Here is a 70013-nt window from a genome sequence, read left to right on the forward strand (position 1 = left end):
AAGAGTATTGAAAGATGGAAATTGATTGCAAAAGAAAGCACTTAGTAATGCTGTGATATCCGCAAAAAGTTTAACACAAATAAATTCACGATTTGATTTTTACTTTCCTTATCCTATAGGAAGGAAAGTAATGTAATCGGGTCAAATTTTCGATGGTGAGATTTTAGTGCCAAAACACGTTTTGAGGATGCGACACAAAATGTTTAGTTAAAATAGGTGCTGTGGTTGGCGGTATTTTGACCGCTTTTTGGCGGGTTACGACCGCTTTTTGGCGGGTTACGACCGCTTTTTGGCGGTTTTCAGCTGTATCGACTAAACGGTTAGAGATATTGTGAATATTACAACAGAACACCCAAATAAGCACCATTCAATAGGATAAGGAAAGTCGTGTGATGTTCACACCAGATTTTTAATGATAAAACAGATCTGTATCAAGAAAATAAACCATTCATTCTTACCTCGCCTTAGCATTCGTTCCAACCTGTCTTCAGGTCGACTCTTTACCATGGCCTTGATAAAAACTTGATCCATGGGCTGTGATGAACTATGGTCGGTTTCAATGTAAATGATGCCGTCTTCCAGGATGGTTTTGTTTTTGATGACATTATAGTGAGCGTTCTTGTTATCATTGAGATTCCATTTGATGTTGAATCCTGGGCGGAAGGAAATAAGTATAAAAAGAGCTTTACTAAGACTGTTAGCTTAGAACAAGTTGTCCCATTGTCTAATTTCATTATTTGTTGTCACCATTTTTAGCTATTAATTGTCAGTACAGCATTGTAGGATTAAAGATTTTTCCCTAATAAGTAGGTATTTACACTACTTACATACCTAAGTAAATATCTTCTTTTAAATTCTTCATAGAGAAATATTTTTCAAGTGCCTGCTCTGGGATATAATGCCTCGGTGGCGTAGTGGTCAAGACGCTCGCCTGGTTAACAGGAGGGCCTGAGTTCGATTCCAGCTTCAGCATGGAATTTTATCCTCATTTATTGGAGAATATAACCTCAGAATACAACCTCATAATAATGGAGTGTTAACTTTGCCTCGTTGTTACCTTCCACCCAAGAGTCTATTATCATTATAGTTTGGGCAAAGTCTACCACTTACCTGGTAAAGTCATGAGCAATATCTCAGGTGCAGCAGTAGAAATGAGAACACAGTAGTCCCGGTTTTCATTCAAATCCGAAACGATGGTGAAATCTTTCACCCCCTCTAGTTCACATTCATGTATGATTGTCCATGTGAGCTGACACACAATGACCAGCTGGGTAGCATGGGTTAAACACAAAATGATCTCTAGTTCATCAATAGGTTCCATTTTGAGGATTTTCATATCCAGCGGAATGTTATCGAGTTGAACAATGGCCTCATCGGTCATAGCATTTAGCACATGTAATGCAGTGTTAGCCAGCAGAATCCTTCCTCCATCCTCTATCACGGCAGAACACAGGATGTGATCACTCGGTTTGGATTTCTTGAAGAGAGAAAAGAGAGCGTGGATTTCAATCTGCTCGGCGTAGTGTTAGCCAGAAGAATCCTTCCTCCGTCCTCTATCACGGCAGAACACAGGATGTGATCACTCGGTTTGGATTTCTTGAAGAGAGAAAAGAGAGCGTGGATTTCAATCTGCTCGGCAACTGTGTCCAACTCATCTTCATTGCCTTCTTGTTCAGTGCAGATTTGGTTGAATGATGCCAGAGCAATTTTTGTAAATCTGGGGGAAAATGGAGGTAAAATTAGTTTATTACTTTGAATAAATCTATTTGAAAGTACATACTTCCAATGACAGAAGAACAGTGAAGAAATTAAAACACCAAGAAAGAAGGAGAGAAAAAAAACATTAGTGATGACATTGGCAGTTGGACTGTCCCTTACATGATACCCCCCCCCTTCTTTTCTGGTAATAGGTACCTCCTACCTATCTATTTATTAGTCCTATTAGGCAAAAGACCCAAGAAGGTATGACAAATGAAAACCTACTTGGGTATAATCTTCAACTCTGATCAGAGTAGGTATTTACTTAGGGAAGAATAAGTGTAGGTGGGTAAACCTGATCATTTTTTCAGGTTTACTGGAAGGGAAAATCCTAATCCATTACCTGTAAATATGACCAGCAGCAGTGAACACCAAAACAGACCCATCATTGGTTTCATGTTCTATCTTCAGGATCTTGTCATATGAGTGTAGGTGGGTAAACCTGATCTTTTTATCAGGTTTACTGGGAGGGAAAAATCCAAATCCATTACCTGTAAATATGACCAGCAGCAGTGAACACCAAAACAGACCCATCATTGGTTTCATGTTCTATCTTCAGGATCTTGTCACTACCGTCATCATTGGGTAAGTCCCTGGAAGAGAAAAAGGAGAAAATACAGATGTGTTGGGGGGTCATAACGAGAGAGAATCTTGTAGGTATTTTATTTAAAAAAAAAAAAATCTTTGTGGTCCAATAATTTTGCCTTTACTTTTTTCTGGTGTACCTATGATGTTATAGGTACTTAAAAGGTACTTGGTTAGATAGATCAACTGACTTACCTATGTTGGACAACATTTATAGAATTCAAATACCACCAATGAATAATTTTAAATTGCTGTTTAACAGCACCAAACAGAAAAGTGCATTTCGTTTCCTGTTGGTTCTAAAATAAATAAAACATGGTAGGTAGTCCTATTGATAAACAAAACTGCTCACCTTTCAAACACTGTAATACCAGTTGCTATATGGACACAACATAGGCAAACATTGCCGAGTCCAACAAACAGGAATTGACCACTTGGATCTACCGTGAAGCATGTGATGTTTTCTTCTCCACTCCATGTAATGATTGTTTTGGCAAAACTCTCTTCGTAAATGATCAAGGTTTGATCAATGACAATAGTCAGTCCAACATCGGGAATGAACTGGCTGAAAATTTGAGGTTCCAATGTTGAAACATTCTGAAAAGAAAAGAGTTGATGGTATGAAAGTATGAACAACCATGGTAGGTAAGTATTAGGTAGTCATCTACTTGAGAGGTATAAATATTTAGAAGAATTAATCAGGAGTCACAATGAAAATGAAGGCTCCTTTTTGCGCTTAACCTAACCCTATAATAACACTGGTCACTGCTCATTTGTGAAAGCTTTTTGTGTTTAACCTAACCCTATAACACTGGTCAATGCTCATTTGTGACAATTCCTTTTTGTAGCAATTTTCCACTGTCGTGAATTCTGAACAAGTAGGTACCGAATACAATGTCCTACGTACCTCGGGAGCCTTTTTGATAGTTGCCAACGTATGAGACTCAAAAACACTGGAATCATTGAAAGCAAATGCTCGGGTCTTGTTGAAGTTACTGGTCTCATCATCTGGATCTAAACCACAGTAATCCAAGCACAAGTCCTCACGATGCGATGGTTGATTGCGGTTCAGGAAGAGGCTATTGAACATGGCTGAGACCATCACCCTGGTGTAAGGCCGCTAAAAGATATATATTTTGTCACCACCTTTCGGCTTTAGCTAAAGCGGCTACAAAAACAACAACAACAACAACAACCACACGATTCTAATGTAGCCGTTGTTTTATTGCTACGACATGAAAAAAGGCGGTGAAACAGTTTGAAAAATTCTCTGCACGCAACTACTAACCTGAGATCAGGACACGGAGGTTGTGGTTATGTACCGGGTTGAGATAGGCAAGGTTGGTAGACTTGCCTTGTTTTTAAGTTACCACTCACATGCCAAACTGTAGAAACAATATCCTATCTCACCTAGTCCTGTCTCAATTCAACCCGGTACGTAATCACAACCGGAAAGTGAGTATGTACTAACCTGAGAAAGTTATCGTCCTCGCAAGGATTGAGTGACACGGCGGCATGCACTGTTGTCACATCGGTCAGCGAAGCGTCCAACATTTGATTCTTACAGGACAACCATTCGCTCAGCAGTTCCTGTCTGACCTTGACAATGTCTATGCCGTGCAGCTTAGCGATGGTGTCTGTGACCGCATTGATGTCGGGCAGACTGGCACGACACGTCTTGTGAAATAGAAGCACGCTCTTGTCGTTGTACAGGGAAGTGATCAGAGTCTTCGGACTGAGGACCCACTGCAGATATTCCGGCTTGCCGAGACCCGCGCAGTACAGCGTGTGCGTCGTGTGTACACTTAGGTATTTCTTTTGAACCTGTGAAAGAGAAAAGTATATGCTACATTTTTCCACGCGTCCTTCTGTCAGACCTTATGTCTGTTGTGGAAAATTTTGAACGAAGAGTCAGTGCCATCATACCTTCATTCTTCATTTCATTCATTAGTGATAAACTTCACTGTAAAATATTAGACAGGTATTCTTAAAAAAGAAAAATGAAATGCCTTATTAAATAATTTTACGTAATGTTCTACTCGTATTCCCAGGTTTATTTACCATAGTAAGCAGGTGAGCCTTTAAGCTTTCACTAAGCATTATGTAAGAGGGTAGGTACCTACCTACATCCTTGGTCATTTTTTGGAGGTGTGTCATCCTAACCCATGACATCCAACACTACAAACCAAGAAAACTCACGGATGTACATCCCCTTGTATGCCTAACTTGCCCACGTTTGTCTTTCAAAACGAACAATAAACTCAACAATACTGTGAGGAAAAATGAAATAATAAAAAGCGATGAGAATATTAAACTCATAATTAAGGTACGGTTTCCTAGCGACGTGTTTTTTGCGTCGTGGTTGACGTGATACGCTGAGCGTTTCACGTCGGGCACCTCTTCTGAGTAATTAGGTGAGACTGTTTTCCTAGTGAGCGCATTGCGCCGGCTCAGAACGTGTTACGTCGACGCAGTAGATCCGACTGCGTTCAGAGGGAGTCAGTTTCGTTGTACGCTGCGTGATTTTCGTTTGTTTTGATCGAATTCACATTTTTGTTTGTACTTTTTATTAACTTTTGTGTTTGAGGCTTGTGAAAATGACTGGAAATTTCGCTAAATCCCCTCCGGCAAGGTTTTCTTCCGACGAAGACGATAGTCTAATTGATTTTGTTAAGGTACGGTTTCCTAGCGACGTGTTTTTTGCGTCGTGGTTGACGTGATACGCTGAGCGTTTCACGTCGGGCACGTCCCCCAGCCAGCCAGACTTGGTCTACTCCCTCTTTAACGTCCCCCAGCCAGACTAAGCTGGTCTCCTCTCTGCTTAATGTCCCCCAGCCAGACTAAGCTGGTCTCCTCTCTGCTTAACGTCCCCCAGCCAGACTAAGCTGGTCTACTCCCTGTTCAAAGTCCCCCAGCCAGACTAAGCTGGTCTCCTCCCTGTTTAACGTCCCCCAGCCAGACCAAGCTGGTCTACTCCGTGTTAAACGTCCCCCAGCCAGACAACGTATATGTATAACATAAGGTAAGCAAATTAGGGTAGTGATCCTACAACCCGGCCACTCACCATACACGGTGACGAAATCTTATCCACACAATCCCGAATGGTGGACAGCAGCGAGGCAAAGCTCGGATGTAGGGACCACTCCTCTTTGTTATTCGGCAGGAGAGTTTCATCCTGAGCCATTTGGTTGATGGCCATAACACAGAGGGAGTCCTTATTCAAGCCTATGTTCATATAGTCCACTACTTCGTACCAAACCAGATAAGTACACATGTTGAGTTCTGGCTTGAGGATCTTCCGGAAATCGGACTTGTATGGGAATGGGAGTCTGTGGAATGAAACGATTTACTTTGATAAACTTTGCCAGCCTAGTTCGCATGGTTGGTTAGCGCATTTGCCTTGTAAGCGCTAGGCCGCAGGTTCGATTCCCGCCCGGGGCGGCTTTTATCCTGAACTTATGTTTCCTTATTATTCTTAATATGAAAAGATTTATTTTTTAAGAGGTTTCATAGTGGGAACTGTAACTGCTAAAGTCTTATCGTCCCGAAAGCGAAGAGAGAAGAAGACGGGATAGGAGAAAGCCAGCCATTCCGAGAACGAACTTTATCTGTTTAGGATAAAGTCCGCCCCCGGATCCCGCCAGGGGCGGATTTTATCCTGAACTTATGTTTTCTTATTATTCTTAATATGAAAAGATTTATTTTTTAAGAGGTTTCATAGAGGGAACTGTAACTGCTAAAGTCTTATCATCCCGAAAGCGAAGAGAGAAGAAGGCGGGATAGGAGAAAGCCAGCCATTCCGAGAACGAACTTCATCTGTATAGGATAAAGTCCGCCCCCGGGCGGGAATCGAACCCGGGACCTTATGTGCTCAATTACCTGTATGCAGCAATGTCAGGAAGATTTTCAGACTCCTGATGAGAGGCGGACCACATATTTCTTTCTATCTCCTGGGGACTACTAACACGTACGTAGGAGGATAGGAATACTAGAACGTGCACCATTTGATATACATGCGGTAGGGGGGAGGTCTTGGTTCGTGCTGCTAGAGACTGGAGCAGATCACAGAGGAGAAGATAGATTTCGTAGTTGTACCTGAAAAATTCAATTAGTCTATTAAATATTTTTTAGCTGTACCTGAAAAAGTGGGTGTGAATATAATGAACACTAAATTCACAACATATAAATTTTACGCATTAGCAAAAAGGTGAAATAGTATTATTTTTTTTTCTATTATTTCTTACCGTTTATATGTTTATGGATATGTACTTGTTTTATTGTCTTCCATCCGACTCGAATTTCGCCTACTATTTAAGCTTCTTCAAGGGAACTGTTGATTAACGTAAAAAAACTGGTTTTTGGGGGATTTTTTTCACATTTTCTCACACAAATGAGCTCTGATCTCGAAATTTGTCGCGACGACCTATGAACTCAAAGCGAGAAAGTTTTGGATAACACTTCAGTTGATCATTTAAGATCGGTTTTAGCGTCACCTAAGTTAAGCTACGCCGAGAAAGGCCAAGTATGTAGGTACATAATATATTATGTAGTAATAGGGAGCGCGAAGCGCGACCAAAAACAAGCTGTACTTATGTAGGTTTAATTTATTGTTTTACGTGCGTGCTACAAAGTGAGTACTAAATTTTAACTCGACGATTTTCCTTGTTCTATGTTAACGGCTGGCTTCCTTCTGTAGTTAATAGGAAAAGGTGTAAATAACTATTGATGTAAATAGTATGTACATTGTAAGTACTCCATTCTACCCATCTGGTGACTCTCATCTTAATTTCACTGTGTATGAAAGTATGAACAACCTGGTAGGTAAGTAAGTATTAGGTAGTCATCTACTTGAGAGGTATAAATATTTAGAAGGTACCTAATTAATCAGGAGTCACAATGAAAATGAAGGCTCCTTTTTGTGCTTAACCTAACCCTATAATAACACTGGTCACTGCTCATTTGTGAAAGCTCTTTTTTGTGTTTAACCTAACCCTATAACACTGGTCAATGCTCATTTGTGACAGTTCCTTTTAGTAGCAATTTTCCACTGTCGTGACTACTGAACAGGTACCGAATACAATGTCCTACGTACCTCGGGAGCCTTTTTGATAGTTGCCAACGTATGGGACTCAAAAACACTGGAATCATTGAAAGCAAATGCTCGGGTCTTGTTGAAGTTACTGGTCTCATCATCTGGATCTAAACCACAGTAATCACTGTGCCACATCTTGGAACCAAAGTGACAGGCTTATGAAACAGTCACAAATAGTGCAAATACATTTACAAATATTATTTATCTACCTGATTAATGTAAATAAGTAGGTAATTCAACAAAAACGTCAAAAACACCAAAGAAATAAAGAAAACCACATCCACAAAAAAGTTTGTTTCCAAAAAGTTCAAAATTTTGAAAAATAAACTGACATCGAAATCGACCAATCAAAATCAAGCACAGAGAAAAAAAAAATCTTCCAAATCCGTTCACACGATCTGAACTTTGTGCCGTGAAACTTTTCAAGATATGCAATGTGCACAGAGTTGTAGAAAAGTTTAGTTGATCTGAGGCTTATCCCCTAAGTTCTGGCATCAACGTGAGTAGGTACCTAGACACATTACACAAACCTACATCTACCTACCTATCACCTATCATAGCCAAAACCAAAAGGCAAGAAGAAGAAGATTCTATTTTTTCAAAGAGGTTTGATAGAGCGAACTGTAACTGCTAAGGTCTTCGAAGAAAGAAGGAAAACAGAATAGGAGAAAGCCAGACGTTCTAAGAACGAACCGAATATCTATTTAGGATGAAATCCGCCCCGAGCAGTAATCGAACCCGCGGCCTAGCTCTACCAACCAAGCTATTTAGGCAGTAGCCATCAGCCTAAAGTTAGCTTGGAGGGCAGCTCATTTGCCTTGTAAGAGTGGTCGCGGGGTTCATATCGATCCGCCTGCGGATTTCATCCCGAACAGATAGGTAGCAGCGTCCTACCCTGTCTTCGTCATCTTTTCGCTTTCGGGGCGATAAGACTCAAGATATTATACCTACTTAGTTCCCACATTATCAAGCCTCTAAAGCAGGGGTTTCCAACTTCCATGTGTATGCGGGCCACATGCTACATTGGGAGGTACTTCGCGGGCCACATATGTACATAGGGGAGCATTGTAGAAACCACCCCCCCCCCAAATTCCAATTTTTCAGAAATATAGTCCAATAGAATTTTGAGCGCCGCAGGCGACATTTTTCAAAAAGTATTCTCCTAATTGTAGCTGCTGAACACTAGTTTTTGTTACATTTAGGTAAGTTTGTATTAATTCCAAAAAGCTTCACGGGCCACAAAATTGGTCTGGCGGGCCACATGTGGCCCGCAGGCCGATGGTTGGAAATCCCTGCTCTAAAGGAAGAAGAAGAAGAAGAAGAAGAAGAAGAAGAAGAAGAAGTAGAAATGGTTTGTGAACACACTACTTTTTTTATGTCGCGAACCCACTATCAAACAGCTAGGTTGGTAGGTACCTACCTATTTTTTTATGTGTGTCCATGACCGCTGTATGATTCAAACAGAGGAAAGTTCACTTTGACTCTCTGCCCCAATACGCTACCCAGTCCTCCTTTTATCAGCAATGGAAAATGCCGATAACCTTTCCGCAAAACATTTTTGCACAAACAGAGCACGGGAATTGCGTAACCTTTTCCTCGTTTGAAAGTTAATAGAGTTACCGAGAGGACTCTTCTCTAGCTTTTTATTTTCTATTACCTTGTGTGGGTGTAGGTAGGTACATAGGTATTCAGAATAAATCGATTTTTGGTTTTTGGTGCCAAATGGTTCCTATGATCCTAAATTTTGATCCTATATTTTTTTCTTTCTTTATCCTAAGCCCCTTAAAAACCACTAAAACGTGTTGCCGTATGTCAATAATAGAAGTAGCGAACAAATATTTGCACAGTCCACGTTATCTACTCGAATATAGGTAAGTATATAAGTACCTATTATCTACCTAATAATAGAAGTGGGTGAGTACATATATGATTTATATGTAGGTAATATGTAGGTAGGTAGGTACCTATTTGTATCAAGAATCTAGATAGAATAGAATATATACCTTGTTTATCCTGCCCGAATAGGACTGAAAAGTCCCTTTACCCCAGCAGTCTAAACAAGGTCTCGTATATTTGATGGGTTATTAAAGAATAATACATACACTAACAATTCATTAAAAAGACCTTGCTTAACTAAAAAAAAAGGAAATGTAAATTAATAGGTGATAATAGAAAGTGACAATAAAGTAAAAAGTGTAGTGACAATTCTTTTTTTTTTTTTTCATACCAAAGTGTAGGTATTAAAAACCCAACGTAAGGAGTGCAGGTTTTTTTTTTTTTTTTTTTTTTTACTTTTATCAGCTGGTGTTCACGAGGTGCCCGCATGTTACTTTTTTCGCTCGGTTTGTTTTCCCGGAACTCAAAGTAAAGGGTATAATTAATACCTAGTTTGCATGAAAGTTTATTCTTCCTCCGTAAAGGGAGAAGAAATGAAATTGTTTAGTTTCTAGCTACTACAGAACTAATAGTAAAGTAGTTACCTATGTCTGGAATTGTTTTACTTTGTTAGTGAGAATGGATTTTTTTTTTTTTTTTTTTTTTTTAAGGGGTTTCTGGATTTAAAATCGTTACATTGCGGGTTCGATTCCCATCCGGGGCGAGCTTTATCCTAAACAGGAAAGGTTAGTTGTCTGGCTCTCTTCTATTCTGTATTCTTTCTTCCTTAAATTTTGGGACTTCATCGTGAAACAAACAAACAAACAAACAAACAAACAGATTTACGAGTAGACCTCCGTTGACTCAGAGTTCTCTACATCATACCGTTTTTATGATGGGCTGGGTCTGATGGGGTATTCTGAAGTAAAAACATTGGACTTTTTTTTTAAAGAGGTTTGACAGAGGGAACTGTAACTGCTATGGTCTTATCGTCCCGAAATCGAAGAGAGAAGGAAGACAGGATAGGAGAAAGCCAGCCGTTCCGAGAACGAACATAATCCCATCAGGATAAAATCCGCTTTACGGTTCACTTAATACCTACCTACATTAGGTGCTTTAGGTACATATTCAGTATTACATAAGGATATTGCATAACATTACATAATCGTCTACTGTTACATAACGTCAAAATGTTTCATAAGGAAAAATTGTGTTCATCTACTTTGGTAGATTTACAGACGGGACTATAATTTGAGTTTGAATTCGGTTTAACTCTGACATACGTATTTCTTGCGTCAAGGTGTATACAGATATCCGCGTTGCGGGAGTGCTGCGGTGATTCTGCGCACAGTACGAACATGATTTCACAAATAATGATAAATTAACACCTCGACCAGAAATAGCAAAAAGTAAAATCTACACTATAGTCAATCCAACAGTCAACTTTTGGTAATTATGCATAAGACACGTCCATGGCACTTAAAAAAGAATAAAATAAAAAAAAAATATGTCACTGCTGAAATCTTACCGTCCCGAAAACGAAGAGAGGAGAAAGACACCAGCTCCGAGAACGGACCTTATTCGTTTGAGAATACGCCCGGGTGGGAATCGAACCCGCGACTTAACGCTTACAAGGCAGACGCGCTACCCTCCAAGCTAACTAGGCTGACTATGTGGAGCTTTGATACGATAAACACTCGCACTGATTGCACTGTGATTTTGACATCTCCACCAATAATTTGGTGGAGATGTCTGATTTTCAAATTCCAAAAATTGAATGCACCAAACAGATCCCAATAGATCACTGAAGTAAAGCAGCGTTATATGTGGTTGGTATCCAGATGCTTAAACATCTGAGCAATCGCGTTAGCTTTGCTCAGACCCTACTAAGGCTAGTTAAGGTTCAAGTGCTGAGAATTGGCTTGCTTGCCATGCAGAAGGTCTCGGGTTCGAATCCCACCATCGACAAAAATTTGTACTCGTTTTTCGATTGCAAATATTTCAACGGAGTAGCCTACTAATTTGATCATTTTGTTCCGAATAGAGCTTATTCGAGGCACTCCTCGCTATAATTGACAACATGTTGAGACCAACTCTCAGTGCTCGATACCTCGTTCTTATTGGTCATTACCTTACCAAACGAACGACATGGAATACCAAACGACATAAAAAAGAAATGGAAAGTAACAACCCAGGTATCTGACTCTGGTCACGAGATCAAACAAACACGAGATTCTTACTGAAACAACCGTCTCCAAATTGTGCCAACTGAGCAGACAACCTTTCAAACCTCAACCCCTGCATTTATTTTGAAGACCGGCAACATCTAAAGATTCTCAAGGAATCGTAAAAAGGTCTTCTTTGAAAGTAGGTACTAACTGATATTGTTGTCAAAATCACAATAATAGGTCCACAAAATGAACATTTTCCCCGACCTGTGTACATTAACGTAGTGACATTAGACCGAATACAAGTGACCGAAATTCCTGCCAAGTTGGAAACCGCTGTATCTGAGTACCGAGATCCCAAACAAGGCTGCAATAACGACTGACTAGTCTCAATGAGGGTCACAGCAGACCAAGTTGGTAACTGATGTATTGAAACGCAAGAAGTGTTGAGTTGGTATAAATCGCGGTGATTTCGCCCATATAGGTAAGAAAGACACCTTCAAAGATATCGAAAATATCCAATCTGATTGAATAAATTTCCTGAAAACTGTATTTGCTGTGAAAAAGGTTGGAATAGAGACCAATATTGCCAAATACCTGACCTACATAGTATTACTATTTTTTTAGTCGTTTCAAATAGATGAGTGTAAATAACAACAGGGCAGTCTAGATTTAAAATAGTCTCAGACAAAAAGCTAAAGAGATTAATAAAAACCTTGGCACACGTAACCAAAACCTTGCTCAAAAAACCCTGATTGGGACAGATAAGGAAAACCATGCTTAAAAAAGCTCAGTTTGAATCATGTAAGGAAAACCTCAGTTGAAAAAGATTTCACCATGCTTTGGGTCAGGTGAGTCAGGTAGTCAGGTCCCATGACAAGCTATCAAAGTGGTGTTTATTTAATGAAACTTTGTAGTTACATTGAACGGTTTGTCGTAACGTAATTGTATATGAAAACCTCACGGGTAGCGCGACCACACTGCTCTCAGAGCGACTGGGCAGCGCGGTTCGGAAAGTACTTCATAAGAATACATACTAGGAAGCAGTAGGCAGCGGTCGCACAGCTCGGCAGCGCGACCGGCGACCCGGCAGCTAGGATCGGAACGCCACCTTTACGTACATAAGTGTCAGGGGATTCGACAAGAATATTTGCGTGGGTGTATGGATGAGAAACCTCAGAAAAGGTCTGGTTTCTCATCCATATTATTATAGGGTGAGGTCAACCGGTCAAAAATGCATCCCTTGTAAGGAGATCACTACACCAAGGGTGTGATGTAACAGCAATAAATCGGTCTCAAGTCTTAACAGCAATTATTATTCTAAAAGATACTTTATCAGATAAATAACCCGTTGTGACTTCAGCAGAAGAGTTGATGTACCTACTATACCTGATGGCAAATTGGCATAGGGACTTTTTAGTGTTAGTCTACAGAATAGACAAGGTATTAAATAAATACTTAGAGCTACCTTGCATCAGCTGTAGAAGCAAAAATGTCATAATAAAGTGACATGTTTGACAAAAATTGATGATTTTTTTTTTTTTTTTTTTTTTTTTTTTTTTTTTTTAAACATCAAACAGAATTAAGGAATAATGTGGGTACAGAAATACCAGTCCTATTTTAAGTAAACTGCACTGTTAATTACATAAATGGAAATTGTTAATGTAGGTACATGGGCAAAAAAGTTTTCATAGTTGTCATTACATAAATGTTTAATCAATCAGATAAAGTTATAGGTTATAGGATAACAGCTAAAAATACCTCTAAGTAATACCTAATCAAATTTATAATAATAAATAACAACGTTAGAGGACACCTTTTATATCAGTAAAGGAAAAGGTATAATGAAAAATAAAAGGGGCAAAAAATAATATTTATCTACCTACCTGACAAATTAAAAAATAAACAAAACAAAAAATAGATCAAAGGCCGAAAACTAATGCCTAAGACATTCTCCTATCCGGCCAATAAAATTATTGCCTATAAAATAAGTTTTTGGTTTATAATGAAAAAAGGAGCAAAAAAATAATATTTATCTACCTAGGTACCTACCTGACAAATTAAAAAATAAACAAACAAAAAAATAGATCAAAGGCCGAAAACTAATGCCTAAGACATTCTCCTATCCGGCCAATAAAATTATTGCCTATAAAATAAGTTTTTGGTTACCTACTTTTGATGCCATTTTTTGACTAACTTTATATGTAATTGAAATTAAGTTTCAATGATCACTTATGGAGAAAATAAAGAAATGTGATGAAAAATAAAAATAAGGGCAGATAATTTTTGTGATACTTTTCGAAAATTTTGGCACTCAATCAGGTGCGTTAGGTGGTAGGTAGGTATGTCCTAAAAAGTGAGATATAACAATTTATATGATTCCTCTCAAACCAAAAAAAAGTTGACACTGTTTTTATTTGTTAAAATTCAAAGATATTTTCTACCGAACAATAGTCGAAAGTTGATTGATAACTTTTAGTGTAAACTAAATCAGGCCGGAACTTGGCCTGGCGCACTGCCGTGCGCCTAGATCTAAAAAAGTATGCTTGTAGGTACTATTCTCCACCATGTGTAATTTCTTCTAAATGGTGTTTTCTGTAATTAAATTACATCAGATGCCTATTTGAAAGATAATGAAATAGGTACTAGATAATGAAATAGGTACCTACTATATGGCTCGGTACCTATATTTATCAGATATAATAGCAACATTATAGCATAAACAAAAAAGACAAGAGGCACTAAGTACCTAGAGAAAAATTAAATTTTAACTTTGAAACAAAAGGAAAAAAAATTGAAAGTATAAAGCTTTTGAGCTCTAGTGATTTTTACACAAAGAGTAGGTATAAAAAGCACAGACAATAATTATACAATATTATTCTACATTAATGAACTCTTGTAGGTAAAACAAATGACAGACTAAGTGTCTAATATACATGAGAAAAATAATAAAATTAAACAAAAGGATATTTTTAAAAAATAAACATCTGATTCTTTTTCAATCATTTTTCTTTTATCACAACTGGAAACATCACCTCTGCTAAACCTCAACCTAAAATAATGTCTAGATAAAATATGTACAGGAAATCTATTTATAACTATGTATGTATATTTGTTTATTAAATAAATAATAACTAAATAAAATTAATATAACTAACAGTATTTCCAGCTGGAAACGTGATGGACTCTTACAAAGATGTAAAATGTAACAATGAGTTCCTAATTTAATAATTTTACTATTATGATGTCTCTGGAATTTTCTAGCGATGACCATCAGTTTAATATGAGCTGTCGTAAATTAGGTAACCTACCAATGGGCTCGTCGTTAGATGAGATGTTTTATATATTGAGTTGATTGTTTTAGCTACGCCGAGCAAGGCCAATAAAGGTAACCTACCCTATCTAACCTATTTTGTTCATGAAATGTTAAAGTACCCCTAAAGAGCTATAGTGAAGGAATGGATCTGTGTGAGAGCAGAACCCTACTAAGCGAAACACGCCCTTACGAGATTCATAATAAACTGTATACGTAGTTGGAATTGGAAATCTACTAGGAATGTTCCACAGACTTTTATCTGGACCAACGCTTTGCGGGCCATATATTTACCCTACTCCTAACCTACACCTACAAACCCTACACCTATCGACCTACCCCTATTCTCAGCCTCACTTGGTCCGTTAGTGAGACCTTTGGTAATCTAAAACTCATTTCAATATTGGATTTTGGGCCCCAAATTGGTAGAAAGCGGCCTCTCTTGACCGGACTTCCGTTGGAACATTACCCATCCACAATCCCCATACCAAATTTTGAATTGTGGATGTGATTACCAAATGGAAAAACCTACGAATATACCCTGTCTACATATACTGCCAAAATGAGACTGAAAAGTCCCTTTCCCTTTACTTGCGCAGTCCAAACAAAGTCTTTGTTCAAAAAATGAAATAAAATAATATAATAAACAATTTATTATTATTCAATTCTAGTAAGAAATCATCTTTTCGTTGCTTTTTTTAGGAATACATAAATCATTACGAATACTGAATACCATCGGCATAAAAAAAAAGTATCATTGTGGGAGGAAGCACTGTGCAATGTACCTTCCTCCTTTAAAGATATTCTACCGTTGAACCTTTGACACGTTTGGCAACGTAGCCTACTTTTTAGATGAATCCTTGCTGCCATATTCAAATGGATGAACCATAGGTCTGGAATTTTCTAGCGATGAACATCAGTTTAATATGAGCTGTCGTAAATTAGGTAACCTACCAATGGGCTCGTCGTTAGATGAGATGTTTTATATATTGAGTTGATTGTTTTAGCTACGCCGAGCAAGGCCAATAAAGGTAACCTACCCTATCTAACCTATTTTGTTCATGAAATGTTTAAAGTGCCCCTAAAGAGCTATAGTGAAGGAATGGATCTGTGTACTGAGCGAAACACGCCCTTAGGAGATTCATAATAAACTGTATACGTAGTTAGAATTGGAAATCTACTAGGAATGTTCCACAGACTTTTATCTGGACCAACGCTTTGCGGGCCATATATTTACCCTACTCCTAACCTACACCTACAAACCCTACACCTATCGACCTACCCCTATTCTCAGCCTCACTTGGTCCGTTAGTGAGACCTTTGGTAATCTAAAACTCATTTCAATATTGGATTTTGGGCCCCAAATTGGTAGAAAGCGGCCTCTCTTGACCGGACTTCCGTTGGAACATTACCCATCCACAATCCCCATACCAAATTTTGAATTGTGGATGTGATTACCAAATGGAAAAACCTACCTAATGGATTATACCTACTTATTTATAAATTTATTTTGAAATAATGGGTGATCTAGATTCTAGATAAAACTAATAATATTCTTTCTATTCTTATTAAGAATTATTTTTGAATTTTCACCTAATAGTTGGACAGCAGGTACGGAGTATCAGCTCTAAAGTGAAATATCTAATATGATTTAGATTTTGATATTTTGATCTACCAGAGCTATACCTAACTATTTCCCAAGAGTAAAGTTCTCTAAAGGTTGGCACAATGATAGTTCATCATTACTTGTCTATTATCTTGATGTCATCGCTTTTGGAATATTATCTACAATGTAAACTTGTAAGCTTCCACGTCTACAATTTTTGGAAAGCTTCGTCGTTTCGTCTAAAATTGGTAGCGCTCTACTGTCAGTCTTCATTGCTCCTTGGTGTGCGTTGTGAGGGCCACATCCTTATCTTCCTGTGGCATATCCTTGTCTCCCCATCCCCACACACCGCCGTCATGATGATGTTCATGGGTGCCGTCTCCTGTCCTCTTGATACGGTTCACAATCATCTGATGGGACACGGTCTTCAAGTCGTAAGCCCAGCCCAGCTTGGCGAAGAAGTCAATAAATCCAGTAGTCAAATTAGCGCGGTAGTTCCCTAGCTCGGCAGTTTTGTAATCCCAAGGGAAGACATGATGGTAGTTGTGCCAACCTTCGCCCAGAGCAAACACGGCGACGCCCAGGTTCTCAGACGGGTTGATGTATTGATCATAGGGCCGCTGTCCCCACATGTGGGCTGCACTGTTCACTAGCCAAGTCATGTTCAGAGTAAATGTATACCTGAACATTGTGGCCACAAACCAGGAAAGACATGATGGTAGTTGTGCCAACCTTCGCCCAGAGCAAACACGGCAACGCCCAGGTTCTCAGACGGGTTGATGTATTGATCATAGGGTCGCTGTCCCCACATGTGGGCTGCACTGTTCACTAGCCAAGTCATGTTCAGAGTAAATGTATACCTGAACATTGTGGCCACAAACCAGGAATTACGCCATGTCTCGCCCCAAACAAGTGCGGGCACTATGGTAGGGAGCACGAAGCAGAAGATGGGCATCAGGATCATGTAGTATCTGAAACAGTGAAACAGATGACACGAGTTAGAGTTGGAGATCAGAATTCTCTCTCAACATTGTTTGTTAGTTTGTTAAACTAATTGATACCATATAGCCTACTAGTTTGATCATTTTGTTCCGAATAGAGCTTATTCGAGGCACTCCTCGCTATAATTGACAACATGTTGAGACCAAGTCTCAGTGCTCGATACTTCGTTCTTATTGGTCATTACATTACCAAACGAACGACATGGAATACCAAACGACATAAAAAAGAAATGGAAAGTAACAGCCCAGGTATCTGACTCTGGTCACGAGATCAAACAAACACGAGATTCTTACGGAAACAACCGTCTCCAAATTGTGCCAACTGAGCAGACAACCTTTCAAACCTCAACCCCTGCATTTGTTTTGAAGACCACCAACATCTAAAGATTCTCAAGGAATCGTAAAAAGTTCTTCTTTGAAAGTAGGTACTAACTGATATTGTTGCCAAAATCACAATAATAGGTCCACAAAATGAACATTTTCCCCGACCTGTGTACATTAACGTAGTGACATTAGACCGAATACAAGTGACCGAAATTCCTGCCAAGTTGGAAACCGCTGTATCAGAGTACCGAGATCCCAAACAAGGCTGCAATAACTACTGACTAGTCTCAATGAGGGTCACAGCAGACCAAGTTGGTAACTGATGTATTGAAACGCAAGAAGTGTTGAGTTGGTATAAATCGCGGTGATTTCGTACATATAGGTGGGAAAGACACCTTCAAAGATACCTAAGATAATCTCGAATGACACCTTTCAACGACATCGAAGATATCCAATCTGATTGAATAAATTTCCTGAAAACTGTATTTGCCTGTGAAAAATGTTGTAATAGAGAGATAGAGACCAATATTGCCAAATACCTACCTACATAGTATTACTATTTTAGTCGTTTCAAATAGATGAGTGTAAATAACAAATGGGCAGTCTAGATTTAAAATAGTCTTAGACAAAAAGCTAAAGAGATTAATGAAAACCTTGGCACACGTAAACAAAACCTTGCTTAAAAAACCCTGATTGGGACAGATAAGGAAAACCATGCTTCAAAAAGCTCAGCGAAGTTTGAATCAGGTAAGGAAAATCTTAGTTGAAAAAGATTTCACCAAGTTTTGGGTCAGGTGAGTCAGGTCCCATGAAAAAAGCTCAGCAAAGTTTGAATCAGGTAAGGAAAACCTTGGTTGAAAAAGATTTCAGCAAGCTTTAGGTCAGGTCCCATGACAAGCTATCAAAGTGGTGTTTATTTAATGAAACTTTGTAGTTACATTGAACGGTTTGTCGTAACGTAATTGTATTCTGTGAAGGTCTTCTAATGAATAGGTAGTGTGTGAACTGTGAGTGGATTTTGCAAACGGAGTAGATGTGATGTAACAGCAATAAATCGGTCTTAAGTCTTAACAGCAATTATTCTAAAAGATACTTTACCAGATAAATAACCCGTTGTGACTTCAGCAGAAGAGTTGATGTACCTACCTACTATACCTGATGGCAAATTGGCATAGGGACTTTTTAGTGTTAGTCTACAGAATAGACAAGGTATGAAATAAATACTTGGAGCTACCTTGCATCAGCTGTAGAAGCAAAAATGTCATAATAAAGTGACATGTTTGACCACAATTGATGATTATTATTTTTTTTTTTTTTTACTGTGTAAGTACCTATCTACCGATTTATCATTTTGCAACACAAAAATATTCATATACAACCTGAATAGGTTAGGAAATAGCCTTTGAACCTTTTTCATGCATATTACATAAAGGAAGTTTAAAGAAAATTGCATAATGGAAGTTCAAAGGACTGGATAAATTAATGAGTAAGTAATATCTGGGCAGGTAGGTCGTATTTTTTTTTTATTATTATTATTTTATTGAGGTCAGGTAGATAAAGAAAACCTTGCTTTAAAAAGGTCTCACGAATATTTAGGCCAGATGAGGAAAACCTTGCTTAAAAAGGTTTCATCAAAAATTGGATCAGGTAGGTACCTACTTCATATACAACCTGAATAGGCTAGGAAATAGCCTTTGAACCTTTTTCATGCATATTGCATAAAGGAAGTTCAAAGAATATTGCATAATGGAAGTTCAAAGGACTGGATAAATTAATGGGTAAGTAATATCTGGGCAGGTAGGTCGTATTTTTTTTTATTTATTATTATTATTTTATTGAGGTCAGGTAGATAAAGAAAACCTTGCCTTAAAAAGGTCTCACGAATATTTAGGCCAGATGAGGAAAACCTTGCTTAAAAAGGTTTCATCAAAAATTGGATCAGGTAGGTACCTACATACTTGGGAAAAACCTTGTTTAGAGATGATGCTGTCAAATTTCGAAAGCCACACTCTCAAGTCAACATGATGAAGGCAGAAGTTCAATACATACCACGTCAATCAGCACATTTTTTTCTCGTGTAAGGTTAATGACCTGACTTCTGACTCAGTCGCATTTTTTTTCTTTTTTTTCTTCTTCTTCTTTTTCTTCTTCTTCTTCTTCTTCTTCTTCATTTTTCCACCTTTTTTTTTTTCTTCACTTTTTGTGTTGAAATTTTAAAACGTTGGAAATCTCGTCAGTAGCCAGCCAGATACGTTGGTATGAATTTATGCAAATATACCACGTCAATCAGCACATTTTTTTCTCGTGTAAGGTTAATGACCTGACTTCTGACTCAGTCGCATTTTTTTTCCACTTTTTTTTTCTTCACTTTTTGTGTTGAAATTTTAAAACGTTGGAAATCTCGTCAGTAGCCAGCCAGATACGTTGGTATGAATTTATGCATGTCTACGTCTAGCTGTCTCGTCATATAACTAACGCCATGTCTCGTCATACAATAACTAACGTCATTAGGTAGGCAAATGAGTCATAAAACTCTATACATGTGGACCTATTCCAATACCCAACACGTACTAACTCTAAAGTTTAATTTATGCAAATGCGTAATGTTATAAATAGGAATAGGTGTAAATAACTATTGATGTAAATAGTATGTACATTGTAAGTACTCCATTCTACCCATCTGGTGACTCTCATCTTAATTTCACTGTATTTCCTAATAACTTCATCCAATATTGTGTAAATAGCTATTGATGTAAATAGTATGTACTCGTACATTGTAAGTACGGCATTCTACCACCCATCTGGTGACTCTCATCTTAATTTCACTGTATTTCCTAATAACTTCATCCAATATTGCGAAAGCTGATATCGAGCTGTGTCCACACAAAGTCGAAGCCGTCGATCGACGAGGTGAATCTACGTTGTCGAGGCAGTCGGCGTCGACTATGTGAGTATGTGCGGACACAGCTTTAGGCTAGTGTCAATTTCAGTGGCATACACTGAGAAAAAAGGATGTCTTACGCTCAGTCGAGTGACTGGGTTCCGGAACTCTAATGCCGGCCACTCACCGTCTCGCCGTCTAATAACAGACCAATAAAAAGATTCTCTATTCATCTGTTGGTAAGTTGGTATAATGGAACAACTTGTGCTAAACTGACAAGTCTATATAAACTTAAGTAGACCTAGGCCAGTAAAAATCGGGCTAGGACAGACCAGGTCTGTCAGGCGGTCTGCATGAGCGTGAGTGGCCGACATTACAAACGATTGTCATTTGTATTGTGACTATAGGGGATGAAGCTGTCAAAAGGAGAAATCCCTGTTATAGTATATATATCTACATATGTCAGGATTCGAACCCACAACCATCAGTTACCAAAGCCACCAGTTAAACTGTTAGTGGCACGTGCCGTGTGGTCGTGCCCCTTTACATAATTCAAACTCATTAACCTAGAATTTTTAATTTCGGAAAATATTTGATGGAGATTAGATTGGTACCTAAATATCTATGTTCCTAATGAAAACAGGCGAATTTTTTCCTCATTTGCCGGCTATATGTGAAAACTCGCATGCATAATTAATTGTGCTTAAGTTACCTACCTACATGCACGTGGAGAACACTTCCAATCATTTAAGAATGTTGTAAAACATTGAGCGTATGTGGATACAATGAACTGAAGTTGGTGAGAAAAATTCTGCTTTAATAACACTAGTCGAGCCAGCCGCTTGAAGGGCAGCGTAGCTTGTAAGCGTTAGGTCACGGGTTCGTGGAAATAAGTAGGTATGTAGAAGTAGATGGGGCTGGGGGACTTTAAACAGGGAGTATACAGTATACCAGTCTGAATTCCCCTTGTGAAAGATACAGCAAAGGTTGAGTGCGAAGGGCATCCACTTGTAAAATTTGTACCCAAAACCAAATGTCAGCTCAAACCAATCACCCTAGTTAGGGCTGATTGAGAGGCTGACGAAAAACGCCGACCCCGTCTGTACACGGAAAAAGGCGAAAAAGTAAAAGGAGTGAGAAAAAAATCTGATTTAACAACTCAAGTCGAGCATTCGAGCCTGCCTTGGAAGCGCTAGGTCGTGGGTTCGTGGACATAACTAGGTATGTAGATAGAATGATAGATAGTTGACACTTACTTCTTCTGGAACATCAGCAGCTTGTCCTGCTCCAGGTCGGCGAGGTCAATGCCCTTTCCTTTCTCAATGACATCCGGATGTTTCTTGCACATCAGCCACCCCATGTGCGAAAAGAAGAAGCCCCGCTTGGCGTTATGAGGGTCGGCGTTGGTTTCGCTGTACTTGTGGTGTACCCTGTGGTCTCGTGCCCACTCGTAGACGTGATTCTCGAAAGCTATCGTGTTGAAGATGACGAGAATGAGGCGCAGCGGCCACTTGGCTTTGTAGGAACGATGTGCCCATAGTCTGTGTGCTCCTGCTGTGATGCCCAGACCGCTGGCTTGGTAGAGAAGTATGGCTGTGGACAGAAAGAAGAGACTATTAGGTACATCAAGAGAGACCACTGGCTTGGTAGAGAAGTATGGCTGTGGACAGAAAGAAGAGACTATTAGGTACATCAAGAGAGACCACTGGCTTGGTAGAGAAGTATGGCTGTGGACAGTGTGGACAGAAAGAAGAGACTGTTAGGTACATCAAGAGAGACCACTGGCTTGGTAGAGAAGTATCGCTGTGGACAGAAAGAAGAGTGTTAGGCTGTGTCCACACAGTCGACCGTCAATAGATGGTCGATCGACGAGGTGAAGAGGTACACACGTTAACCTAAAGGAGACCAACCAGAGAGCTGTTCAACTTCTGGAAGTTCAAGATTTAAAGGTGGTTCCGTAAACGGAAAGTAAGTAAGTAAGTAATATAGGATGAGGTTACTAGGTATCAAGATAACTGCTGATTACATGCATAGGTACATTCGATTGGAAAATCTTGATTTTCCGATGTTAAGCTGTGTCCACACAGTCGACCGTCAATAGATGGTCGATCGACGAGGTGAAGAGGTACACACGTTGACCTAAAGGAGGCCAACCAGAGAGCTGTTCAACTTCTGGAAGTTCAAGATTTAAAGGTGGTTCCGGAAACGGAAAGTAAGCAAGTAATATAGGATGAGGTTACTAGGTATCAAGATAACTGCTGATTACATGCATAGGTACATTCGATTGGAAAATCTTGATTTTCCGAGAAGATTAGGGATTTGTGGTTGATTTTTTCCGAGAAGATTAGGGATTTGTGGTTAATCATGTGGTGAGTAAGTATGATTCGATGTGTGGTTTTATGTAGTGATAATGCCTCATTTAAATCCATTTTACATCTTTATAAAGGTATATTCACGTACATATTACCAATGATGAGCTAATAGAAATGAAAACATCATCTCATACACCCCGGTAGGCGGTAGGTAATGCTAATGACACGACACACAGAGTATGTAATTTGACAGCATCTCGTCTCTATGTCCCTGAAACATATGATTCGATGTGTGGTTTTATGTAGTGATAATGCCTCATTTAAATCCATTTTACATCTTTATAAAGGTATATTCACGTACATATTACCAATGATGAGCTAATAGAAATGAAAACATCATCTCATACACCCCGGTAGGCGGTAGGTAATGCTAATGACACGACACACAGAGTATGTAATTTGACAGCATCTCGTCTCTATGTCCCTGAAAGTGTTATGAACTCTTCACTCTGAACACAGAGAACGTGCCAAATCAGAGGTTGAGAATATTTGGCCGAATTTCATATAAGTATTTTATTAATATTACTAATAATAATAATAAAGAGTGTGACACGCGAGTAAGTACCTATTAGGTAGAGAGAAAATCACATGATTCACGCGTTTCGCACACTTTAAACGAGAGACGAATTACGAGATGATGTTAAGATAGAGCTACCTACCTACCTATTTTTTAAACGATGTTGTCCGTACGAGAAGGTATTTGGCTAATGTAACCCCAATTTAGTGTTGTACCTATATGTAATTGTTGCATTAATCACCGTGAAAACCAAAATAAATGGGCCTCGATAAAATTCAAATCAGGGTGGAGGGTGGAGTTATGGAAAATCAGAAGGCCTCTGATGTTTACATTTACATACAGTCACAGCACAAATGTTAGATTGCGTACATAAGTGTCGGAGGATTCGACAGGAATATTTGCGTGGGTGTATGGATGAGAAACCTCAGAAAAGATCTGGTTTCTCATCCATATTATTACAGGGTGAGGCCAACCGGTCAAAAATGCATCCCTTGTAAGGAGATCACTCCAAAACACTACACCAAGGGTCAAACATCCTTTGTAATTTTGAGAACCCCTGAACTGACCTACCTATAAAATTGTATGTAGTTTGTACTGAGGCATCGATTAAATATGTTTGCTCCTATGATACATTTCATTCATTCTCTTATTTTGGCCGGAGCGGAGACATGAAATTTTCAACGCGGGTGGACAAAATTTTTGTACGAAGGTGAGATTGGGTCAAGGCCGGGTATGTTTGTACAATATACACGCGAGTAAGTACCTACCTATTAGGTAGAGAGAAAATCACATGATTCACGCGTTTCGCACACTTTAAACGAGCGACGAATTACGAGATGATGTTAAGCTAGAGCTACCTACCTATTTTTAAACGATGTTGTCCCTACGAGAAGGTATTTGGCCAAGGTAAACCCAATTTAATGTTGTACCTATATGTAATTGTTGCATTAATCACCGTGAAAACCAAAATAAATGGGCCTTGATAAAATTCAAATCAGGGTGGAGGGTGGAGTTATGGAAAATCAGAAGGCCTCTGATCTGATGTTTACATACAGTCACAGCACAAATGTTGATTAAGGTGGCGTTCCGAACCTAGCTGCCGGGTCGCGCGACTTCCATTACAAACTTCCAGTCGAACAAATTATTACAAAAATAGTATTTTAAATCATATGAAAACCTTTGTTGTACATTGTATGCCTAAGTGTGACAGGGATACGGGTCATGCTGGTGTTAAAGGGTAGCCAAAGATATTGTTGCCAAGGAAAAAGCCAAGTTGCTCAGTGAAATTGACAACGAAATGCTTGTGAAGAACATCTATCCCCCAGGTACTGTATAGCTTGGGCCAAACTTGATGTTTTTGAAAATCATAATCATACCTATACCTACACTCCTACGCAGACTACACACGAAGGTATCGTAAAGGTACTACTTAGGTACATCTGAGATTGTATTGTACTCAAAAGTAGACATCTACAGCCAAATGTACCTACATACTCGTACGTATGTACATATATAAACTCGGTACCTATGTGTGCCTAGATATCTAAATAGAGGTACAAGTACATACCTAATGTGGCTTAGATAGGCATAAGTAAAGTACTTATTACGTAACAGTTGTGTAGTTCAAGGGAATTTTCCAAATCAGTTGATTTCCGAATTCAAGCCTTCGTTATTGACTAGGTTCTTGACTTCTGAATCATTTACATAGTGTGATAAATCAATTGTTCAGTCAAGTCTTGTCTCTTTAGGTGGGTGCTAGGTTCATTTTAAGTCAGTTTGTGTCAGGCAAGTTTGAACACCAAATAAAAGGGAAATATGAATCTAAACCCGAGAACCACAGAAAATGAATACTATGTCACCTTTGGTCCTGAATTATTCAAAAATGTCCAAAATCAAACAATATTATTATTCATTGTCATTATTCGAGTCAGCGTGACTCAGTATATTTTAGTTGGAGAACACTTTGAGTGCGGAATGACGGATCAGTACCTAGGCTTAGAGCCCTTATCACACCCGGCGTTGTTCGGTGACTCCATTTAGGACAAGAGTGTTATTTGTGTAGATTCGACTTCCAACCAATTCAACCAAATATATTTTGTCAATAAGAACCTTAAAACCACCTTACATTATCTTGATATGTACCTACTTGTTTGACTCCATTTAGGACAAGAGTGTTATTTGTGTATTCGACTTCCAACCAATTCAACCAAATATATTTTGTCAATAAGAACCTTAAAACCACCTTACATTATCTTGATATGTACCTACTTGTTCTTATACCTACCCATAAAATACACGAGACCTTGTTTAGACTGCTGGGGTAAAGGGACTTTTTATTCTCATTCGAGCAGGATAAACAAGGCATATTCTATTCTATCCTACTTGGGAATAAAATACCTTATCTAGGGAACAAAACACTTACCCCATATGACTGTAGGCCACTTGGCCGATGTGACTAGAAGGTAGGGGAATAAAATACCTTATCTAGGGAACAAAACACTTACCCCATATGACTGTAGGCCACTTGGCCGATGTGACTAGAAGGTAGGCGCCATACAGGGCCGCCAAATGCAGGTAGGCAAACAGGATGACATTCCGCCAAACGATTTGTAGTTTGTACTCTCGGGTAGCGTTGGTGACGATTCTCTGTTTCTCGACTGTGTCCGTCCGACTGACGGATGGACTGAGGGTGTCGGCACTGTCGTCTTCAAATAGAACTCCTGTCGGTGCGCTGGTGATGTTGGGTGCCATCTCTGCGGATTACCTGGGGGCAGAACGGGAAAGATTTGATTAATATTTGAAATACAGGGGTGAAGTGATTTATACTCGAAATAAAGGACTGGACTCAATGGACAATAGGCACTGAGCAACAAATTGCTCAGTGCCTAAAGTAGCGTTCACACTAGTATTAGTTTTTCCATTACACAAAAATCCTTTGATCCTAACACTAACACCTTTAGGTATATGAGTTTAAGGCGATGTCAATCGTTTGACAATGGGGCTCAACCACTTTTTTTTTTCTTCGCTGATAAAGGAAGTTCGAAACACGCTGATTTCAATAGAAATGCTTAAAATTTCATACAGAACGGGAAAGATTTGATTAATATTCGAAATACAGGGGTGAAGTGATTTATACTCGAAATACAAGGACTGGACTCAATGGACAATAGGCACTGAGCAATTTGTTGCGTTCACACTATTAGCTTTTCCATTACACAAAAATCCTTTGATCCTAACACCTTTAGGTATATGAGTTTAAGGCGATGTCAATCGTTTGACAATCGTGTGGACGCTGCTTAACAGGCTATACATATTAATCCGTAATCTAGATTCTAGCTCATCGGAGGTCTCATAGTCCAGACCTCAGTCGTTTGGGAGGACAGTGATGGAGACACACTCACACACTTTTCACACTGGTACACTCAACATGCTTTTGCATTAAAGCAGCGCGCACACTGATCATACACTTACAACACTTCAGACATTTCCAACATTTCCATACAACATGTTGGAAGCTTCTATACCGCACACCAATCATACATTTCCAACATCGGTCGAATGTCGGATGCTCAATTCAGTTTCAGTTTAGTGTTGTGGTAGTCCTGTGGTGTGTGTGTTAGTTCTGTGGTGTGTGTGTGTGATTGTGTGTGTGTGGCGAATGGGTGTGGTGTGTGATTGTGTGTGTGGGATGGGTGTGTGTGTGTGTTAGTTCTGTGGTGTGTGTGTGCGGAATGGGTGTGGTGTGTGATTGTGTGTGTGGGATGGGTGTGGTGTGTGATTGTGTGTGTGGGATGGGTGTGTGTGTGTGTGTGTGTTAGTTCTGTGGTGTGCGTGTTAGTTCTGTGGTGTGTGTGTCTGTGTGGCGAATGGGTGTGGTGTGTGATTGTGTATGTGGGATGGGTGGGTTAGTTCTGTGTTTTGTGGGTGTGGGTGTGTTTGTGGGTGATTGTGTGTGTGTGGGATGGGTGGGTGTGGGATGGGTGTGTGTGTGTTGGGTCTGTGGTGTGGGATGGGTGTGTGTGTGTGTGTGTTTGTGCGTGTTGGGTCTGTGGTGTGTGTGTGTGTTGAGTTCGCCCTAGTTTATTAAAAAATTAAATTTGTTCTTATTGATTTTTTTAATGGGTATTTGTAAATTATATTTATTATTCATTTTAAAATAAAATTTTAAAGTAGACATTCAATTAAAATTTTAAACAAGAAATTAAGTTAAAACTGTAAATTAAAATTTTAAACCGGAAATTAAATTGAATTTATAAATTTTAATTGCACTTTACCCCCCTCTTTCAGCAGGAAACAGCTTCAAGACTGTCAGACATTACAACAATTTTGCTCAAAAAGCAAACCTTCCAACATCATGTCGGAAGTGTTGGAAGTGTATGATGATGTCGTAAGTGTTGGAAATGTCTGATACGGATAGGTGTGCGGTCTACCATTAGTTAACATAGGAAGCAAAATACAAAATTTGTCGGAAATGTCTGAAGTGTTGTAAGTGTTGTAAGTGTATGATCAGTGTGCGCGCTGCTTAACCCGGCCGCTGCGCGCTGGGCAAATAAAGGTATAATTTTATTATATTAATCTATTTGAACTATAGGTAATTAGGTATAGGTACTATCTCAATGATTCGAGAAACAAAACCGATTTGCCTGCACTCGGTGGAGATCTCGCCAAAGTGAAAGTAAGATCGCAGCATGCATCATGTAGCACAGATAGACCGGTAAGCCATGTTGCTGAATCAACACTCACCACTCACTACTCTAGACACCAACAGAGTCTACTAGTAGTTCTTGTTGGTAATAAGCTCCAGATGTTCTATTATACAACAGAACCGAGAGGTAAATGAACTGTCAAATCGCGAATTTGCTATCACTGTTAGAGTGTTGTCAGAAGAAGCGAAATGTAGATCAAGCAAAACGATCTTTTTGGTGCTGGGTCTCTCTAAGGTGCTGGGTTCGAATACTGGGCAAGGCGGAAATTTTCTGACAAACTTTTCCATTCTTGAATTTGGATAGACATGAATGTAAAAGAAAGCCCCTTGAAGTAATTCGGAAGCGGTGCCAAGGTAAGATTCAGTACAAAATGTCATTGCGGTTCATGATACATTGATACATGATACATAATTATGTATGAATCTACTACCTACATTGTTGTACTTAGGTAGGTCCATGCAGAATTGCAGATGCACACTCATTTCAAGCACATTTATTATGTCAAGAACTAATAATTATGGTTAGGTAACATGACAAATTAGTTTCTGAACAGCTGCTGATGGAAATTCAATTTATTATCTCTGACTGCTAAATAAAGGCCTTTCCTCATTCCTGTCAATTACCAAAATGATTTAGCTCCTTTGGAACAACTCGCGACTGGGAAAACATGGAACATGCCTTTCCAGATTTCTGATTTAATTACATGTTTATTTACCTACATAAGAAATATCTAGAGATGTAGCTCGTAGTTTTGTTCCGTTACTGATCCAGGAACCGAACAACTGTCAAAGGTTTTTGAACCAACTTGCATACAGCATACTTCAACAAAGAGTCAACATAACCTCGTTGGTCTTTGATAGGTACTTTTAATTAAAACTTTGGTACAATGCAAAACACCAAAATGGGTATTCTATTCGTCAAGACTCAACACTATTGCCTTACTGAGTCTTAACTTATTGCCAAAATAATGGGACTTTTCAGTCTTCGCCGACAGTATAAATAAGGTATACCTACATATTAAAACCAACACTAAAACTCAAGACTTATGTCTGACGCAATTCGCCAGCTCGCAAGCCCAACACGCTACGGAAAAATTAACAAGTTCAAGACTGGACAGTCCTATCGCAATCACCGGTATCACGAACTGTACACCGCTCAAGGATAAAGGATGTGACTGATTATTAGAAAATTATAACCTAGATCAGAGACACTTACATTGATTCTGATGAGGGGGCGTGCGGGGTTCCTACTCATTTCTTACTCAATCCAGAACGTAGAACGCTCCTGAACTATTTTTTGAACATGATCCGTTCAAATCAAATCCGGTTTCAAATGAGTCTTTGATTAACAGACGCGATTTATCGCGATCCTTGGAAATTCTAGGGTCAGAAGCTGCTCTCAAATGAACCATTGAGGAATAAAATTGGTAGGGTTCCTACTCATTTCTTACTCAATCCAGAACGTAGAACGCTCCTAAACTATGTATGTGATCTGGCTGTGCGACTATAAACAGGGAGAAGAACAGCTAACCCTAACCAGCCTAGCTAGCTGATAGTTTCAAAGGGTTCTCTCTGCTTGAAAAAAGCAAGCACAAGTCCTCATGATGGTTGACTGCGGTTCAGGACGAGCCAATTAAACATGGCTAGAGACCATCACCCTGGTGTATGGCTGATATAAGAGATATTTGTCAGTTTAGTAGAACGCTCCTAAATGAGTCTTTGATTCACAGAAACTTTATCCCGATCCTTTGAAATTCAAAGGGTAAGAAGCTGCTCTCAAATGAGCCACTGAGGACTTGGTTTACGGTCAGAAACCATTCAGGTAATTTATTGAAAACGACTAGTTTAGAAGCAAAAGGACGTGAAGTTCTTGACTTGGGAGACAGACATGAAATTTCAGTCAAACCAATTGAAATTATGCCGGCATTGCCGGCATAACTGTGTATATAGACACTCAAGTACCTATACCTGAAAAAGTACCTAGCTACCTTATGTATTTAGGTCAAGCAACGATATCTGCAATATCTCACAGTATATAGTTTTTTCTTCATCCCCTCTTATTCGGCCTACTTCGTAGGTTTTTCCAGGTGGGATATTTTGTCAAGTAACATTATAAGATGGAAGACTAAAGAACTACTGATGTGTCTTCAATTGACTTTTTATTTCGTAGCTGATATTTCGTGCAACAGTGTAAGATGCTCAATTATATTGCACGAAGGTAGTTACACACGAGATTGTGACAATTGTTCAAAGTGGTAGCTTTATCGAATTTACCCGCATTCAATTATCACAGGCTTCTCTAATTAGATTTGGCCTGTGGTTTTGTTCGCCACAAATCAAGGTCAATAATCACGTTCTTAATGTCTTATCAATAAAATGAACTAGACCTCTCCTCTGAGCGACCTCCATCTCTGTCCCTCTCTCAGAAGCAAATTACGCTTTAACTTTTATTGGTGCTATTTTGGTCTGTCGCTTCTTGAGATGCGGCTTCTGTTGCTGATTTAACCGTAATTCCACATCCCCAAGATCTAACTGAGGTTTTCAACAAAGATACAAAAAGGCACAGAGGTAACAAAATAGGCAACATATCAAAATCATCATACCTTGATAGGTAACTAAACCAATAGCATATATACCTACTCAGTACCTACAAAATAACGCAGGCACTTAAGTGCTAATACTAATAGTGAACACTGATCTTCATTATCATGACATTCATAATTCATGACTTTTTTGGATAGCAAAATCAGCCTGACTCACAGGTGTCATGAATAATTTACATGTGACGTTAATCTTCTATCAAAATGATTTGCATGAATGCAAAATTTGCAAGCATGCAAAATGAATTGCAAAACATTTCGCAAAACAAAGTATGGAAGTATAATCAATTAATCACAGCAAATCGCACTCGGCAATTAAAATTCTAATTAAATTTATGAGGTCCGTATGTCTCGTGACTACGTAACTCAGTGAGAATACACGCGAGACAAGATGGGTTTAACCCGATGGTAGTGGTGGCGCTTTTTTTCAAGAGGTTTGATAGAACTGTAACTGCTAAGGTCTTATCGTCCCGAAATCGAAGAGAGAAAGAAGACAGGACAGGAGAAGGCCAGAAGTTCAGAGAACAAACTTTATTTATTCTGGATAAAATCCGCCCCGGGCGGGAATCTAATCGGCGACCTAACGCTTACAAGGCAGACGCCCTACCCTCCAAGCTAACTAGACGGGCGGTGGGCTCCTTTTGTGATCTATTATTTGAGGAGCTGGGTGCAAAAAGGGCAATAAATGAAAATCATCAAACTGAGATATTTAGATAACTTTAAAGTTTTCAATTTTTCATCAAAATCCTTGAAAAGTATGTTTACAAAAAACGCTGTAACTCACCGAAAAAAAAAGTTATCACTGCAGTTCAAACGCTGGAAGAGCGCACCACGTTCTATTCAAAAAACCGTTTTACGCAAAAAGGGCAAAAAAATCCATATTTCCCTTTTTGCACCCAGCTCCTCATTTTATGTAGGTACCAACGAGATCATATTTTGTGATCTCGTATTTTGTCACAGTCTGAAAATTTTCCCATTTTGACAGTTGTTTTAATAGCTTTCGGCTCTATTGACTAAACAGAGTCCGGCCCACAGTAAAGGAACAAAAATCCCGAGGGGAAGCCTAGGGGACCCTGGCCACTAAATACGGCCCTGTACCTATAAGATAGAACTCTTACACTGTACTTGTCTACTAGGAGGTTAGAACTCTATAAGATGGAACTCTTACACTGTACTTGTCTACTAGGAGGTTAGAACAGACGCGCTACCCTCCAAGCTAACTAGACGGGCGGTGGGCTCCTTTTGTGATCTATTATTCTATGTAGGTACCAACGAGATCATATTTTGTGATCTCGTACTTTGTCACAGTCTGAAAATTTCCCCATTTTGACAGTTGTTTTAATAGCTTTCGGCTCTCTTGACTAAACCGGCCACAGTAAAGAAACAAAAATCCCGAGGGGGAGCCTAGGGGACCCTGGCCACCAAACACGGCCCTGTGGTACCAATAAGATGGAACTCTTACACTGTACTTGTCTACTAGGAGGTTAGAACTCTATAAGATGGAACTCTAATACTTTTCTACTATCTACTAGGAGGTTTCTATGTAGTTATCTACATAGATTCAACAAAATCAATGAAACTAGTTCTATCTGGAGATAAGATAACTCCATTGGAGTTGATTATAACTCGAGAACTAATGGGAATATAGCACTGAATAAGTTGATAAGATAATGAAGTATCGAATATCCCCCTATGCCATATCCAATAAGATACCGGATACCAATTTGTATCTACATATCTTCTAATTTGAACGCAGTGAATAAGTTTTAACTAGACAATTTTTATGTACATTTCGTTCAAATTAAATATATGTAGGTACCTTCTTACTTTTTGCCTTTTCTATTTGAATGAATCACGCTCCAAGTTTTTACTCAACATTTTTCACAGTACCTACATACATACATCAAATACCTACAGAGGTACCTTGCATGCCTGTCACAGTGTTGGAAGAATTGGGGTGAAAAAAAAACCCCCTTTGGACGCCCAGAAATAATGTGGGCTCACTCTTGGTCCTATGTTGGTAGGTGCCTGTAGGTATGTTTTTAATTTCTCGCTATATTATGTATAGAATTTTTCATAACTCTTTATTTTTACATAAACATGAACAAAATAAAGAAAACAAATTAATGTATGTAAATAGAAAACATTATTTAGTGTCCCATCAGAAGGGTGGGCATCTAAGACACTTGCAGCATTATTTCGCTGCTAGGGAATTACCTATGTAGATAGTAAGCAATATTATCAATATTAAAGATTCATATTTATAAATACAAAATATGTCTCTTAAGGGTTTTTAAATCCAGTTTCAGTGACGTTTCATTCAATTTCAGCATTTGTCATCACCTTTAGGCTATAGCCAAAGCCACTACAACAACAACAACAACAACAAACTATATGATCCGTTGAACATGATCCTTTCAAAGTCGATCTCAAATGAGTCTTTGATTCACAGAAATGATCTCTCAAGATCCTTTGAAATTCAAGGGTAAGAAGCTGCCCTCAAAAGAACCATTGAGAATCACAGTCAGAAACCATTTAGGAAATACCTATTGATGGAGCATTTTAAGATGGAAGAGTAAAGAACCACTGTTTCTTTAATTGACTCGTTATATTTCGTAGTTAATATTCCATGCAACGGCGTAAGATGCTCAATTATTGCACGAAGGTAGTTACACACGAGATTGTGACAATTGTTCAAAGTGGAAATAGCTTTATCGAATTTACCCGCATTCAACTATCACAGGCTTCTCTAATTAGATTTGGCCTGTGGTTTTGTTCGCCACAAATCAAGGTCAATAATTACGTTCTTAATGTCTTATCAATAAAATGAACTAGACCTCTCCTCTGAGCGACCTCCATCTCTGTCCCTCTCTCAGAAGCAAATTACGCTGCAACTTTTAATGGTGCTATTTTGGTCTGTCGCTTCTTGGGATGCGGCTTCTGTTGCTGATTTAACCGTAATTCCAAATCCCCAAGATCTAACTGAGATTTTCAACAAATACACAAAAAGGCACAGAGATGACAAAATAGGCAACTCATCAAAATCATCATACCTTGATAGGTAGCTAGACCAATAGCATATATCTACCTACTCAGTACCTACAAAATAACGTAGGCACTTAAGTACTAATAGGTACTAATAGTGAACACTGATCTTCATTATCATGACATTCATAATTCATGACTTTTTTGGATAGCAAAATCAGCCTGACTCACAGGTGTCTTCACTTGCTTATTTGGTAACAGTTCACGAATAAAAGGGAAATTTGTTGACACAGGGAAGTGTCGAACCCGCAACTTCTCAACCGTAAGTCAGACAGTACTAAAAGTAGCACGTACCATTCGATTCGGCGTGAAAAATCACATTGATTAGAATATTCACATCCGAATGACCAAATGTTTTCGATGTCTCTTACCGTTTATACGAAATAAGGGTTAAGCAACAATGACTTTGGTTAATATCAGGATGGGTGACTATCCGATTTTTACCAAATTGTTACAGTCGCGTCCTTGGACCATACCGGGATAGCATACCAAATTTCATCGCTTTACGACAAACCGTTCTTGAGATATTCTGTTCACAACCTTTTCAACATTTTCCACGAAATGAGGGTTAAGCAACAATTACTTTGGTTAATATCTGGATGGGTGATTATCCGATTTTTACCAAATTGTACAGTCGCGTCCTTGGACCATACCGGAAAATTTCATTTCTCTACGACAAACCGTTCTTGAGATATTTTGTTCACAACTTTCTACTTTTTCCCATTTAAACCTGTACGAATTTCATCGCTTTACGACAAACCGTTCTTGAGATATTTTGTTCACAACCTTTTCAACATTTTCCACGAAATGAGGGTTAAGTAACAATTACTTTGGTTGATATATGGATGGGTGACTATCCGATTTTCACAAATTGTTACAGTCGCGTCCTTGGACCATACCGGGATAGCATACCAAATTTCATTTCTCTACGATAAACCGTTCTTGAGATATTTTGTTCACAACCTTTTCAACATTTTCCACGAAATGAGGGTTAAGCAACAATTACTTTGGTTAATATCTGGATGGGTGATTATCCGATTTTTACCAAATTGTACAGTCGCGTCCTTGGACCATACCGGAAAATTTCATTTCTCTACGACAAACCGTTCTTGAGATATTTTGTTCACAACTTTCTACTTTTTCCCATTTAAACCTGTACGAATTTCATTTCTCTACGACAAACCGTTCTTGAGATATTTTGTTCACAACTTTCTACTTTTTCCCATTTAAACCTGTAGATAGCATAACAAATTTCATTTCTACGACAAACCGTTCTTGAGATATTTTGTTCACAACCTTTTCAACATTTTCCACGAAATGTGGGTTAAGCAACAATTACTTTGGTTAATATCTGGATGGGTGATTATCCGATTTTTACCAAATTGTTACAGTCGCGTCCTTGGACCATACCGGGATAGCATACCAAATTTCATTTCTCTACGACATACCGTTCTTGAGATATTTTGTTCACAACCTTTTCAACATTTTCCACGAAATGAGGGTTAAGCAACAATTACTTTGGTTAATATCTGAATGGGTGATTATCCGATTTTTACCAAATTGTTACAGTCGCGTTCTTGGACCATACCGGGATAGCATACCAAATTTCATCGCTTTACGACAAACCGTTCTTGAGATATTTTGTTCACAACATTCTACTTTTTCCCATTTAAACCTGTAGTACGTACATACGTATACGTAACGTACAGACCATGGGCTGAAAACCACTTTTTTGGAATCAGGGGACCCTAAAACGGATATTTCCACCCATTTCCCGATTTTGAAAATTTGGACCGATTGCAATACTTTCATTACTAGTATAGCTCGCAAACTGTAGTAATAGAAAGTAAAAAATGGTAGTACTATGCTAGCCTAGTAGGTATCTCAGGAAAAATACCCCCATTTCCTCTGGACTAGCCTATACTCTCCTCCATTCTGATGTACCCCTATCTCTCCCATTGATACCATTAGGATTATGATAATGCAAAACCAAGGGAGGAGGACCCGAATAGTATCATTTTCTCCTCCCTTTCCTCTCCCCCTGGTCCGAAATATTGCTGAGCAGTCTTGTTTTTTACTTTCTATTACCCTTACGTATAGGGAACCTATACAAGGTAATGAGAAAGTATTGCAATCGGTCCAAATTTTCAAAATCGGGAAATGGGTGGAAATATCCGTTTTGGGGTCCCCTGATTCCAAAAAAGTGGTTTTTAGCCCATGGTCTGTACGTAACGTACGTACGTACGTACGTAACGTACGTACGTACGTAACGTACGTACGTACGTAACGTACGTACGTACGTAACGTACGTACGTACGTAACGTACGTACGTACGTAACGTACGTACGTACGTAACGTACGTACGTACGTAACGTACGTACGTACGTAACGTACGTACGTACGTAACGTACGTACGTACGTAACGTACGTACGTACGTAACGTACGTACGTACGTAACGTACGTACGTACGTAACGTACGTACGTACGTAACGTACGTACGTACGTAACGTACGTACGTACGTACGTACGTACTACATTCTACAAACATCATATGGCTAGACACATCAAGGTTCACACAGGAGAGAAGCCATTTAGTTGTCCATATTGCAAGTACAAGGCTCTGCGTAGAGATTACATCACGATGCACATAAAACACAGGCACCCAGTTCATTATGCTGTACGTAGGAAAAATAAAACTACCAAGACCACAACTAAGTTAACGAAGAGAACTCTGGTGTTGAATAAGACTGGGAAACTTATGCTCATATGAAGAAGTAAATATCTCATCTTTACATGCCTTCAGGCACACTCCATTTGTCAAGGGTCTAGGCTAGGTTTTCCTTGCCCTTGGGATCAATTTAATTTGAAGAAATAATAATGATCATAAAATTACTTGTTATTCAACAAAATTACCACATTAAAATAATTAATAATTAGGAATTGAGAAACAATATGAACATTTAAACATCAATAAATAAAGACATTTTTTTTTTTTTTTTAAGAGGTTTGACAGAGGGAACTGTAACTGCTATGGTCTTATCGTCCCGAAATCGAAGAGAGAAGGAAGACAGGATAGGAGAAAGCCAGCCGTTCCGAGAACGAACATATACCATCAGGATGAAATCCGCCCCGGGCAGGAATCGAACCCGCGGCCTAGCGCTTACAAGGCAGACGCACTACCAACTAACTAAGCTAACTAGGCTGGCATTTTTTTTTTCCTCTGAAATAATAATAAGCAAGGTTTTTATTATAAAAAATCTGGTGTGAACATCACACGACTTTCTATTACATTAAGTCGGACAGTTCTAAAAGTTTCACCATTCGATTCCGCGTGAAAAATCACATGGGATTAACTATTCACTTGCTTATTTGGTAACGGTTGACGAATAAAATCTGGTGTGAACATCACACGACTTTCTATTACATTAAGTCGGACAGTTCTAAAAGTTTCACCATTCGATTCCGCGTGAAAAATCACATGGGATTAACTATTCACTTGCTTATTTGGTAACGGTTGACGAATAAAATCTGGTGTGAACATCACACGACTTTCTATTACATTAAGTCGGACAGTTCTAAAAGTTTCACCATTCGATTCCGCGTGAAAAATCACATGGGATTAACTATTCACTTGCTTATTTGGTAACAGTTCACGAATAAAAGGGAAATTTGTTGACACCGGGGAGTATCGAACCCGCAACTTCTCAACTGTAAGTCGGACAGTTCTAAAAGTAGCACCATTCGATTCCGCGTGAAAAATCACATGGGATTAACTATTCACTTGCTTATTTGGTAGAGTTCACAAATAAAAGGGAAATTTGTTGACACAGGGGAGTATCGAACCCGCAACTTATAAACTGTAAGTCAGAGAGTGAATGAAAGAAAAGTAGCACCATTCGATTTTACGTGAAAAATCACATGGGATTAACTATTCACTTGCTTATTTGGTAACGGTTCATGAATAAAAGGGAAATTTGTCGACACAGGGAAGTATCGAACCCGCAAATTCTCAACTGTAAGTCAGAGAGTGTTAAAAGTAGCACCATTCGATTCGGCGTGAAAAATCACATTGATTAGAATATTCACATCCGAATGACCAAAATGTTTTCATGTCTCTTACCTACATTCGCCGTTCCGAGCAAAAATTATCCCTCCAGTATAAAATCCGCCCTGGGTGGAAATTGAACCCGCGGCCTAACGCTTATAAGGCAGACGTGCTACCAACCACGCTAACTAGGCTGGCTCAGGCGCTCAGGATAGGAGAAAACCAGCCGTTCCGAGAACGAACCTCATCTTTTTAGGACAAAGTTCAACCCAGGCGGGAATTTAACACGCGGCCTAGAGCTTACAGGGCAGACGCTCTACCCTCTACGACTCTAACCTAACCAGGCTGGCAGAAAATTTTATCGTAGGTAATAGGTACCTCCGACACTACAGTAAACTACCTGGAGCATAAATCTTGTTATCTATCTGCCTCGAATTTTCATAGGACCAAAAAGAAAACCATGTGTACACTTTAAAGAACATAGCCAAACGCAACTTAAAGTTCCGTCCCAATTTTTATTTATTTAGATTTATTATAGTGTGCCAACATAGACGTCGTCCCAATTTTATTTGTGTTAATCGATTTATTGTAATGTAAACGCTTCATTCAAGTAAAACGGTGCGATATCATTTTACCTGTTTTTAAAATTAAAGGACTAGGTACCTATCTAAAATAATTTTACCACATCCGAAGTAAGTTCACCTTTACTCATCTGTATGCAGGTAATCCAGTTAATACCTACTAATGGGTACATATTTTCTTTTTGCAACTGCGGACCAAATCAACCGGAAATAACATGAATTTGATTGGACCTACACATCTTCCTTTTATAGGTAGTCATACAGTAAGGAAAGTAGAAAGCTATTAACAATTATTAACTCTCGAATTAAGCAATCTGATTGGTTGATTTTTAAAAATTCCAAAATTTTCAGCCAATCAGATTGCTTGAACCGAGTTTAAAACCTAATCGGAGTTTAAACTCACTTTGTGGCCTCCGGCCTGAGTGTGATTCAATGAATATCTGCTGGTTGCTTTCAGGCGGCCTTGATAGAGCTATGGGGCTACAAGAGCGAAGAGCACAAGGTCACAACTGAAGATGGCTACATTATCTCTCTCTACCGGATTCTCCCTAAACAGGAAGGTAGTCCTCCCGTATTGGTCATGCATGGATTCCTGGCCTGCTCTGAAACCTTCTTAGTGCGCATAACCATGAATTCAATTTGTTAGGAACATACAACGGGATAGTCATTCTATAGACCCCTGTGTATGTCAGACATACAATGTATGTCATATACCCATAAAGTCCAAGATAGCAGCTATTTCACTGCTAACAAATAACAAAGACTGAGAAACGCCCATTTATTTATTTATTTTTAGTTCTGCCTGAGAACAAAGGCTAATTTCGGGTGAAATTAAAGAAAAATGAGAAGGAAATAGAGGCAGAAAGAGAGAGGGGAAGTCAGATAGGCTCTGCGGGTTTTAGATTTTTGAGGTTAGGTTATAAATTGAGAGTAAATTCAGAATTCTTCTTCCACCACCTCTATTTCTTGTTCTTCTTCTTCTCTTCAAACCAATTATTCTCCATCTCCAATGAGAGAGAGAGAGAGGGGGTGAGGGGAAGAGAGGAAAAGGAGAGGGGAAAAAAGAAGGAGGGAAAAGGGAATAATTATGAAAAAAGGAAAATATCCCAGGCAGAGCATGATTATTTGGCCAATACCCTATGGGATTCTAATGGGGCACTCTGCTCTTCGGGTTCTAATGGGGCAAAACCATCTTATCTTACCTCTCAGCAAGCATACCTTCCTAATCCCCTAATGATTAACCCTAATTTGCCTTCCAGTAGACGGAGTGAAGTGGAGAGGAAGAGGAGGTGGAAATTTTTTAATCTTTTTTAATTCGTTAGCTTGTTTACTAGAAAGCAGATAAGGGAAAATAGGGGAACGGAGGGGAAGAGGAAAAGGAGCAGAGGGAAGAGGGGCGGAGGAGGAGAGGGAAAGAAAAATGGAGGGTTTGAGAAAGGGGAAGAGGGGGAGAAATAAGGACGAGAACAAAAAGGGAAAGAGAGGGAATAATCAACCTTTGTGTATTTTATGTACCTATAGATTCTAATTTTAGGAGAAAATTAATGCAGTGCTGTATAAGAATTAGTGAAGAGAAAGAGAGAGGGAGGATATAGGTAGGAGAGAGATAGAGAGAAGGAAGAGAGAAAGAGGTAGGGAAGAGAGGGGGAAGGAAGGAGAGAGAGAGAGATGGCGAGAGCTGGAAGAGGTAGCTTTGAATAAAGGACAATTGCACATCTCATTTTGGGCGGGCCGATCGGTCCTTTGAGAGCCGTTAGTGCTGAGGATGTATTTTGCGGCCCCATCGATTTGGGTCTCTTTTTCCTGAAGAAGTTCTACAGTTCACTGAACCAAAGTATAAAATCTAAAACACACTAAATAGGGTACCTACTACCTACTTAAAATTTCTTCTCCCCCCGTCTTCGCCAGACTAGAAATTCAATGGAATACTATTGACTTAGAACGAAAAGCTGCTTGAAATATTATTTTCCTAATTTTCGTTTATATTTTTCCCCCTTACCCAATACCCATCTTATTCTTCTCTTCATTTTCTTTGCGTTTTTATAATAATTATAAGTCAGCTCCCATGGCGTAAAGTGGTCACTGCGCTCGCCTTGCACGCGGGAGACCCGGGTTCGATTCCCGGCGAGGTCAAGTTTTTACTCAAGAAACTAGCAAATTTCGTCTTCAAGTTTGTAGGGAGGTAGGTATACCTACGTACTTAAATAAAAAAAGTAAAAAGATAAAATAGGAGGTAGGTTCCTACTACCGGAATGGCTGAATCTAGAGAAGTGTTTGAGCAAAAAAAAAAAAACCGGTCAAGTTCTCATGAAAGTGAATTGCGAGGGAAAAAAATGCCATCAACTAGACTACTAGACTACAATAAGTATAGTAGAGGCTGCTCAATATGTACGTATATTATTATTAAATTCGTTACTAAACGAATTTGAAGGGACAAGGCAAAAAGTTGTTAAGGACCTACAAGAGGTCTCCTCCGTAAGGGCAACAAGGGGGGGTTGTAAAGTCAAAGGGCGAGAGACAAAAGTTTTAGGAGGGGAACCTCTTCCCTTAGTGAAGGGAGGGAAAAGTCTCTTCCTTCAAAGGAGGGGAAGAAAAGTTCAGCGGGTTTAGGCTAATAAATATTCGTAACGGTTCTCTGCGAATGAAAGTTTTGGCGTTTTCACCTTACGTTAGAACTAGAACTAGACTACAATAAGTGTAGTAGAGGCTCCTCAATATGTACGTATATTATTATTAAATTCGTTACTAAACGAATTTGAAGGGGCAAGGCAAAAAGTTGTTAAGGACCTATAAGAGGTCTCCTCCGTTAGGGCAACAAGGGGGGTTGTAAAGTCAAAGGGCGAGAGACAAAAGTTTTAGGAGGGGAACCTCTTCCCTTAGTGGAGGGAGGGAAAAGTCTCTTCCTTCATAGAAGGGGAAGAAAAGTTCAGCGGGTTTAGGCTAATAAATATTCGTAACGGTTCTCTGCGAATGAAAGTTTTGGCGTTTTCACCTTACGTTAGGAAAATTGTCCAAGCTAGTACCTACTCGTTTAGCAAAGAATAGATAGAAATTTAGAAAATTTGCTGATGTGGACCTGGCAGAAATTCTTCCCTACTCTTGAAAATAACGCCCGTAGCCAAACAATCGAGGCTAAATTTAATCCGCAGTTTAAAACAAATTTGGTTAATCTTACTTTCCAAAATCTAAATTTAAACAATCAGACTGATTAATAAGATTGAATTAGCTTCAAGGCCCTCGTTTCTTTACTATCCAATACTAAACGTAAATAAACCGTGATTCCTCTATTTCCACTTAATCTCCAACAATGGACACCCTGTTGGGTTAAAAGATTAAAATTAAGCGAAAAATGGGTAGATAGATAGTTTATTATTTTACTTATTTTTTTCGAGATCTTAGCTAAAGTTCCAAGCTTTAGATATATTGAAAAGACTTCATTGCTGTTGGGGAAAGTCGGGCACGAAATAAAAATGGCGTGTTGTAAAAACCTTAACTTAGTAAGCTTCGTGACCGAGTATCGTACTAGGTTCGGGCACAATTCCTTCGTTTCTTCGGCTCTGTGTTTGGAATATGAGGTGCACTTGGCCTTGTGAGGACAATCGAGTAGCTAATTCAGTTGAGTATCGACCGGTGCCAATGAAGGCAAGGCGCCCGAGCAAAAACCAAATTTAGGATGGAGTTGACAGAACTAGTAAAGGAGACTCTTAGCAAAGCTGTGATGGCGACAAAAATTACTGTCAAGAGCTTCAACACAGGATCTCAGCTTCACTACAAAAACTTCATGACTTAGATTTGGATTAGATATTGGTTAGGAAAAGGGGATTAATTAACTTGGGGAAGCTGGAGTCCCTGAAGTGTATCAAATCAGGTTCTTTTTTTCTCGCCAGATTTTTGGTTCTTTCGAGATTTCTTGAAAAAACATGGGTAGTGAAAATGACCCATATTCTGATGTTAGTGAAACGCTGGACATTTCCTGCTTTCTTTTCTCCTTCTTCTCCATCTAACACTTGGTTCAATTCTGTGGCACTCTTACTCATCTTTTGAATGGTTTGAAGGGCTGTTTGCCCCTACACCTCAAAGTGGGCTTTTTGTGCTTTATCGTGCGTTCCCGGCTTCCCGGTAAACCACAAACAAATAAATTGGTGAAATAAAATGATGTTTCTCTCCTTCCACTTTTATTAGGGAGGGGAGTAAGAAAAGGGAGAGAAAATGAGGAAAAAAATCTGGTGTGAACATCACACGACTTTCTATTACATTTGCAGAATACGTAGGTATTTGAAAAGAAATAGAAAATAAAATATCATATCAATGTTAACAAAACTTACTGAAAAGAACGAAGGACGAAGTTGAACCGATTGTATTTGGAAATTGTGAATATACAATTATTTTGTCAACAAATTGATTGTTATTATTTCGGAGACTTTTTTCCCCCGAAGTCCTTTCTTTTGTACCTCTGCCAAAATTCTCATAAATTTTCCGAGTTTACTGAACAACAAAAAATATCGGAATAACCTGGTGACACAAGGAACCAAACGTCACGTACCTACATTTTTTTTTCCTTTTTAATCCGGATTCTGTAATTATCACCAGACCCAATCCTTAATTTCTTTCTCTAATTATGCCCTGCAATCTAATACATCTTCCCCCTAATTCCCTCCTGTAATCCCTTTATCTTTTCTCTCCAATTCTACCTTAATTTTTCTCTCCCTTTCCTCTTTTCATGCTCCCTATTCATCATCTTTCCCTCTCCATCCTTCATCTTCAAGCCTCTTCAACCTTCCTTTCCTCTCCTTCTCTCTTCTTTCATTCTGCCTTTGACTACCATGTGGATCTACATAAGAGAAAATGGAAGACACTGCTAAACAATAGAAGAAACACAATAAATGAGTTGGATGAATCATATTTATTCATTATAATTATATATATTATATAACTTTTTTCATTGTCATATTTCTATTCTTTCAACATGACCTAGACGTAAACCCATCATGAATCATATAAAGCCCTGACCAGTCTTGCACATGGAACCCCAAGGTGGGGGAAAACATCTCCCCGGTTGAGTTTGCATAAAAATTACCTCACATGTTTTTTTTCTTCTCTCTTCGAGCGTCCCCTAGCTTGACTTGGATTTCAAATTACTTTTTCTGCACATTCGACTTAAAACTATGCAAACAAAAATAAAATGTAGGGGGTAAAAAAAAAAAAAAAAAAAAAAAAAAAAAAATCGGTATTTTGATAGGAAAGCTCTGTAAAAAAAGGGGGGAAATCTTGGACCATACTGGGATAGCATACCAAATTTCATCGCTTTACGACAAACGGTTCTTGAGATATTTTGTTCACAACCTTTTCAACATTTTCCACGAAATGAGGGTTAAGTAACAATTACTTTGGTTAATATCTGGATGGGTGATTATCCGATTTTTGCCAAATTGTTACAGTCGCGTCCTTGGACCATACTGGGATAGCATACCAAATTTCATCGCTTTACGACAAACGGTTCTTGAGATATTTTGTTCACAACCTTTTCAACATTTTCCACGAAATGAGGGTTAAGTAACAATTACTTTGGTTAATATCTGGATGGGTGATTATCCGATTTTTGCCAAATTGTTACAGTCGCGTCCTTGGACCATACTGGGATAGCATACCAAATTTCATCGCTTTACGACAAACGGTTCTTGAGATATTTTGTTCACAACCTTTTCAACATTTTCCACGAAATGAGGGTTAAGTAACAATTACTTTGGTTAATATCTGGATGGGTGATTATCCGATTTTTGCCAAATTGTTACAGTCGCGTCCTTGGACCATACTGGGATAGCATACCAAATTTCATCGCTTTACGACAAACGGTTCTTGAGATATTTTGTTCACAACCTTTTCAACATTTTCCACGAAATGAGGGTTAAGTAACAATTACTTTGGTTAATATCTGGATGGGTGATTATCCGATTTTTGCCAAATTGTTACAGTCGCGTCCTTGGACCATACTGGGATAGCATACCAAATTTCATCGCTTTACGACAAACGGTTCTTGAGATATTTTGTTCACAACCTTTTCAACATTTTCCACGAAATGAGGGTTAAGTAACAATTACTTTGGTTAATATCTGGATGGGTGATTATCCGATTTTTGCCAAATTGTTACAGTCGCGTCCTTGGACCATACTGGGATAGCATACCAAATTTCATCGCTTTACGACAAACGGTTCTTGAGATATTTTGTTCACAACCTTTTCAACATTTTCCACGAAATGAGGGTTAAGTAACAATTACTTTGGTTAATATCTGGATGGGTGATTATCCGATTTTTGCCAAATTGTTACAGTCGCGTCCTTGGACCATATCGGGATAGCATACCAAATTTCATTTCTCTACTACAAACCGTTCTTGAGATATTTTGTTCACAACCTTTTCAACATTTTCCACGAAATGAGGGTTAAGCAACAATTTCTTTGGTTAATATCTGGATGGGTGATTATCCGATTACTTTTATAATTGTTACTTTTTCCCATTTAAACCTGTAGTACGTACATACGTACATACGTACGTACGTTACGTACGTACGTATGTACGTATGTACGTACGTACGTTACGTACGTACGTACGTACGTACGTAACGTACAGACCATGGGCTAAAAACCACTTTTTTGGAATCAGGGGACTCCAAACAACGTACGTACGTACGTACGTAACGTACAGACCATGGGCTAAAAACCACTTTTTTGGAATCAGGGGACCCCAAAACGGTTATTTCCACCCATTTCCCGATTTTGAAAATTTGGACCGATTGCAATACTTTCATTACTAGTATAGCTCGCTATACTGTTAGTAATAGACAGAGATGAGAGAGAAGATACAGGAAACTCGGTCCCGGGAGTCCCAAGTATAAACCGTACACAAATAGTCCACTTTCAGGCTTAGGTGTAGGGGCATACAGCCCTATAGGATGGTTTGAGCTTATACGAATTTACACCTAAGTATAACCTATGTAGGCATTTATAGGACGTAAAGCAAACAGTAGGTTAGACTTACTTTATCATGGACACTCGTTGCTATCTTGAAAGCCCAGAAGAGGTTAGTTAGTATATAGAACAGCCGCGGTAGACAGTTATTCGTATTACTGTCTACCGCGGCGTACGTAAAAAAAAAAAAAAAAAAAAAAAATACGTAAGATTCAAAACAGTAGGTATTTCGTGCTGGGAACAATCTTGTAGTTCCCAGAAGAAATGTGAAGAGGCTCTCAGCTTCACCACAAAAAACTCGTGATTTACTTAGAAATAAACCAGGATTTGAAGATTTGATTTTAATTTCATAATACATAGAGGGAGCCTGTGTCCCTGAAAAGTATACCCAAGTATAGGTATATTAGGTATGGACACAATATAGTGACTATGGCCACCACAATAGTGACTATGGCCACCACAATAGTGACTATGGCCACCACAATAGTGACTATGGCCACCACAATAGTGACTATGGCCACTACAATAGTGACTATAACCACCACAATAGTGACTATGGCCACCACAATAGTGACTATGGCCACCACAATAGTGACTATGGCCACCACAATAGTGACTATGGCCACACACAGGGGAGTATCGAACCCGCAACTTCTCAACTGTAAGTCGGACAGTTCTAAAAGTTTCACCATTCGATTCGGCGTGAAAAATCACATGAGATCAACTATTCACTTGCTTATTTGGTAACGGTTCACAAATGAAAGAGAAATTTGTTGACACAGGGGAGTATCGAACCCGCAACTTCTCAACTGTAAGTCAGAGAGTGCTAAAAGTAGCACCATTCGATTAAATAGTAACTATGGCCACCACAATAGTGACTATGGCCACCACAATAGTGACTATGGCCACCACAATAGTATCTTGAAAGGAAAGCTTATAAAATATTCTAATGTCTAAAACTCAAGGATAAATTTGTTTAATAATAAAATAATGAAAATCGGGTTATAATATAATGTTTTTCTCATGATTTACATTTTTTTAAACATTGTATTCCGAGGCTGGAAAGCCGAAAGCACTCCCAAGGGACTGATAATGCAGAAATAATTCCCTGCCATAAAAGAAGAAAGAGAAGAGAAAGAAGAATAGGAAGAAGAAGAAGAAGAAGAAGAAGAAGAAGAAGAAGGAGAAGAAGAAGGGGAACAGAAAAAAATAGGGGAAAAATTATAGCTTAAAAAAATCCCAGTTTACCCCTTTATAGATGAGGATTTAGATAGGTACTTAACTAACGTAAGGGAGAGAGAGGGAGAGAGAGAGAGAGAGAGAAAGATCTTTTCTTATCGAGCCTATTGACGGCTGTAAGAAGAGATTACTGGCTTACAGAGTATAGGTAACTTTCGTCATAAGGGAATTGGCATCACACCAGGATCTAAACAGGTTAATGAGAAATAGTAGGTAAAATATTTATTCTTTTACAATGCTATTTATTTTTTTACAACGTGAAAATGAGCCCATTAACTCTCGACAGACTTTTAACCCTTTGAGTTGAGTCGTTATTGTAATAAAATTTATCATGTGCTCGTAGATTGCATAAAAGATCTTACAAATTGATCTGGATACCTAAAGAGAGGAATTCTCCTTCTCCATGCGGTAAGTTGGGTATAACTTTTGCTAACTGACCGAGCAGAGCTCAAAGTTTCACCTCGCCGATTATGCTCTTTGTTTGTTCGTCTGTCGATTCCCGCCCGGGGAGGACTTGCGGACTTTACCCCCCCACCCCTTCCCTCCCCTGTTTTACTATGTCTCTTTAAACTTCATTTTTATCCTTTACTGTATGCCAGACTCTGAAAAATTGGAACACCCCGCCGGTACATCACTGTTTGGACTCTCGCCCATGCCCCCCTAGGCAAAATCCTGGATGCTCTGTCCTAAATTGCTAAGGTTCGTTCTCAGAACGGCTGGCTTTCTCCTATCCTGTCCTTCTTCTTTCTTCAATTTCGGGACGATAACAACTCAGCAGTTACAGTTCCTTCTATCAAACCTCTTCAAAATTGTCCGTCTGTTTGTTCCACCATAACTTTCAATCGGCTATGGGTTAACTGATAATAAACACATTATAGAATTATAGATTATAGCTTATAGTTTATGGCACCCCCCTCTCCCCTGTTTTACTATACCTATTAAGCCCCCCTCCTTTTCTTCCTCTCGGTAAAAGTAGTAAACAAAGTTAAATCACCTTTATACGATATTATAGGGTCTATCCATATTTATTGAGTCTCTCTCTCTGTATAGTTCAGTGACCTGTAGAGTAGGTCGGAAAAAAATCACCATTAGTAGAGCTAAATCCCCGGTGTGGACTACGACAACCCAATAACTTGGACATTTTAAAGCCCTAATCGCCTGTCAGGTGTGAGATATTGTCTCTCGGTGTTGGAAGGATTGTGAGATTTAAAACCTTCTTGGACGCCCAGAAATAATATCCAGAAATAATGTCAGGAATTAATAGGGTGATACATAAGTTTGTGCTCACCCTGTACGTACCATTGTACCTGCTATGTGGGTATGCATTGGGTAATGGGGGGTATGATGTCGGTGTGCTGAGGCTGGAGGGGCAATAAGAAATATGATAACATACATACAGACAAACACACGGAACACGTAATATAGACACCAAATGATAAATTTATGAGACCTCAATGTGTCAAGAGCGAGAGAGAGGGAGAGAGGGAGGGAGAGAGAGAGAGGGATAGAGAGAGGGAGAGAGAGACAGATAGAGAGAATCAGGAATTTTATTAGTTTCAGAGAAACGCTCGATTTTTATTAATGTATTGGGTAGCAGGAGCAGGACCGAATTGAGGTTGGTTTGTACGAGTATTTAACTCCCCCCCCCCCTTTTTCTTTGAATGTTTCTTCTGAAATCTGTTCAATAAAAAACAATTAACAAAGTTACAAAGATCAATGACAAAGAGTTAACAAGATGAGGAGTAGCATGCTGCAAGCCTCGCAATAATCATCTCTGCTATGTGCTACCATAAAATTATACCTTCAGAGAATGTGCTAAATTAATCAGTTTACAGCCCTGATATAAATCCTGGAGCAGGACCGAATTGAGGTTGGTTTGTACGAGTATTTAACTCCCCCCCTTTTTTCTTTGAATGTTTCTTCTGAAATCTGTTCAATAAAAAACAATTAACAAAGATCAATGACAAAGAGTTAACAAGATGAGGAGTAGCATGCTGCAAGCCTCGAAATAATCATCTCTGCTATGTGCTACCATAAAATTATACCTTCAGAGAATGTGCTAAATTAATCAGTTTACAGCCCTGATATAAATCCTGTGTACCTACGATAGTGCTGATAAAACAACATACCTTGTGGATATTAAATTTTCCAGGGAATATCCGAGTATCAGGGAAAAAAATATATGGAAAATAATAATAATATGTAGGTAGAATTAAAAAAAATAATGGAAATCCACGCAGAATAACTATAAAAAATACCCAGAGGCAAGTACCTACTGTTCTATTTTGCTATGCAGTAGTTCCTTTGACCTTAGAATTCGATATCTGGAGGCAGTGCTTTATTATGCATCAGCAGACATCAGAATCACAACATGAAATAAAACACGACAAGGTGTTAAGTCAGAATGTAATTCCCCCCAGACATTCAAATGCAATTCCAAACGTCTCTAACTTTCTTGCTTTCAAACCTTTTTTCTCTTTTCCCATTCATTTTCCCTTTCTTCCACCTCCACAGTTCTTCTTTTCTTTCTTCCCTCCCTCTCAATCTGAGCGCACGGCAGTGCGCCAGGCGAAGTTCCAGTAAGCACGCCTGTGTATCTTTACACGAACCGATTCGGCAGGTTTTTCTCACCTTCATAGATCGGATTCCTCTAAAGATAAACTTTTGAAATTCAGGGCACTTTTCCGCTTGAATAACTCGAAACTTTTCCCCCATAGAAATCTGGTTCTCATCATGAAAAACTTGTCTGTTTTGTTGCCTTTCGTTAGACATCAAGATCGTCGAAATCGAACGACCGAAACCGGAGATACAACAAAATGTTTGGCAAAAAACGCGAAAAAGATTACTCCCACAAGACTATGAACCTAGACTTAATTTTGCAAGGTGGTACCCACAACAAGCAAATCAAGATCCAGCCTTTGAAACAAATATTCTCTGGACCGATGAAGCATGCTTTACAAATAGTGGAAAGTTCAATATCCACAATTCTCACATTTGGAGTGTTGAAAATCCCCATGCCTTTCAAAATGTCCACAATCAGTGGCGATTTAGTGTAAATATTATATATAATCCATCAAATAAAAGAATAATAAAAAACATCAATATACAAAGAGGACAGATTGAGTTGAGATAGCAGGAAGATTCCAAATTTCTAGCTTACATGGTTCATTCACTTTACAAATGATACCATTCTGAAGCATAGAATCTATTTCATGCTTGACTTTTTCTTTAATTTTAAATCAAGCGTGCGAACGTCGAGTTCGAAGCGCCGCCCGGCCTATATTAACACGAAACAGAATTTCAGCGTTTTCGGCATTTTCACCTCAACTTTTCTCCCACTTCCCTTCAACTTTAAGCAAATTTTATTTGATATTCCTGGTCGGACGTGAAAATGGATGCGAAATCTCCAAAACCCGAACTTTCTACGATTTGTTTAACCGGTTTTCTGATAGGCTCAAAAATCTTGAAAATCGCGATTTTTTTTTTCACCCGATTCAATTTTTGGCGGGGGTGTGTGTATGACTCTGTTGGATACACCCCGGACACCAAGAGAAAGAGATTGAATGGAAAACGCAAGTAAATCGGTAGAAATAAACGAACTTGGTTTATTGGTATACGCACTAGATGTGGAAAAATACGAATTACGCTGGGAAAACCCAGGAAAAGCGCCTAGCGTAGTTAAATGCCTAGGGAAAACTCGAGGGACGCCGGAATTCCGGAAAAGCTACTCTGAAGTTCAGAACAAAGGAAAAATCAGAAAAGGGGAAATCACCGGAGTGAAGCTAGCAACATTTCAAATGTAAACAAACAACCAGTAGGCTGTGGTATAGGGATGTTGCGATATATCGAAAACCGATATATATCGATATATTTTTCGTCGATATATCGATATATTTTTTTGGCGATATATCGACAATTCTCCGGCGATATATCGGTCACCCGTCCCAGTTTTATCCACGCTGGACGTTTCTCAACTTCACATAAGGTGGTGTCACACGGTGCGACAAGCCGCGGACACAAGACAAAAAGATGGTGACACACGACGGTCACCACAAATATATCGATATATCGGCGATATATCGATATATTTCCCCCGATATATCGATATCGATATATTTGAGGGGCCGATATATCGATATATCGATTTATCGATATATTTGCAACTCATTTACATCCCTAATACATTTGCTCTCAAAACAATAAAAAATCATGTAAGTGAAAAAGCAGCAATAACAGCTTACTATGCCTATATCTATTCTAATATGACACACACACGCCCTCTCGTGTTTTTCTTATGCCATTAGCAAATTAACATTATTTGTGGATTTTGTGGTGCAACATTTTTGAAATGAAAGAAATTCGATTAAAAATTTGAACTTTTTGAAATTTGAAAGTTTGAACATTTCCCAGTCAGCACACACGATTGGATGTAAGGCTCGAATCAAGCTTACAAATTCACCTGTGTAAGTTGGATGACATCCAGTCTGTAAGGTAAGGAAAAATTACGTTAGTTAGTAAGGTAACAATATTATATAAACATTTAAAATATAAACCTAGGTATAGGTCGCAATTTACAAACAATATGCTAATTTTGAAAATTGAATAAAATGAAAGTTGTGGAAAAGAAAGTATGTTTTCTGTAGCTTTGAACAACAGAATAAAGACCTAAAAGTTATGTACAAATTTTACAATACTACAAGTTGTATCTTATCAGATTAACTATTTACACGAATAATCCTTCAAGTAAGAAGGTGATCTACGGTTACGAGAACTTAATCTAGGCTCAACATTGGGAGCTTTTGCCTGCTGGGGTACATTATTAATAGGTAAATTATTACTGGTTGGTTTAGACAATTTTGAACTGACGACGGGAGTTGAACCCAGACGGTTGACAATGGGATTTGAACCCGGATGGTTGGTAACAGGATTTGAACCTGGATGGTTGGTAACGGGATTCGAACCCGGAGACAATGGCACAACTGAAGGTTTGAATGCAGAACCAGTGGGTTTGCTTGGCTGGATATTATTACCTGGTTTAGGCGATTTGACTATGGATTGCTGAGAAGCACTAGTAGATACGGGAGAACCAGCCGTGTATGATGCATCCTGGAGAGCATGTCTCTTTGACTTGGCAGCCTGGATCGGACCGAAAGTGACCTTCTTGGGTGACTTGAGTGGGACAGCTACAGGACTACCGGACTGGACCAGTGGCGGATTCTGAGGAACTGTGACCGGCCTTGCCGATGAACTTGAAGAAGGGACTGAGGTACCAGGAGTACCAGGAACTTGTTGGAGTACCGGGCTTGTAGGTACTGGAGGAGGTACCAGTGGCGGAGCTGAGGGTACTAGAGGTAGTGGTACCAAAGGAGCTGATGATGGAGGTGGCAGTAATGGTTCCAAAGGTAATGGAACCGAGTCTGGTTGTGGTGGTGGGGTTATTTCATCACTCTCACCAGTTTCAGTAGTGAAGGCTGGCTTCACACAATCACGAGAGACGACGACCTCCCGGGAACCAATCAACAACTTGATTGTTTTCTTGCAGCGAGAAAGAACTTGGTAAGGTCCACTGTATGGGCGTTGGAGACCCACATATATAATAACATCATTAGGTATGTTTTGGTAAGTTCTGAACATTTCCGAGTGAAATACATCATAGTTAGTAGGTAACATAATTGGTTAACTTTCATGTAGCTGGTCCTAACCAACTTTGGATATTATGTTGTATCACCTCATCAGGTAAAACCCGGCATTTTAGGAGAAAAACAGGAAAGGCCAAATACGCCCTTTGTCACTGTCCTCAATTGTCTATTGAAATCAGAAATGATATCTGTTCAGTTTTAATGTTTCGTTATGGTCCCCTTGAACCGCCAGTGGATACGGCAGTACCGGTTGGATTTGGGAGTCTGAGAACGATGACGTGGTGGATGGGCAGAGCTGGAGAGGGAACGAGATCGTGTTTTTCTTGAGCATGCCTCTTAGCGATTGTATTCCAAGTTTGAGAAGAGTAGGACGGAGCGTCGGCATTCACAATGCGATATACATTCTAGAAGTGATAATATTTGTGAACAAATACTACAATGAATTTTTTCAACAGTTAGAAAGAGAACATCAAATATCAACAAAAAAACAGGGCACGACGGAAATTGGATGGCACATACGGACGGGGTACACCGGTTGACGTATCACAATACAGTTCAACATTGTCCATGTGCATTTTACAGAGGAACAGGCTGTGTACGGTTTTGTTGTCCAGCAAGTCCTGTAATTCATTGTCTGTCAATTGGGCTGAAGCCATTTCAGCTGCTGAGATATCTTTCTTGCAAATAGTCTCAATGCGAGACAACGCGTCTGCTGGAGCATTTAATTCACCTTTCACGTACTGGATATCTGTGGAGAATTGACTTATGTATGACAAATGACGTATCTGCCGTGGTGAGGCGTTATCTTTCACCTTGGTGAAGGCATAGGTGAGTGGGCGATGATCGGTTAGAATGGTGAATCTGCGTCCTTCCAACAGGTAGTCAAAACGTTTCACTGTGGCGAAGATGGCCAGCAGCTCTCGGTCGTAAGTGGAATATTTCTGTTCCGCGGGCGACAACTTCCGCGAAAAGAAAGCTAGTGGACGAACAACTCCGTTCTGGTCCTGATTGATTGTGCCGCCGATGGCAGTGTTGGATGCATCAGTCATAACCGCGCGTCTGCTGGAGCATTTAATTCACCTTTCACGTACTGGATATCTGTGGAGAATTGACTTATGTATGACAAATGACGTATCTGCCGTGGTGAGGCGTTATCTTTCACCTTGGTGAAGGCATAGGTGAGTGGGCGATGATCGGTTAGAATGGTGAATCTGCGTCCTTCCAACAGGTAGTCAAAACGTTTCACTGTGGCGAAGATGGCCAGCAGCTCTCGGTCGTAAGTGGAATATTTCTGTTCCGCGGGCGACAACTTCCGCGAAAAGAAAGCTAGTGGACGAACAACTCCGTTCTGGTCCTGATTGATTGTGCCGCCGATGGCAGTGTTGGATGCATCAGTCATAACCGACAGTGGAAAGTCGGGATGCGGATAGGCCAGGGTCACTTTGTTGACGAGAATTTCTTTGGCCTTTACAAATGCTGTCTCCATTTCGGGCGTCCACTCAAGCAATGCATTAGAGCGCAAATTGCCCTTCAGATGCAGTGGAGCCTGGACTTCTGCCATGCTGCTATGGAACCTGTGGTAAAAGTTCAGCATCCCCAGGAATCTTTTAAGCTCGCCAACGGTGTGGGGCTTGGGGTAGGAAGCAATTGCCGTGATCTTGTCATCAGTAGGAGAAATGCCGCTTTCCTCAATGGTGTAACCTAAGAAGGTGACAGAAGGCTGGGCGAACACTGACTTGGAGACATTGATAGTCAGACCGTAGTTTGCCAGGGTTTTGAACAGGAGAGGCAGATGTATGTTGACATGCTCGTCCATTGACCTTGAGAAGATGAGGAAGTCATCTAAGTAGACGTAAACGAAGGGTAGATCTTGCGTGATTGAGTGTAAGAATCTCTGCAGGGTCTGCGCTGCTCCACACAAACCGAATGGCATTTTTGTGAATTCAAATAAGCCAAACGGTGTGGTAATGGCCGTCTTTGGTATGTCCTCTGGTGCTACCGGAATTTGGAGATAGGCTTTCTCCAAATCAATGGTGGAGAATACCTTAGAGCCGTACAGGAGAGAACTGCAGTCTTGGATGTTAGGTATGGGATACCTGTCTGGGACCGTCTGTGCATTGAGTCGAGTGTAGTCCCCGCATGGACGCCAGTCCCCTGACTTCTTGGGAACCATATGCAGGGGGCTCGCCCATGGACTCTTGGAGGGCTGGACTATTCCTTGTTGCAGCATGATCTCGAACTCCGCCTTGGCAGCACGATATTTGTCCGGTGCCAACCGCCGTGGTCTAGCGAAGCAGGGGGGTCCCGTGGTGATTATATGATGAAAGACATTTGGTCCTTTGGTAGTCTTGGATTGGTTACCTCCACTGCCTGCCATCACTCCATGCTCCCTGATGGAATTCTGGCCCATGGACTCTTGGAGGGCTGGACTATTCCTTGTTGCAGCATGATCTCAAACTCTGCCTTGGCGGCACGATATTTGTCCGGTGCCAACCGCCGCGGTCTAGCGAAGCAGGGGGGTCCCGTGGTGACAATATGGTGAAAGACATTTGGTCCTTTGGTAGTCTTGGATTGGTTACCTCCACTGCCTGCCATCACTCCATGCTCCCTGATGGAATTCTGAATGACAGTGGGAATGGTTGGCTCCATAGCGGATATGGTACCAGTTGCTGTGTTCACTAGTGATGCACAGGCTCTTTGATTTGTCAGAGGGTCATGTAAACACGCATTCTTGATGTCGACCAATATGCCGTACTCGCGTAAGAAGTCCGCCCCAATGATGGGGGACGTGACCTCAGCGATGGTAAACGCAAATGGGTAAGTCCGGCGAAGACCAATATTCAGTTGAAGTAGGCGTTGTCCGTATGTATTGATACGAGAACCATGTGACCTCTGCGATGGTAAACGCAAATGGGTAAGTCCGGCGGAGACCAATATTCAGTTGAAGTAGGCGTTGTCCGTATGTATTGATACGAGAACCATAAAAAAATTCTTTTCTGATTATTTATTATTTTTGACGATCTTTACGAAAAAAATACATTTGGACGGTTATATTTTTCATGGGAGTTACGTCCCACGCAATGTTGCCAACCGTAGGGCGCATTTCTAAATTTGAATCTCATTATTTTTCCCGCGCATACCTACTTTGGAGACGAATTTCTTAGAGAAGAAATACTTTTTTTAAAAAAATTCTTTTCTGATTATTTATTATTTTTGACGATCTTTACGAAAAAAATACATTTGGACGGTTATATTTTTCATGGGAATCACCAATTGAGGACAGTGACGAAGGGCGTATTTGGCCTTTTCTGTTTTTCTTCTAAATTACCGGGTTTTACCTGATGAGGTGATACATAATATTCAAAGTTGGTTAGGACCAGCTACATGAAAGTTAACCAATTATGCTACCTACTATGATGTATTTCCAAAACCTACCCAATGATTTTATTATTTAATTTTTCACTCGGAAATGTTCGGAACTTACCAAAACTTACCCAATGATGATATTACGGCATTTTCACTCGGAAATGGTCGGAGCTTAATAAAACTTACCCAATGATGTTACTATGGCATTTTTCACACGGAAATTATCGGAACTTACCAAATCTTACTCATTAATGTTACTATGGTATTTTTAACTCGGGAATGACCCGAACTTACTAAAACTTACATAATGATGTTACTATGGTATTTTTTCACTCCGAAACGTACCGAACTTACTAAAACTTACCCAAATATATTACTATGGTGTTTTTCACTCAGAAATAATCCAAACTTACCAAATGATGTCACTATGCCCATTGCCTTTGTACTTTGTTGCGCTATGCTCATACGTCATATTTTATGGTAAGTTTCTGCAAAAAGTTATGAGATCCCCCCAAAAAATACCACTTCGTGGCATATAAAAGACCCCGCCAAGTCGTTCCTCCCAAAATAAATCAAGTGCCCACAAAAAAATAAACAAAACTCCATCCCACCCCAAAAAAGTTTAGAAATCAATTTTGTACCCCGCCTTTTATTCACTTCATAATTTGTGTGCTCCTCCTTCACGTAGTATCTACCTTTCTTTCCTCCAATTGCACTCCTCTTTCCTCTAATATCACTTCTGCTTCACTGCATTGGCGGCGTCTTTTTTTACATGGTTATGCCACGAAGTGGTATTTTTTGGGGGGGATTCCTTACTATTACACGGGGAGCATTTTAAGATTAAAAGTATTAAAACATTTTTGACCAGAAATCGACCACCGTAGGCGGCTCTGAAACGGGATTTAAGAAAATTTTCGACCAAAAACGGCCGCATATGGTGGCTCGTTACTGAAAAAAATCCTCTTGTTGTTGTTGGTGTTTTTTTTTTTTTTTTTTTTTTTTTTTTTTTTTTTTTTTTTTTTTTTAAAAAGTTTGAACATCTGTTTACCTACATTACAATTTTTACATTTGCCTTTTTTGCTCTTTCCGTTCCTTTACCTTTACCTACCTATTCTATTGTATTTTCAACCAGAATTATATTGGGTTGCTTTTCATATTATTGTCTTGACGTGGTTGGAGTAGCGGAAGGGCATCCGCAGCCGCACTCCGTAATAGAAAGTTGTGTGATGTTCACACCAGATTTTTAATCATATTTTTACTTTTATCGACGACGAAAAACAAACGCACAGGAAAACTTAAGTGTCCCGTTTTCATTGCACGGCAGTGTAGGTATGTGAAGAGAAAAGTCTATTCTTGTAATATTTGGCGCCTTTCCCACAAATTCAGAGTTAAAATCTCAGTTGTTTCGTTCCATCTCGTAAGCTTATGTCTCTAAAATTTCGGGATCGAATTGAGAATATTCGAGATGCGATCTTTTCAGGGCTCAGTATGTTCTCTCGAGTCGAACCCTCGCGAGAAAGTGAAAGACTATTGTCGTAAGTTAGTGGCATTCATGTGCACTCAAGTTGGGGTTGGGGGTCTCATTGTAGGTTATGCAGTGGTTGGGGCTTTTAGTTTCTCTTGGATAGAAACCAAAGAAGAGAGACCGCAAATAGCTCGAGTTGAAGACCTGACAAACAAAACTGTTTTGAAACTTTGGGAGATAACAGTTTATTACAATATTATGAACAAGACATCCTGGCAGAATGCGTGTGATGAAACTCTTCTCATTTATCAGAAGAACCTTACTCATCAGGTGAAGGACGGTTATGATGGACGTACCGTACATGAGATATGGTCCTTCCCTGCAGCTCTTATGTTTTCCTTAAGCATCTTCACTATGATTGGATATGGCAATATGGTCCCTCGTACATTGCTCGGTAAAGCAACGACTGTGGTTTACGCAGTGTTTGGTATTCCGCTGTATGTGTTATATTTTCGAAATATGGGCAAAGTCCTGGCTCAAAGTTTCCGATGGCTTTACACTTGGTTGTATGAGTGTACAATGGAGGATAGAAGATCAGAGGGCGAAGTTTCGCCTCGGATTATTGTACCTTCCACAGCATGTCTATGGGTATTAGGAGGTTACGTTGCCACAGGAACCGTCATGTTTGCTGAGTGGGAGAACTGGCCTATTCTGGATAGCTGTTATTTCTGTGTCACTTCCCTGTGTAAAATAGGCATCGGGGATTTTGTACCCGGAGCGAATATTTTGGACTCCAAGAGTGGTCACCACATTAAGCTGATTATTAACTTCATATATCTTCTACTAGGCATGGGTCTCATCGCTATGTGTTTCGATCTGATGAGAGAAGATGTAAGGGTCAAAGTCCGAAATTTAAAGACGGACATTGGTCTTTGTTTTGAAGTGATTAGACTTCGAGCTATAGCGTGCTATCGACAGCGGTCTATTGATGAATAATTTCTACCTTCATATCTTCCTATACAGGTAGAGTTCTCGTTTTTTCCAAATATTACGATTCGTCTAAAAAAAGAAAAAAAAGTTTCAAAAATTCATAAAGGTTCTCGATATCAGATAAAATTACATTACTTTCCTTCCTATAGGATAAGGAAAGTAAAAAATCATCGACCGATTCAAGAAATACCTAACAATATAAACACGGAAAATTGATCTTTTGTGAAAGTTCTTTCGTATATAAAATGAGGGGTTTCTTCAACTACACTGAGAAAAAAAATTAGTGCTAGGGTGCTACAAGTTTATGAAACTTTGGGTGGAAGAACTCCATCATTGAGTTACAGTATAAACCCGATTTTATGAACTAATTGGAACCAAGGGTTGTTCACAAAATCGCGATTATATTACATAGCAGAGAAAACATGGCAAATTTTCAACAGTAGGTAAATGCTTATTAATTGATTATTTTTGTCCATTCAGTGACATATTATGTAACTAAAAGGACAAAATATGTTCATATTATTGTTTACAATGTTCACATCTTCTCTGAGGTTAAATAAAAAATCGGAAATTTTATTTGCATTATCAGAAAAAAAAAAATGATTTTTGAGTCTTTTTTTTTTATTTTCGAGTTCATATAACCGTAAATACAGTAAAGAAAATATGTGCAAGGGTAACAGCTGCTTGTGTACTGCACAACTTCTACCATTTACAAGATTTCACTGAAGAAATAGTACAGAACCCTGACGAGCCTAGGTACTGTGTTCAATCATTCTAGGCAGAGTAGGGATTTTTTTTTTTTTTTTTTTTTTAATGGTAGAGGGAACTGTCATACATACAAGGATACATACATGGCTACCCACTATCCTCAAGCACACAAAATTAATCATTACCTACCTGTGGAGCTTTGGGTATGCAAATTTAATTTTATTCAAGGCAGAATGCTCGAAACGAAATTCACTACACCAGAGTGTCCAGAGTTGAGCAGGGCCGCTACACAGGCTTTGATTCCAAGATAAACTGTGTTCCTAAAGGAGAATTTGTTCCAATATCTCGGTTTTATGATTAGATATGTACGGCCTCCGACTATTTTAATTTCATTGTAATCTCCTAAATGAAAGGTAAGTAGGTATCATTAGTAATAAAATAGAGAAAGTAGAACGTTTGCTCTTTTTGCTCGATATCTCGAAAAGGAAGCATTTTAGGGCCTATGTTCATAGAGTAAAAAAGTCTTGTATTGACCTCCTGGATCTATGGTTTGAATATATTATTCTAAAAAAAAAAAAAAATCCGACCACCCTGTATATCATGAATGTTGCCTAATTTTTGTTGTCTAATAGAGATTTCGCATCCTTCCAATAGAGAGATTTCGCATCGCTTCCTGATCCCGATAACGCAACCCATGTTGGCGCCATTTTGTTTACATCATGTTTTTAGATTTAGCAAAGCGTGCGAAAACCAAAATACGATAACCCAAGCGAACCTAGCGGACGCTCAAGTAGTCATACACTCATACCGTTTATTTGTTCAATGTTTTGTCTTGTCCTAATGAATGAAATTAATAACAAATTATTCAAATTATTTTTTGAATTAATTAAAAACAAGAAACAATGATTTATAAAATTATTTATTCGTTTTCTCAATTTAATTATTCCACCGTGTTCGTTAATGATCCAATAATTTATTATTATTAAAATCTAGATTTATCGAAACTGTAAATAATGTTATCCTAGGTAATTTCGGGTATGAAACATGTCTCGTTATTCACACTTCAATGTCGATTTCGCAATAATAATGCCCAATTACATAATTTGACCTCTAAAAGAACAAATGAGAACCTGTATTTTATTGATAAAAAAGTACCTTTTTTGCACCTATATGTATACTGCCATACTGCGTACCTATGTTGTTCATTGAGACTGCTAAAGTCATAATTCTCTTTTTTTTCATGCTGTTTTGTTCATGTCGTCTTTTTTGCTGATAATTCATGGCTTGTCCGTTATCCTCACGAGATCATCAGCCTTGTGAGGACAATGTACCGGAAACAACACGTGGTGTCCTAGACGGTCACCCGTCCAGATATAAACCACGTGCAATGTTGCTTAACTTGAAGGATTCGTCTATAGTGAACTATACGGGTGAACTATAGTGAACTATAGGGGTGAACTATAGTGAACTATACATACGGGTGAACTATAGTGAACTATACGGGAACTATAGTGCAATTCAATGTAATTGTGCTGATACGGACCTTCGAGTCGATTTGACAAAATGTAAATAAATAAAATAACAGTGAAAAAATACCGCTTGCTAAATTGTCAGCGTAGTTAGGGTCTTTTTTTTTAAGAGGTTTGACAGAGGGAACTGTAACTGCTATGGTCTTATCGTCCCGAAAATCGAAGAAAGAAGGAAGACAGGATAGGAGAAAGCCAGCCGTTCCGAGAACGAACATTATCCCATCAGGATAAAATCCGCCCCGGGCGGGAATCGAACCCACGGCCTAGCGCTTACAAGGCAGACGCACTACCAACTAAGCTAAAATCCTCTTATAATTTGAATTTTAGCGCCTATAAACTTTGTGGATATAAAACTGTTTGTGGCAAAATACTGTATTGTGATTGGTTGAAATCCTGAATTCTTATTGGCAAAAGATTATGACGTATTTTCTCTTGAGCGCGCTGTTCACCCCTGAAAACTCGAGAAAATCCCAAAACACATGTTTCTTCATTTTTAAGGGGATCTCCGATCTCCATTTTTCGGCACTACCAGGGGAGGCCCCAGGGGTGTCAACTTTAAAATCTTAAATAGGAAGATAGGAACCCCCTACTTGTGATACATCATATTTTATTTATTTATTTGATTACACGCTAAGCATCACGGCCATGTGTGACATCATATTAATGGCCCTAAAAAACTTAGTAGGTACTTTAATTTGGTACAAATTTGAGCTCAATTTTTATAGGATTTTTCCGAACTCCAAACGGTTCTCAAATTTTGAAGGGTGGCAACTATTTTTTTTTCTAAGCTTAGTACTTTTACTTTGGTACAAATTTGAGCTCAATTTTTATAGGATTTTTCCGAACTCCAAACGGTTCTCAAATTTTGAAGGGTGGCAACTATTTTTTTTAACACCCTGTATAAGTCTATCCGCTGGGCAATTAACTCCCGGAGTGAATGATTCAGAACACGATAAAGAAAATCTACAGGGTTGTACACAAGTACTTACACGCTGTATACAGGGTGTCCCGCAATTCGGTACAACGCTCGAGGGTTGATGCAGGACTTAAAGGACTAAATGGAAAAAGGCAGACATTCGTCAAGTCCATTGGCCGAACCGTCCCCCTTTGGCTGAAGCTTTGCGCTTTCCAATAGATATTGGAGAAAAAGGCAGACATTCGTCAAGTCCATTGGCCGAACCGTCCCCCTTTGGCTGAAGCTTTGCGCTTTCCAATAGATATTGGAAGTTTTGGGGTTTGCAATATTAGGGGTTGGATGGAAGAGAATGCCCTGGGCATTAATCCCGCCCCTGAGTTAGGATTTTTATTTATTTTTTTTTCTTTCTTTATTCAATTTTCGTTTTCATTTGTTAATTTCTTATCATTTTGTTAGTTTGTTTTGTGTACCTGTTTGTAAATACTGTAAAATCCTAATAAAGTGTTATATATAATAATAATAATCGATGTCGGAAATTCGATTGCGCCGACCCCCCCAAAGTGATCATGTGGACACACCTTCAGACTGTCTGATTCAGATGCTCAGACAGTCTTTTAGACATCGGGGCAAAGTCTGATTCAGACTGTCTGGTCATGAGTGACGGGCATGTGATGAGAGTATCGTTCAGATTTCAGTTAACGTATCTAAACGATCTATTAAGTCAAACTTGTATCGGAATTTCAGATCGGATGTGACTGCGTTACGATCAGTTTCAGACATCAGTGGTGTGTGTTGATATTTTCAAAACGGGAAGCTTTAAACCCATATTTGAATACCTAATACCTATATATTTGTATACCTAATACCTCTCATTATTATTATTACATTATTTTTTTATTTATTTATTTTAATTAAGCAAGGTCTATTGTAATAACTAAGCATTGTACAATATTAAACCCATAAAATAAACGAGACCTTGTTTATCCTGCTCGAATGAGACTAAAAAGTCCCTTTACCCCAGCAGTCTAAACAAGGTCTCGTTTATTTTATGGATTTAATATTGTACAATGCTTAGTCATTACAATAGACCTTGCTTTATTTTATTTTTTATTTTATTTTATTTATTTTTTTTTAAGTTTTTGTACTTGGCATTACGAGAAGTTTTGTACTTTGCAGTGTTGTAAGTCTCAGCTTCGCAATATTGGATTCATAGAAGCTTAACCCAACTTTTAGGACTATGCTTTTGTGTACAAAAAGCCCCTCACAGTGGACTTTTTGTGTACAGACATTGCAATATCGGAAGTTTTAGGTAGTACACTTTGCAGTGTTGTGAGTCTTACACTTTGCAGTGTTGGAACAGTCTTCAGCAGGAACCCTTAGCTTCAATTCTTGTCATCAGTCATTAATCCATTACACTCGTAATAATATGTACGAGATATAGTTGATACATTATAGTCAGCGAAATAATATACACACTGCATCGTCACTACGGGAACCAGAGAGCTTAACTGTAGAAATAAATATAGAACCTAGCGAACTCTCAAAATGTGTTTTCGCACTAAAAACTGATCATCAAAAATTACGATTAGCCAGCCTAGTTAGCTTAGTTGGTAGAGCGTCTACCTTGTAAGCGCTAGGCCGCGGGTTCGATTCCCGCCCGGGGCGGATTTTATCCTGATGGGATAATGTTCGTTCTCGGAACGGCTGGCTTTCTTCTATCCTGTCTTCCTTCTCTCTTCGATTTCGGGACGATAAGACCATAGCAGTTACAGTTCCCACTGTCAAACCTCTTTAAAAAAAATCAAACCTCTTTAAAAAGAACAGTAAAAGTATTAATCATTGCTTGTCACAAATGTCTTTACCCACCGAATACACCTCGATTATTTTATCAATCGACATGGACTCGAACCACCGCTCTTGAGATCCCAGGTCCAGCGCTCTAGCCATTACACCACCGAGGCAATTGAAGCTTTTGACCCTTAAAGCGGGCGCACACTTATTTTTAATTTTTTTTTATTTATTTTGCAATTTTAACAAATTCACAGTTTACAACATGTTTACCATAACAGATTATACACCCGTCCCACGTCCGATTATACGTCCCAAATAGGTACGTTTCGTCTCCATCCTCTCCTACCTAGTCGGGACGGAGATGGAACGTATTCGAGACGTATGTATAATTTGTATAAGTGTGCGGGCTGCTTCAATAGTTGATCAGCGCTGAGTAGATGTGTATCTCTTATCTTATCGTGTCGTGTGCTATCTTATCAATTTGTGAACTGTGATCTCTATCCAAAACGCCATTAGCAAATCCGACTCATTCGAAAGAATCGAAAGCGATTTCCCTTTGAACCTCTGACTTACTTTCCTCTAGTTCTACCAACAGCAAGACAATGAGAAACAATTTTTAACTGTAACTTAGTTGAAGATTTAGTCAATGATAGGACGGCACAACAATGAGATGGAAATACCGGATGATTGCATTCACAAAATCAATTACTTTTACTAAATCAACCTGCCTCGGTAGCGTAGTGGTCAAGACGCTCGCCTGGTAAACAGTAGGGCGGACCTGCCATCCGGTTTCGGGGACAGAACTCTTGTAGATGAGTAGACTGAGATGGTTTGGAGTTTGGACGTGTGGAGAGGAGAGACGAGAGTTACGTGTTAGACAAAAAAGTAGAGAATTAAGAACATTAATTTTTCTGACTGCATTAAGTTGCGTGAATATTTTTCCAGTATGAACTTTTCCAAGTCACCTTTGAATATCAACTCCATACCCGGTGAAGTAATCATGGGCATGATACACCCTAGGAATGTATCACACATAGCTGACTCAAAAACCCACCGTGTATGGACAAATGAAACTGTCAGAAGGTAACCAACACTCACATAGGGTAAGTGTACCATTTATTCGCCCACCAAAAAAACGCACCATTTATTGGCCCACCTGTACCATATGCCACATAAGTCTGAACTGGACGAACTTTTTCAAGATCCAATTTCATCAATGTCAAACCTATTAAAAAAAAGAAAAAAAAGAAGACGAGTCAGGTCTACCTGATAGTGAGTGGCTGGCCTTATGGTTTTTGTACACCAAATACTTACCAAAATGAATAATTGGTAGTGAGAAGATGAAGAAGACGAGTCAGTTCTACCTGATAGTGAGTGGCTGGCCTTATGGTTTTTGGTACACCAAATACTTACCAAAATGAATAATTGGTAGTGAGAAAAAAAAGAAGACGAGTCAGGTCTACCTGATAGTGAGTGGCTGGCCTTATGGTTTTTGTACACCAAATACTTACCAAAATGAATAATTGGTAGTGAGAAGATGAAGAAGACGAGTCAGTTCTACCTGATAGTGAGTGGCTGGCCTTATGTTTTTCGGTACACCAAATACTTACCAAAATGAATAATTGGTAGTGAGAACATGAAGAAGATGAGTAGAGTGTTGTTTGAGTTCTCACAACCTCCAAATGAGATACTGAATAGAATAGAATTATGCCTAACACCTTCCAAAACCTCGTGTTCTATCTACACTTGGGTGTAAAAAATTGGGTAAAGATTCCATTTCCAGTCTTTATGGCTATCCTGCCTCGGTGGTGTAGTGGTCAAGGCGCTCGCCTGGTAAACAGGAGGGCGTGGGTTCAATCCCAGCCGAGGTATGGAATACCTACCTCGGTGGTGTAGTGGTCAAGGCGCTCGCCTGGTAAACAGGAGGGCGTGGGTTCAATCCCAGCCGAGGTATGGAATACCTACCTCGGTGGTGTAGTGGTCAAGGCGCTACCTACCTCGGTGGTGTAGTGGTCAAGGCGCTACCTACCTCGGTGGTGTAGTGGTCAAGGCGCTACCTACCTCGGTGGTGTAGTGGTCAAGGCGCTACCTACCTCGGTGGTGTAGTGGTCAAGGCGCTACCTACCTCGGTGGTGTAGTGGTCAAGGCGCTACCTACCTCGGTGGTGTAGTGGTCAAGGCGCTACCTACCTCGGTGGTGTAGTGGTCAAGGCGCTACCTACCTCGGTGGTGTAGTGGTCAAGGCGCTACCTACCTCGGTGGTGTAGTGGTCAAGGCGCTACCTACCTCGGTGGTGTAGTGGTCAAGGCGCTCGCCTGGTAAACAGGAGGGCGTGGGTTCAATCCCAGCCGAGGTATGGAATACCTACCTCGGTGGTGTAGTGGTCAAGGCGCTACCTACCTCGGTGGTGTAGTGGTCAAGGCGCTACCTACCTCGGTGGTGTAGTGGTCAAGGCGCTACCTACCTCGGTGGTGTAGTGGTCAAGGCGCTACCTACCTCGGTGGTGTAGTGGTCAAGGCGCTACCTACCTCGGTGGTGTAGTGGTCAAGGCGCTACCTACCTCGGTGGTGTAGTGGTCAAGGCGCTACCTACCTCGGTGGTGTAGTGGTCAAGGCGCTACCTACCTCGGTGGTGTAGTGGTCAAGGCGCTACCTACCTCGGTGGTGTAGTGGTCAAGGCGCTACCTACCTCGGTGGTGTAGTGGTCAAGGCGCTCGCCTGGTAAACAGGAGGGCGTGGGTTCAATCCCAGCCGAGGTATGGAATACCTACCTCGGTGGTGTAGTGGTCAAGGCGCTACCTACCTCGGTGGTGTAGTGGTCAAGGCGCTACCTACCTCGGTGGTGTAGTGGTCAAGGCGCTACCTACCTCGGTGGTGTAGTGGTCAAGGCGCTACCTACCTCGGTGGTGTAGTGGTCAAGGCGCTACCTACCTCGGTGGTGTAGTGGTCAAGGCGCTACCTACCTCGGTGGTGTAGTGGTCAAGGCGCTACCTACCTCGGTGGTGTAGTGGTCAAGGCGCTACCTACCTCGGTGGTGTAGTGGTCAAGGCGCTACCTACCTCGGTGGTGTAGTGGTCAAGGCGCTACCTACCTCGGTGGTGTAGTGGTCAAGGCGCTCGCCTGGTAAACAGGAGGGCGTGGGTTCAATCCCAGCCGAGGTATGGAATACCTACCTCGGTGGTGTAGTGGTCAAGGCGCTACCTACCTCGGTGGTGTAGTGGTCAAGGCGCTACCTACCTCGGTGGTGTAGTGGTCAAGGCGCTACCTACCTCGGTGGTGTAGTGGTCAAGGCGCTACCTACCTCGGTGGTGTAGTGGTCAAGCGTAACTTCTAAGTGTGAACTTCAGGGGCGGATAGAGAGATGGGGAGAAAAGACTTTGCTAAGAAGAGGCCGAGGTACTAGAAATCTTAACATAGAAACGCACTACTATCACGTCACGTGAGCTCATGGGGAGGCAGAAAGATGTACCGAGTTCAAAGTTTTACCATAATATTTTAGGTAATTTCGGTCATGATAGACTCACTATCATTCTCATATGTTTGGTTTTGCAGGCGACTACGCGCTACTGAAAGTCACTCGTCTACGCCAGTACACTTCCAATATGAGACGAGCCTTAGAGTCATGCAAATCGACTCTGTATCATTTTGTAGGTGTACAACTATTTTCAGGTTACTATGCCTGACTACACTTCCAACTTCCAATGTACAAGAGGACTTACGCAAGACATCAGGTTCAGGTTCAAGGTGTTGCTGACATTGACATTGGCAGTCAACTATCAGGTAGGTACTTATTAGGTATTGGGTACTTACCTAATATAAATGTCACTACGTAATCTATCTATGTACAATTTATTGTACATATAGGTAATTAAGATCTCTGGAACTATCAGCTAAGTACTTAATATAAATGTTAATGTTGTCAACACAGTACGTTATCTTAGATATGACATTTATTTTAATAGTAATACTGTGATTTCTACAAAAGTTGTGAAGTAGAACTCTGCCTCACACATATGTGGTAAGTGGTAACTCACCAGAGATTAGGACGGTATATAGGGTATAGGTAAATAAGTACCTATAAAGTGATAGGTAGGTAGATAGTTGGGTACCTATACATAGGTTAGCTATAGGTACAATAGGTACATACATGGTAAGTGGTAAGTTACTGGAGAGATAGATACCCAATATCCATACAGAGATAGTTAGGTAGTTAGTTAGGTACCCATACAGAGATTACTATCACCATGACCTTTCCAGTAACCATAGCAACCACACTTCACTTAGCACTAGACTGGAGGATAAGGGTCAGTTGACGAAAATCCTTTGCTCTTTTTTTTTTTCCTTTCTTTTTTTCTATTAGGCGCTTTAACAATTTTTTGTGTATGTCGTTCGGGCCGTCCTTTGCTTTTACACCCGTATTTATGAACAAAAATTATCGCTCTCAAGTCAGATTTTTTTTTTTTTTTTTTTTTTTTTAATTTAAATTCCCCCCCCCCCAAGGAAAAGGGAAAAAATTTTTTGTTTTTTTTTTGTGGCCCAAACTAAAAGTATGCATTGCAGATGTCTGAAGCTTAGATAATTAATTCTAGAAATTTTACCTCAACATTACAGCTGAACACTAAAAGGAGCAAAAATAAAGAAGATCGCCGCGCCGCAGGCAAATTTTTTGAAAATTTTGATTTATAACCCTTCAGAAAAATAATAATAAAAATCCTCTCAACACATTTTCATTTTCTTCCACATTTTTTGAATAATGTTTCTTTTTCTTGATTTTTCCTTAAAAATCGAAATGAGCTCGCGGGCCGCACGAAATGAGATCGCGGGCCGCACGAAAGGAGCTCGAGGGCCGCATGCGGCCCCCGGGCCGCACTTTGTGCACACCTGCTCTATAGACTCTCTATCATTTTCGTATGTTTGGTTTTGAAGGCGACTACGTGCTACTGAAAGCCACTCGTCTACGCCAGTACCTACGCTTCCAATATGAGACGAGCCTTAAGAGTCATGCAAATCGACTCTGTATCATTTTGTACACCTAGGTCTGTATGTTCAGGTTACTATGCCTGACTACACCTCCAATGTGCGGTAGGACTTACGCAAGACATCAGGTTCAGGTTCAAGGTGTTGCTGACATTGACATTGGCAGTCAACTATCAGATACTTATTAGGTATTGGGTACTTGATATAAATGTTGTCAATACATAGATGGTAGCCTGACTACACTTTCAATGTACAAGAGGACTTACGCAAGACATTAGGTTCAGGTTCAAGGTGTTGCTGACATTGACAGTCAACTATCAGGTACTTATTAGGTATTGGGTACTTAATATAAATGTTGTCAATACGTTAAGATGGTTTGTGAGACCGCCGTCGACACCAAAGGTCTCCGCAGATAAAATACGTAAGCCCGTTCCCACTTTTCGTTCGGAAAAAAATGGGATGAAACTCACGACAAGTGTAAGCAGGCTCTTGAAATTTTCAGTAGTCTGATTATTTAGGTACTCTACTTATAAACCTTATGGGTTCTAAATTTCTAAATAGAAGAATAGAACCAGAAATTGATGGATAGGCGAGATACCTTGGTACCTGTATACCTACGTATCAGGTTTCAAGGCGTCAACGTCAACAACACCTATCGCCCATCTGCATTGTGATATGTTAGTGACCACAAAATGGATCTTAGTGGTCTAAATCACCACGTTACCATAATACCGATGGGTAGGTAATTTAGAACCTACTCAGATAGGTAGGCTCAGATCACATTCACATATACATAGCCATAATGAGTTCGAATGATAAATCTCCCAAATCTGAGGTACGATTCTTCGAATCGTCCTAAAACCACTTTTCTCTTATGGTTTTTTTGGTACACCAAGTACATAGCTAGTACCAGAAGGAATACATGTATACGTATAATTGATAATTGGTACCTCGAAATTCATGTTCTCATCTGCTGTTAGGCTAGCCACTCACTATCAGGTAGACCTGACACGTAAACCTGATCAGGTCTACCTGATAGGGTGTGTGCTCATTCAATGGGAATGTAGGATAAAGCCAGCCGTTCCACGAACAAACCTAGATAATATTTTAGGATAAAATCCGCCCCGGGCGGGAATCACACCCGAGTTAAGTTATTGGACAACTCAAAAACTTTTCTCCCGCGACCTAGCTCATACAAGGCTGAATATCCCAAATTCTTTGCTTGTGAGTGTACAACCTATTTGTTCTGGACCGGAAATTCCTGAGAAATTAGACCAACCTCAGAACCTTACCACTCTTACCAGAGGATTGACCCTGACGGCAGATCCTCAACATGACTACCTAATCTTCATCTCAATATCTTGGAGATCATCGTTAATAGATCAGTTGCGCTTACTTGGGTGATGTTTCAAATAGAGCAGGAAAAATGAGGACCAACAAAATTTTTCTTTTTCTTCTACAACTTCTAGATATTGAGATAGGTAAATCGATTTAAAAAATACCGGTAAATTGTGAAGTTTGACGTCACGGCATACGCTCCCGTAGGCGATGACGTCATAATTCATAACTCGAATTATTTATGGTGAAGCTGAGAGGGCAACCAGTGCAACCACCGCGCACCGTAGGTAGCCGAGATTTTAAAGCGCTTAAAGAAGGCAGTAGTGCTGTGATATCCACAAAAGTTGTGAAGAAGATCTCTCTACTTTATTACAAATAATTTGATTTGAGTTCTTGATTGATGGTGAAGCTGAGAGATTCTTTACAATTTTTGTGGTTTCCACAATTTTTATTTATTTTTACTTTCTATTACTACAGTATAGCGAGCTATACTAGTAATGAAAGTATTGCAATCGGTCCAAATTTTCAAAATCGGGAAATGGGTGGAAATATCCGTTTTGGGGTCCCCTGATTCCAAAAAAGTGGTTTTTAGCCCATGGTCTGTACGTAACGTACGTACGTAC

General features: G+C 39.6%; 4 protein-coding genes and 2 long non-coding RNA genes across 7 annotated transcripts in view; 1 reads left to right on the plus strand and 5 right to left on the minus strand.

Annotated features, from left to right (window-relative positions):
- The window catches only part of LOC103514606, a gene marked incomplete at its 3' end in the record, with an annotated part of 26434 nt that extends 18730 nt beyond the window's left edge, over positions 1–7704 (minus strand). Inside the window, exons 1-6 of the mRNA XM_008479503.2 lie at positions 7436–7704; positions 2696–2940; positions 2250–2351; positions 1630–1717; positions 1111–1510; positions 459–653 (exon numbers count right to left, since the gene is read on the minus strand). Coding sequence (XP_008477725.2) covers positions 459–653; positions 1111–1510; positions 1630–1717; positions 2250–2351; positions 2696–2940; positions 7436–7570 — 1165 coding nt within the window. The remainder of the gene's footprint in view (positions 1–458; positions 654–1110; positions 1511–1629; positions 1718–2249; positions 2352–2695; positions 2941–7435) is intronic.
- Positions 7705–13955: 6251 nt separating this feature from the next.
- Positions 13956–26283, minus strand: LOC103514600 (acyl-CoA Delta(11) desaturase). Of its 2 annotated transcripts, none has more exons than XM_017446292.2 (5): positions 25997–26283; positions 21860–22196; positions 17279–17368; positions 16263–17099; positions 13956–15319 (listed from the first exon to the last, which is right to left on the minus strand). In XM_017446292.2, exons 1-4 carry the CDS (start codon positions 26241–26243, stop codon positions 16667–16669), a joined length of 1107 nt encoding a protein of 368 aa, XP_017301781.1. In that variant the 5' UTR covers positions 26244–26283; the 3' UTR covers positions 13956–15319; positions 16263–16666. The 2 variants fall into 2 exon arrangements, with proteins under 2 accessions (XP_017301781.1, XP_026683331.1); XM_026827530.1 differs by having other exon boundaries at positions 16263–16950; positions 17130–17368; positions 25997–26282.
- LOC113469665 lies at positions 18071–19668 on the minus strand. Its single transcript, XR_003393009.1, has 2 exons — positions 19394–19668; positions 18071–19101 (listed from the first exon to the last, which is right to left on the minus strand). It is a non-coding gene; the product is annotated as an uncharacterized LOC113469665 (long non-coding RNA).
- LOC113469666 lies at positions 24710–25903 on the minus strand. Its single transcript, XR_003393010.1, has 2 exons — positions 25757–25903; positions 24710–25634 (listed from the first exon to the last, which is right to left on the minus strand). It is a non-coding gene; the product is annotated as an uncharacterized LOC113469666 (long non-coding RNA).
- A 3176-nt stretch (positions 26284–29459) lies between the features above and the next one.
- Positions 29460–55288, minus strand: LOC113469664. The gene is made up of 8 exons (XM_026827529.1): positions 55203–55288; positions 54735–55105; positions 53667–54516; positions 52802–53316; positions 51704–52239; positions 45863–46050; positions 30635–30729; positions 29460–29595 (listed from the first exon to the last, which is right to left on the minus strand). Exons 2-8 carry the CDS (start codon positions 54959–54961, stop codon positions 29460–29462), a joined length of 2547 nt encoding a protein of 848 aa, XP_026683330.1. The 5' UTR covers positions 54962–55105; positions 55203–55288.
- A 1604-nt stretch (positions 55289–56892) lies between these two features.
- LOC103514601 (TWiK family of potassium channels protein 7) lies at positions 56893–59501 on the plus strand. Its single transcript, XM_008479499.3, has one exon. It carries the CDS (start codon positions 57144–57146, stop codon positions 58137–58139), a length of 996 nt encoding a protein of 331 aa, XP_008477721.1. The 5' UTR covers positions 56893–57143; the 3' UTR covers positions 58140–59501.
- The last annotated feature ends 10512 nt before the right edge of the window (positions 59502–70013 follow it).

The sequence above is a fragment of the Diaphorina citri genome, unplaced genomic scaffold, assembly GCF_000475195.1.
Source record: "Diaphorina citri unplaced genomic scaffold, Diaci psyllid genome assembly version 1.1 scaffold1180, whole genome shotgun sequence".
Classification (NCBI taxonomy): domain Eukaryota; kingdom Metazoa; phylum Arthropoda; class Insecta; order Hemiptera; family Psyllidae; genus Diaphorina; species Diaphorina citri.

Coding starts and splice junctions, on each gene's coding strand:
- LOC103514600 (XM_017446292.2), bottom strand. CDS start 26,243: ATGGCACCCAACATCACCAGCGCACCGACAGGAGTTCTATTTGAAGAC. Junction 22,197..25,996: donor GTGGCCTACAGTCATATGGG/GTAAGTGTTTTG, acceptor TTCTGTCCACAG/CCATACTTCTCTACCAAGCC. Junction 17,100..17,278: donor GAGACATGGCGTAATTCCTG/GTTTGTGGCCAC, acceptor ATGTCTTTCCTG/GTTTGTGGCCACAATGTTCA.
- LOC113469664 (XM_026827529.1), bottom strand. CDS start 54,961: ATGGAGCCAACCATTCCCACTGTCATTCAGAATTCCATCAGGGAGCAT. Junction 54,517..54,734: donor CAACAAGGAATAGTCCAGCC/CTCCAAGAGTCC, acceptor AATAGTCCAGCC/CTCCAAGAGTCCATGGGCGA. Junction 46,051..51,703: donor AGTCAAATCGCCTAAACCAG/GTAATAATATCC, acceptor GTGTGGCCATAG/TCACTATTGTGGTGGCCATA.
- LOC103514601 (XM_008479499.3), top strand. CDS start 57,144: ATGCGATCTTTTCAGGGCTCAGTATGTTCTCTCGAGTCGAACCCTCGC.